Genomic DNA, 56,288 nt, shown 5'->3' with positions numbered 1-56,288 from the left:
AGGGTAATGAGGATCACCGGCATCTCCCCCGAGCCCCTCTGCCCAGACTGGGATGGGGCCTGCCCCAGGGCCTTTCGTTCATACTCTGCAGCAGTGTGACATCCGTAGGACACAGAAGGACCCAGGCGCAGGTGGGCACTCTCTCTGACAGCCACAGGCACAAATGCCCCTTCCACAGGGAAGAGCCACCCACCCAACCAGGGTGGGACCTTGCAGAGAGTCCGGCCAGGCCCCTCACTCCCCTCTCTGCCTCCCACCACCTAGTGGAAACAGACAGAAAACAGCCATGTTTAGGGAAACAGATCTGAGGGTCCCGAAGCCAAAACATCTGCCCGTCAGTCTGTTCTTCCACCAGCCAATCCAGCCTTCTGTTTGGCCTTTACTCAATCTTTGTTTTCATTTATTCCTTTGTCCATTCATTCATTCAACCAATAAGGATTTTAAACAAATCGTCACATTCAGTCCAAAGACCTGGCTGCCCTCCCTCCTGGCACCCTGGCCTGGGGGTGTAGGAGCTGGGGAAGGAGAAAAGGGGGTCTGGGCTCTGTGGGAAAAGGAGGAGGAAGTGGAAGGGGGTCCCCATCCCCTGCTTCTTCCTAAGGCTCTCAAAACCAGAGAGAAGGTGCTGCTTCTGCAGCTGGAGGGAAAAAAGCCAAATCCCGGGATAACAGATAATAATAGCTAGCACTTCCCCAGTGCTCTGTGCCAGGCACTGTTCTAAGTGCTTTACATGAATTAACTCAGTTCATCCTCAAAACAACTCTATGAGGCAAGTACTATTATTAACCCCACTTGGGGGCACAGGGAGGTTAAGTAACTTGCCCAAGGTCGAACAGTTTGTCACAGCCACCCCAAGTGCTTAGAGAGCCTTGGGCAAGAACACAAAAGGAGGCCCCCAGCCCTCCACCCCTGCCCTTCTCAGCCTACCCTGGGCTCCACTCTGCAGCGTGAGGCGCCTTGTGCATGCCTGTGGGCACCCTGACACTCCAGTTCCCCCTCGGTCCACACTCCTGGCAAATAGCCACCTATCTGCCACCCTTTGGACTTGAGGAGGAAAGAGCTCCACGGGCCCTGGGCGCTGGCTTAGGGCTGCTTGGGCAGGGGATTCTGGGGTCCTGCGTTGGAGTTTGATCTAGAAGGGAGCTGGAGCTCCAGGTGGACACAACCCTGTGGACCTGTGGACCTTCAAATTCCTCACCCCATGCAGAAGAGGGCCAAAGTGGGGTCCCAGGGCGGGGACCTTGGTTGCCCAGGTCGGAGCCTGACAGGTCTAGACAGACACTCTCCTTAAACCGATGTGGGGAGGGGCGGAGCTGGATGAATTTTATTCCCCGCCCCGCCATCTCTGACCTTACCAAATTCAGACTGTTTCCACCAATGGGAATACTCTGTGCCCAGCTCTGTGCTGGGTGCCAGGGACTCTGAAGGATGACTTGATTTTTATTTTTATTGTAAATTGACCAATTATAGTTGTATATATTTATGGGGTCCAAAGCGATGTTATGACTTTTGCATACAATGTGGAATGATTAAGCTAATCAACATATCTATCCCCTCAAATATTTAACCTTTTTTTGTGATGAGAACATTAGAAATTTACTCTTTGTGATATTGACGTGATTCTTAATCTTGTCACTCCTCCCACTCCATTCCTGCTGACATCCCCGCCCCTCCTGCTCTGGGGATCAGGGAAGAAGTGGAGGCTCCGGGGATTGGGTGGGGACCTTCCACATCAACACGGCCAGTTCCCTGCCTCTGTTTCCCCAGCCCCAGGATGCCTGCTCCGTCTCCAGAGGCTTTTCCACACAATTACCCAGGCCAGGATTTTCGATCTCTGGTGCCAGCCCGGCCCTTGTTATGCAAATATAGGCAAATGAGATGCAAACAGAGCAGTCCCAGATTAACAGAGAAATCCCCAGCAGCTGGAAGAGTCACCATAAAGTCAGCTCACTCCAGTTTCCCCAAATCCCCTCTCTCCCAGTCTCTGTCCACCTGGGTCTGTCTGGTCCCTCCCCGTCCTTGCCACCACTCTTCTACCCCCTCAGAAGCTGTCTGCTCAGACACAGGAAGGGTGCGGGTAAGGGGGACACAAAGGCCCCCGCTCTTCCAGCTTGAGATCTCTGCCCTCTGTCCCCACTTTTAAGAGATCCAGGCAGGGCTGGAAGTTAGGGGAAGGGGGTTGGTGAGTGGGCTGAGAGAGCGGGAGACCTCTCCTTTACCCTGTAGAAGAGGGAATTCACACATACATGCACACACGCACACACATACACAAAATTGAGGGTGAGAGCAGCTCCTACAATGCACACACAGATACACTTACACACATGACACATAAGCCTCGTACACACCACCCTGCAAATCTGGCCAAGGTCCCCTTGCCCTGACACCATAAATCAAAGCACAGACATCCAGAGGCTGCAAGGCAGTGGCAAAGCAGGCTGTGCCCCCAACCCTGGGGGCTGAGAGGGTGGAGGGTCTGTGTGACCTTGGGTCTGTGTGAAGACAGAGGGAGTGGAAGATCCTACCCAGGGCATGACCCTGGAGAAGGGGGCTGGGGTGTGTGGAAGAAGCCGTAGCATGGGCGGCATGGGTGGTGCCCACCAGAACCCCTCGGGTGTTCAGGCTGGTGTCTGTGACCCCGGCATGTCCGGGGGAGCCTGGCCCCTGGCCGGCCCAACCAGCCCAGGCCCAACTTCTAAAAATAAGCAGAGAATCTAAGCCTCTGGTTGGTTCTGCAGGAGCCTGTTGCCTTGGCAACCCCTTCTCAGAGGCCTCCCTCCCAGCTGGGCTGCCCCGTTTGGTTGTTGGTCCCTGGGCCCATCCCCTGTGCTGGCCCCTCTGCCAGTCAGCCCTCTGTCCTGTCCTCCTGGGGAGGGAGGAGCCGCTGGGGGGCGGGGCACGGAGCAGGAGGGAGGACCTTGGGGACTCCGGTGGAGCACAATGGCCTATGTGTGAGGCCCAAGCTGGGGCTGGCAGTGTCTGAGGCTGAAAGACTGTGGGGTTGTGACTGTGTGACAGGCCCATGTCTGACAGCCTCTGGGTGTCTCTGGGTGGACATCAATGCCTGTGACTTGACTCTCAGAGCCCCCCTGGGTGACTGTGCTCTATCTCCGCAGTTCTACGTCCCTGTGTGTGACAGTGTGTGCCTGTGTCCTGGGGAAGGAGGACCTGGCCACGGTCTTCCTGGGCATGCCCCTGCATGCTCCTCACCTCCTGCTGGACTCCCCTCAACCCTGCCCGCCCCACCTTCCAGGGGCTGCAGGCTGGCAGTGCAGAGGTTATGGGGGTGCAGGGGTGCCCTGGTTGAGCCAGGGGTCAGCCTGGGTGTGGTGATGGGGCTAAAGTCAACTTCTTCCAGCGTCTGCAGCCAAATGTCAAGTAAGCCCCAAATCTGCCTATTTGGGGAAAATGGGAGAGGAAGCCGCTCCCGAACCTGAACCGGTGCAATCTACATCTCTGCGAGCGCTAGTCTGTCAGCAGCAGGGCTCCCCTCCCCCACTCTGCCACCCCTCGCCAATTAATCACCAAGTCCTGTCAGCTCTCTCCTAATCACTGCTCAGCGGGCCCTCCTCGCTTCCTCTCCACTTTGTTCTTAGGGCAAAGTGCCAGCTCCTTAGCCTGGCCTTCCGTGTCCTCCCTGATCTGGTCTCCGTTCACCCCGCTGTGCTCTACCTGTTGCCCATTCACCGAGCCACACAAGCTGCTACGAGTTTCTAGAAGAGGCTGGGATCTTTCTTGCCTCTGTGCCTTTGTTCATAACTGTTTCCTAGCCTAGAACAGTAATCCTCCCTCTGTGGGGTAAAGCTTACTCATTCTGGGACATAGCACAGCCATCACCTCCCACAGGAAGCCTTCCCTGACTGCCCCCTGCCCTCTGTGTTCTCATGACATCCTGGGCTGTCCCCTCCCCCCACACACACATTGTATGTATTTTTTTTCCCTGCGAATTTGTAGGAGATTTGGAAGAAGCAGGGAAGGATAAAGTTGAAGCAAAAAATCACCCATAGTCCTCTCAGATTCTCTTAGTTTATTTCCTTCCAGACTTTCTTTAAATGAATTGGTTAAATATTTTCTTTATAAAATTAAGACCATCCTGTATGTACACTTTTGTTTCCTCTTTTGTTTCACAGATCCATACAGTGAGCATTTTCCGAGGTTATTAAAAATTCTTTGAGAACATGACTTTTATCGTTTGCATAATATCTTTATATATGGATGTATCATAATTTATTTAACCAACCCTCTATTGCTAGACGTTTATGTTGGTTGTGATTTTTCATAGTTATAAATAACGGTAATAAGCATCCTTGTACATGGTTCTTTTTTAACAGCTTTGGTAATTTTTTGGATTGAGTTCCTAAAAGTAGATTAATGGGACCAAAGGATCTGTCTGTTTTTAAAGCTCTTGAAACCACTACCCAGTGGCCTTCCAGAAAAGTTATTCTAATTTACCCTTTCATCAACAGGGTCTCAGAGCGCCCCAGATTTTACTTCTCACCAACTGTGCTGTTTTTAAAAAACAAAACAAAAGCCTGTCTTAATTTCAATAGGTAAAAACTGCATTATATTGTTGTTTTAATTTGCATTTCTTTGATTGCTGGGGAGGATAAACCTCTTGGATCTCTTCTTTTGTGTCATGCGTTCATCACACTGAGCTATAATTACATTTTTACATCCTGCCTCTCCCTCACCAACCTCAGCTTTGAGGGCGGGACTGGACTGGGACGGAGGATGTGTTTCTAGAGTAGTAGATGGATTGAATTGAGGACTCTGGCTTCAGCCTGGGCTTTGGCATTGGGCAGACCTGGGGTCGAGCTCAGCTCTGAGACTTGAACTTGGGCGAATCGCCTCTCCTCTCTGGGCCTCAGTTTCCTCGTGTGTTAAGTGGGTTTGGATGAGGATGAAAACACGATGAAGAGCGTGAAGGGGCGTGTAGAGGGCTGTGAGCAGCAGCTGTTGCATGAGGGCTGGGAGGCAGTGTTCTGCCCACATTCAGGGGCTTGGCTTTGCTGAAGAAGGAATGTGCAGCGCTGCCCAGCTCCTCCCTCCTGGAGACAAGGTGGTGCCCAGATGCCTCTTGGTCCAGAAGTGCACGGGAGCGCAGAGAAAAGTGTCCAGGCAAGACTGGGAAGGGCCATGACAGCAGACAGGCCTGAGTTCAAGTTCAGCTGAGACCTGGGGGTTCCTGTCCTTGTGTTAAGCCCAAGAGTGGCTCTGTTCATGTGTGGTAAGGTTTGTGTGTTGTGGACTGTGATCCACACCATTACCTGGTATGATTTAAGGTGTTCACTGAACAGAGAGGGACAGCACCTCTGCCCTGGTAACACAGCGTCTCTTCTGGAGACTGGCCCTCTGCCACAGGGAGCATCTTGGTGATAAACCCCTGCCGGGGCACCCTCACCCACTCTGGCTCAGGACATGTTCCAAGGCAGACACGCACAATTTCTCTGCACATTACTAGCCTAATGATACTGTCATTTGGAGTCTGGAAATGAGGAAAAATCAGCTTTTTCTCGGTAATTAATGTGAGTGATGGGCCTTGAGATGGAGTAGCAGGCCCCCAAGTGAGAACCAAGCTCCCAGGAAAGTCAGCCGGGTCATCCCCCTGCCCCTGGAAAGGTCTGTGTGCCACCCCTGGCCTGTCATTGGCCCCTGCCCTTGGATAGGCCAAGCCCCCACTTCTTCCCCATTAGTCATTCCTTTGGGGATCACTTCAGGGACTGGTGGGCAGGAGGTTCCTCCTTGAGTCTGCCCACAATCCATGCTGCAGTTCAGTTTGTTCTGCCACTGCCCTTATGAGAGCTGCCCTTACTTCTGGGAGTCCTTAGTTGCAGGGACTTCTTTACATGGTTTATTGAAGGCAGAGGTGAGAACACCTGGGTGAGAGTGGGTCCAGGCTCTGGGAGGGTGTGGAGGAAAAACCCTGAAGGGGATGGGGCAGGGCTTGGCTCTAGTGGGTAGAGTGCTGGAAGCTACCCAGCCTTCCTTTCTAAGAGAAGTGTGCCTCAGTTTCCCCACTGCCCTCATCCCTTTGTCTTCTCTATTCATTCACCTGGGTGAAGGAGAATCAGCTCCACACCCTGCCCCTAAGCAGCTCCAAGCCCAGGGACAGGCAGACCCTGGTACAAAAACAGCTGTGATAAGCGTGACCAGAGCCACAGGAGACGGAGTTTACAAAGAGAGCCCAGAGAGAAGAATTGGTGCTTCCTGGAGAAATCCGGGAGGCAGTGGAGGGGGCCTGGGAGGACACATTTGGTAATAAACAGGGGGTGTTGGGGGAGCAACCAGGGCAAAGAGAGCGGCATGGTCAAAGGCTTGGAGGTGTGGAAGAGCCTGGCATGATCTGTAAATGGTGTCCAGTGCCCCGAACACGGGGTGGATGTGGAGGCGGGAAGCGAGGGAAAGCTGGGAGGTCTGCAGGGGCCAGATGGTGAAGGGCAGCGATGCCAAGGTAGGAGTTGGAAGTTTGTTCTGAGAGCACTGGGGAGCCATTGAGGGTTTAGGCAAAGGAGGAATATGGTTGGGTTTGTGCCTTAGGGTTGCCACTTAGGGAAGACATGGTCAGGGAATGGTGGGGCGAGGGGACTGGCAGCTACTGCTGTGGTATCTGCGGTCCTTAACAAGAATGGCAGGTTCCAGAGACGTTAAGAGGGGAGACCAGATGGGACCCACCCCATGATAGACTGTAGGTGGGATGGGTAGTGCTGGTGACCCAAGATGAGTCTCAGCACAGTCTCCTCCCCAACCCTGAATCCTCAGTGGCTCCCAGAGTCTCCAGGAGAATGTCTGAATTCTCTGGAATGACAGGTCCAATCTGGCCCTATATACCTCTGCGGCCTCAGCCCTGCCCCACCTTCCTGTACTGTGGCCCAACTGGTTTCTCCTTCAGCCTTGAGCTCACTGACTCATTGCAGCATCTAAGCCTTTGTTCATGGTAATTACTGTCCACCTTCCATGCAGTGTCCCTCCCTGCTGCCTCCCCGACTCCTCCCCATCTCCGCAGTGAAGCTGCCCTCAGCCCCCACTTTCCCCTCCCTCCCTGTCCCCTACACTCTTCACTTAGCACGGGCCTGGGCTGGCCACATCATCAGCATAAGCTGCCGCTTAAAGATCCTAAAAGGAGAACTGCCGGCTTTGGCCCTGGGCAGGGGCCCTGGTAGGGCCAGGCCAGGGAACAGCCTCGTCTGTAGCTTTCTTTACTCGGCCAATGGAGCTGTCGTGATTGCTCCAAATTAGGCACCAATTTGCCCGTGTAATTGTTTGCTAATTGGCATGAAATCCTAATGTAATTAGTTGGGCCCCTTATCGGGGAGCCTGGGGAGCCAGAGGCAGTGGGGGGCCGCGGGAGCAGGGGGGGTCTAGGAGGCTGGGGAGATGTGTTTGAGAGAGGAGGCCCTGAGCTGCCGTCAGGGCTGAGACTGGGAATGGTAGAAATTGCAGCATCTCCCCGTTGGCAGTCTTTGGAGAGGCTAGCACTTGCTGACCTCCTCACGGATGGGGAAACTGATGACGGACAGGGGGAAGAACCTCCTGGGAGCTGGTGGCAGAGCTTGGCCAGACATCCAGGTCACCTGTCTCCAGCAAGCATAGCTATGGTCTGGCTGTGGGTCAGGATGGTACGGCCCATGGCTCTCTGGCATCTGCTTCTAAGGACAGGAGGCAGAGAAAGTGCCCGGGGTGTGGGTACCAGCGCATGTTTTGAGTAGGACATGCGGTGGAAGGACGGCCTAGGCGGGATGTCAAATGGTTAGAGCTGAAGGAGCAATGGAAGCAAACAGGAAGTGCGGAGAGCTCCTCCCTGGGGAATGACTGGGTGCTGGGAGGGAAGATGGAGCAGCTAGAAAGCCTGGCTTTCCTCCCCCCTCCACCTACAGGCAGATACCCCCACCCCCACCCCAGGCTTTCTGCCTCCTCCCATCTCTGGAAGTGTCTGGAGAAGGTGCTAGAGCCAGCTCACACCAGCTTGGGAGAACTGATTGTTAAATTTTTAGCAATGTTGCTGGCCAGTTGACTTCATATTGGTAATTTAAATTGGCCATCATAGGAGGATTTATACCATGGAAACTGGCAAGTTCTACAGATCAGGGCTGTACCTCCCACCCCCGAGCCCGCTGTTGAGCAGCGCCAACATACCTCTGAACCCCTCTGAAACGTGGTGAAATAGCCCAGCGCTCTCGGGCAGCCGGGAGGAAGAGCAGCTGGTACCAGGGCCATTCTGGGAATGCCATTTTCGTCACAGGGTCCCTACCCCCCACTCCCCATCCCCAGCAGCCAGTCTCCCCAAAATTGACTCACGCGTCAGGTCGCTCCCTCTTCCCCGCCCTGATGGTCCTCTGCGTCAGTTCCCAGGGTTCCATTCTCTTTCATCCCTATCTTTACCCAAGTCTTTCCTGTTTTCTGGTCCCTGTCTCTGGCTGTCCTGAAGGCACCTCAATGCAGCATGTCCAAAATAGAAATCATCGACTTCCCACAAGTCTTTCCCCATCTGAGTAAATGGCACACTCCCCCTCAGGGCCTTTGCACTTGCAGTTTCCCCTATTTGAACAGCTCTTCCTCCAAATATCCCTCACCTCCCTCAGGTGTCTGCTCTGCTCAGATGTCACCTTCTCAGAGACATCTTCCTTGACCGCCTCACCTAAAATAGCCCCGTTCTGTCCCATCACTCCTGTCCCTTTGCCGACACTATTCTCCTTCTTTGCACTGATCCACACACACATTCCCCGTGCTATGCGTTTGTCTGCCGCCCCTCGCCCACCAGCAGGTACGCTCCATGTTAACACAGCAGTTATGTGGTCAGGTTCTAGAAGTTCCTCGGAGTCCACAATTGTATCTGTTTGACTCACTCAGGGCTGGACACTTCCGGTCAGCTCTCAATAAATAGTTCTTGAATGAATGAACGAACGAGCCTCTAGCCGGTCCCCTTTTTCAATCTTGACTCCTCAAATCCACCTTCTGTTTACCCCAGTTGTTTCTTAAACAAACTTGACTGATTCATTCCTGTCTAAAACCCTTCATGGGGCTCTTCTGCTTTCAGAGTAAAATCTACCTCTGGTTTCCGCTTGCAGGGCCCTCAGTGATATATTTCCAGCCTGACCACCGCTTCACACACCCTTCCCCCAAACACGATCTCTCTCTCTCTCTCACACACACACACACTTCCCCCAAAGACGATCTGTCTCTCACACACACACACACACACACGCACATACACACACCCTTCCCCCAAATACAATCTCTCTGTCACACACACACACACACACACACACACACACTCCCTTTCCCCAAACACGATCTCTCTGTCACACACACACACACACACACACACACACACCCTTCCCCCAAACACGATCTCTCTGTCACACACACACACACACACACACCCTTCCCCCAAACACGATCTCTCTGTCACACACACACACACACACACACACACACACACACACACACACACCCTTCCCCCAAATCCAATCTCTCTGTCACACGTACACAGCCATGCACGCAGCCTGGGGTACTATTTCTGCCTCTTCTGTACGGCGCTCCCTCACTTCTTAAGTGGTCCTGCCTTCTCTGACTCATCTCTTTCTTTCCTTCCTTCCGTCAATAAATGTTTCTGGAACAGACCCTCGGTGCCAGGCCCCTAGCTGAGGCTTACTGGGTGGAGTCAGCCCACACCCCTTCTCAAAATGCTCCTAATCTGGCAGGGGAGGAGGCCCTGAAACCATCATTCCATCTGTAGTTTCTCTTGTCCTTTGGGCATCCTGACATCACCTCCCTGTGCCCAGCCAGGTCCCTGGCAGGCCCCCAGGAAGAAGCAGCCTCTGGCCCTTTTCTGCCTCTGGCTGTGGGATGATACATGACAGGAATGATTGGATTTGGGGTCTGCCCCTTCCAGCCAACCCTTGACTGAGAGCTTCTGGGAAGTGGGGTGTGGGGTGAACCAGCTCTGGGTCCCCAAGGCCAGTAGAGGGGACACTGGCTGACTCTAGGACTTCTGAGTCTTGGCCAAGACCCGGGGAGGGGTGTTCCAGTGAGTGTGAGGTGTGCGCACAGACTTGCCTGAGTCCGGGTCAGGGTGTGTGCATGCACTCCTGGGTGTGAACCCATGGGCCTATGCCCTGAGCCTGGTGTCAGGGGCCTGTCCCCGACTCCTGTGCATGAGTGTCAGATGTGCTTGGGAATGCGGTGAGTCTGATTAGGGCATGTGGGGGCACGTGCCTGTTCAGGGATGGCGCTGCCTCAGACCCGGCAGTCCTTCCTGCACTCTAGCTAGAGTCTCCAGCACAGCCAGAAGACTGGGAAGATCTCACAGCCGTGCAGGCCCATTGCCCAAGACGTATGAGCTGCCCCCAACACCCTCAGCAGAGAGAAAGCGTGAAACCAGCGCCACTCTCTCCCTCCCACTAACAGCCGATCCTCTCCGGCCATTGCCTCCCGAGAGCCCATTGAGCGCCTGTGGGTCAGCGACTAGGGCTGCTGGAGGAAGGGGCGGGTGTGCCCAGGGCTGGCCGTGGGCCTGGGGTCCCTGGGAGGAAAGGGAGGGCCAGCTGGGTGCCAGCTCCCAGTGCAGGGCAGGGGGTGGCACGGGGACAGTGAGGGGTGCAGCCCGCTTTGTCCACCCACACCCGTGTCCCCATGGACCTTGCCCCTGATGCACACTCACACACACACATTCTCACAGCTACACACTCACACAGACACACCAACACTCACAGGTGCCAACACTGGCAGAGACACACTAGGACACAGATACCCAAGCACATAAACAAACTGACACTTGCAGACACACTCAGCAGCTGGAACATGGACACACAAAGACACAGACACACTCATACAGATTCATCCCCACAGACACACGCCCACAGACTCAAATACACGCGGATGCAAATGTCGGCCTACAGGTGCGCACCGACACGCTGACACACCCTCATGCCCGTGGACGTCCACTCAGTGACATAGATACCGAGCACACAAATACTCCAGCACACAATCACACACACACAGGGCCTGGAACATGGACACACAAAGACACAGACACGCTCATATAGACTCGGTGCTAAAAATACTCGCAGATGCAAACACTTGCCCACAAGCACGTAGACACACCGACAATCTCTCGGGGCGTTCACGCAGGGAGCGAGCCACGAATGCTCAAGCTGACTGACACGCTCACGGCCCACGCCGGAGTCACAAAACACCCAGACACACGCCACACACGCAGGCGCGCATCCACAGACACACCAGCGCCACACACACAACCACACAACGCAGACGCGCTTGGGCCCCAACTGTCTTTGAAATTCAAATCCGCGCTCCCTTCTGCCGCTCTGCAGCCCAGCGGCGGCAGCCTGGTGGCCTGACACCCCTGCTGCCGCCTGCTCAGGACGCCTGCCTGCCCTGAGCGGAAATTAAAATTCATTTCGGGGGGACCCTGCGCACAGTGCGGGTCACAGGGTGGCATCGGCGGCAGGGCTCTTTGTGAGAGGGAGGGGTGGGGGACACCGTGGAAGAAGGAACCCTGGCTCCTTCCTGCTGTGTGACCTTGACCCAGTGGTCGAAGCCTCTGGCTTTCCTCAGAAGGGGGACCTGGGGCAGGAAGGCAGGCAGGGAGCTGGCGACGCTGGGAGGGCATGGAAAGCATGGCCGAGGGTTCGGCCTGGGAGCGGGAGGGGGCTTCCAGGACAGGAGTAGTTCCAAAAGTCCCCAGAGACAAGAATGGCAATGCCACACATACAGGTCTGCAGACACACAGCACACGCTGATCCAAACCCCTCACCTAGGCACACATATATAACGCCCAGGCCCACAACCACTCAGAGACACATACCAAATGGTATCATGCACAGATCTGCCAGAAGCCGCGGGCCTGCCAGGCCCCGAGCACACGCAGAGACGCACATCACAGGCTGACACAGACACATACCAAACACTGACACATAGACACAGTCACACTCGGGCCTGCAAATGCCATACACCCTGACTCACTAAAGGCACAGACACACAGGCCTGAAAACACTTTCCCCCTGCACACGATGACACACAAATACTGCCCTGTCATCACCACACATTCCCCCAGACACTGAGTGGATGCACAAACCCCAGCATCACACGTGCGTATGCATTCTACACCACATACACACACAAACAGAGAAAGAATTGCATGAAAACGCCACACACACACGCACACACAGCAGAGATTCCCGAGCCAGGTCCGGGCTCCTGACGTACAAAGCCTAGGCAGGCACACAAAACCTGCATGCAGGCAAACCATATACACACAGACTCTCCCCCTACACATTGACGCACACAACCACCTACACGTGTACCCGAGCTCAGCCCCACTCACTCCCACTCTGACACACAGAACAGGCCGCTGCAGGGGCCTCCCCTCCAACCACACGCTCAGAAGCCTTCTCCCCCCGCACCCCTGTCCACAGGCCTCCCCGCCAAGCCTGGGACCCTCAAGAGGTCAGAATTGTGCCAGGGTTGGTGGTGAGATAGAAGACACCCCCCTTCCCGCCAGCCGTGATTGCTTTACTGTCACAAGCAGTGGTGTATGTATAAGAAAGAAGGATGGATGTCCCCGTGGGGTGTGTCTGCGTGCAGTCTTGTCAGTGAGGAGTGTGGCTGTGCCTGCCAGGGAGGGGTGTAGGTGTCTGTGGTCCTGCACCTTGCTCTTCCCAATACCCTCAGCAACTCTGTTTGTTTCCCCCAAAATCTGGGTATCCAGCTTTGGCCTCTTCTTGCAGGGGCCAAGCCCTGGGAGTCAGACCTCCGCCCTGCCCCCGCCACCATCTTTTACCCTGAGGGAGCTGGTCTTCTTCGAAAGATCAACCCTAATCCCGAAATAAATTGTTTTCCACAGTCGGCGCTGGGTCTGTCCTTTGAGGGGTGGCAAGGAGGACGAGGCAGGACTAGGGCAGGGCCTCCAGCAAACACTAAACGAGGTGGAGGCACAGGTCCTGTCTCTGCCTCTCTCTAAACCAGCTTCCTCACCTGTGAAATGCAGGTAACCATACCGATTTTAGGGGCTGCTCTGAGGGCTAATTTTAACAATAAGTCAAAAGCAGCTGGTGCAGTGTCAGGCCCACAGAGGGGCTCGGCAGGATGAGCTGGTCCCTCCAGGCCTCTAGGTCACCCCAACCCTGCCTGCTATGCCCATGTGTCCTGCTTGGCATGAGCCCGGTTTAGCAGGATCCAGGTGGCACAGAGCCCAGGAGGAAGGACCTGGGGCATCCCAGATGGTGGGAATACAGTGGTCCCCCACTGCCCCTGTGCCCCGTGCCTGCCGAGGGATTCCCCTCCCCCTCCCCCCTAGCAGGAAGCTGGGAGCAGCTCTTCCCAGTCACCGCCACCCCCTGCATGTCCACCAGCCTTCGGGTGTGGATACAGGGTATAATGCTGTCATCCCTGGCCACCTGGAGTGGCTGCCAGGGCTCCTTGACCTTAAGGCCTACAGCAGGGGAGCATGGAATTAGACCTAAGGAAGAATTTACCAAGAAGCGAGCCCAGGCTGCCTCCTGCGAGGGACTGTGTCTGACCTCAGCCTGGAGCAGGAGCTGATAGGACTGGTGAACAAGCCGGACGGATCCCCACTGGACCAGAAAAACAGAGGGGTGTGTCCTGGGGCTGTGTCTATGTGGTTATTTATACACTTGCAAATCCCTATCGAGTGTATATGTCCGTGGGCCAGGGCTTGTGTCCGTGTGTGGGTACGAGTTTATCTGTACATGCAGGTGTGTGCATGTGTGTGTTTACACAGACGTGGGAGGTAGGAAAGGAAGAGGAGCTCCCAGATAAGGAGAGGAGGTGCTGCAGGGACGTAGATCCAGATTCATTTTCTCTGCAGGGATCCTACACGCACACTGTCCCTGTCACACTGGCAAAACCTCAGCTCCTGCTGCCTCCTTCTCTGCAATGATCTCAGCAGATAAGAGCTCCCTCTGGGAAGGCCTCTCCCTCTCATGGAGGCTTGGGGGTCGCTGGGAAGGTGCCATGGTCAAGGCCCCAGTTCTGAGTGACCTCCATGTCCCTAGAACCCAGAACAGCCCTCAGCCTTGAGTAATTGTGAAAGGGGCCCACATTCGTCCAGATGACACCTTCCGTGGGCATGCACTGTGTGACCCACATCAACTCTGCTAAGGTGGGATCATTATTTCCATTTTACAGAAGAGAAAATCAAGGCTTGGATGCCACAAGTGACCTACCCAAGGTCACACAACTAGCAAAGGACAGAGGCAGAAATCCAGATCTGTGTGGCCCTAGAGCTGGAACTCTCCAGTTTATCACGAGGGAAACTGTGAAAACTATTTTACTGGACAAGCATCAATCAAGGGTCACAGACTGAAAGCATGATGAGGGCAAGGTGCCTGCTTGCCCTTTCACCTTTCATTCACCCAACAAACAGTTATTGAGTACCTACCTGGGACCTGGGGCGAGGTGCCAGGGGGTCCAGCTGTGAATGGGTGGACAAGGTCCCTGCCTTTGTGGAACTCACAATCTGGGGTCAGGGGGAACAGGTGACATGTATGTAAATAAACAACATATTTTTAGAGTAATAAGTACTACCAAGGAAATCAAACAGCGGTATGGGATGAAGTGACTTGGGGTGGTAGGGCTATTTTAGAGGTGTGGTCAGGGGAGTCCTCCTTTAGGAGGTGTTATCGGAGCTGAGATCCTGTTGGTAAGAAGGAGTCAGCCATGAGAGTTGCTGGGGGAAGGGTGTAGAGTTTTCTAAGAAAACCCAGCCCACGCAGGCCCAGAAGGGCCGTATTGCTCAGTGCAGTGGGAAGCCATCTGAAGACTTAAGACGAGCCTTCATGGCTCAGTGGGCTCCAGGAGAATGGATTGGGGTAGGAGAGATAGGAGTGGGAGCCCAGAAATTAAAGGACAGTCTAAGCACTGGATGATGGTGGCTTGGACTCCCATGTTGATGTAAAGAGTAGATAGATTTGGGATAATTTTGGAGGTAGAAGCAACAGGACTTGCTCATGGCCTAGATCCCAGTGCCTAGAATATAGTAAACACTCAATAAATGTTTGTTGAATAAATGAATAAAGGTCTCTTCTTGGTGCCAGGCTTTGTAAACACTTGTGTGCACCCTCCAGTATGAGGCATGTATGTAAAGATCACCCAGGATCCAAAGGGCATCCCCATCCTCTGCCCTAGAGGCCAAGGGCCAGAGAATACAGGCACTGCCCACATGAACTGCACACAAACCGGGCATTGATCTTCTGGGAAGATCTGGCCAGGGAGCAACTAATCTTCCCTTCTCTCCTCAATCTATAGCAACAAGAAAATTATAAACACCCAGCCCAGATTGTCCCCGGCCCCTAACCTTTTGGCATCTGCAGCAGGAAAGATGGAAGCTAGACATGAAGGACTTCCCATAGGCAGAGAGGGCCAGTCCATTTTTTCTAGGATAGCCCTCCGGGATCCATGATGTTCAGAGCTGTGAGATATTGGTCATATGTGCTCTGGGGCAGACCCTGGTGACAAGATTGTCACATGGATTTGGGTGTCTTTGGGGACATGTTATGAGCTCTTGATAGGTGTCCGGGGTAGAGGGGGGACTGGAAGGAGACCTTGGTACCCAGAGCTTTGGCTGGCACTGGAGGCGCCTGGCTGAGTGGCAGTGGTGGGCAGGGCTGAGTGAGGGGCACTCGTAGGTCCCACTGGCTGGAAGGAAACCTGCCTAGGCTCTGGGCCAAATAAATCATTGAGAAGGGAAGAAGAACATTTTCTCATCTGTTTAAAGGGCAACGAAGCATAGCAGCGGCCGGCCCAGCGGGAGGCAAGGCTGAGGCCAGGCGGGTGAGGCCAGGGCAGCTCCCTTCATCAACACACCATCCTCTCCCGAGCTGCCCAGTGGCTTAGGCTTTGACGGCTGTGTTGCCTCCCAGCCGGGCCACTGATGGTTGTTATTGTTCACAAAAATATTAATTAGTTGGTAATAAAATAATTATTTGAAAAGGCCCCCTTCGGGGACATAGCCCTTGCTAATCCATCTTTTACCTCGCTGGAGCCCAGGCTGAGAGCACTTACGCCATTTCCCAGATAAGGAAACAGAGGCCTGAGAGAGCTGAAGGGACTTTCTCAAGGTCACCTAGCATGGCAGTGTGACAGCAGGGTAGAGAGCCTGGCCTCTAGTTGCCCTTGTGGGGTGGGTCCCCTCCATTCCATTGGAGGTTCCAGATGGGACCCCAATGGGACTAAAGGGCTGGGGTCATTGTCCCTCGTCCAGTTTGGGGGTATGGGGGGATGATGTTCCTCCACTCTGCCAAGCCCTCTGTGCTCAAGCCTCTTCCATGCCCAGTCTCTGCCCCAGGCTCCCTGGAGACCCCTTCTGGGGCTAAGACTTGTTCTTCCACCCCCGCCTGGGCATCAGAGAAGTAATTTCTCTTCAACCAGCTGGATTTGAATATGGAAACGATTTGTAATTACTCCAAGTCCTCCTGGGCGACATTATCACCAGAGTGAGTCTGGAAGGGCAGGGGCTCCTGGGAGAGGAGGTGGGGAAGCCCTGATGCAGGGAGGCACCCCCAGAGAGAGCCTTCCAGAGGTTTGCCCCAGTCTAGCCTGCTTCTGCACCACCCCTGGCAGGTCCTGCTCTCTCCGCACACCTCCCGGAGCCCCTCTTGCCTTGCTGACCTCCCCAGCCTGCCTCAGTGAGCCCTTGGGTATGGGGTACCATCTCTGCCAGTCCCTCACTCTGTCTGACCACCTGTCTTTCCTAGGGCATACATTTTTGCATTTGAATGGATGGGATTAAGAAGCTAGAGGGCTACCAGGGAACAGAAGCAGACAAAAATGCTGCTATCTGGAGCCAGGCCCCCCCCAACTCCCCTTACCCAGCTGGATGGGGGTGGAGGGGAAAGCCTCAGGGATCCAGCTGCATCACATCTGCAAGAGACCTGCCTGGGTTTTGCTGGGCGCTGGGTCTCTAGTATGCTAAGGATCATGAATATTCATATGGAGGGAGGCAGGCTCCCTGTAGGAGGGGAGGGTGCTGGAGCTCTGGAGGACAGGGTCCTGGAGACTTCTAAGGGCCTGTGCTTGCATCCTTGTGGGCAACCCATGTCCCCACAACTTTCCCCACTTTGTCCACCTCCTGGAGGTCCCAACCCCAGCGACCCCATTGTCCCCCACAGTGCCCAAGTAAAGAGGGGTCCCAGAATTTCTCACTGCCCTGGGGTGGCTCTCAATGCACTTTGCAGCTGGCAAGGCCTGCCTGGCTTGGCTTTCATAGTGGCAGCTGAGCCTTTAAACCGAGAGATACTGGGGTGCGTTTGAGGGTGCCCAGCAAGAACCCAGGAGCCCTGCCTGCCAGTGCTAGGCCCAAGGTATAGACCAAGGTATAGGTCTCCTCAGGCTCCCATAGGGAAAGGGAAGGTGCCGGCCCAGCCCTCCTCGCCGCCTCCTACAGCCTCATAAATTCCCTTAAGGTGACAGGTGAGATTCCTTCATCGCCCCTTATTACCTCCTTCCATTAAAGTCGATAATCTCTCACAATCACTCACAACAAATGTCACTGAGGCTCCTGGAAGGGGAAGGACAGAGGGAGGGGACGGGGGTGGTTCTCTGCCTCTTCCTGGTACTGTCCCTGGGAAGAGGTGGGCTCTTCTTATCTTGCCCCATCTCTAGGGTGACTCAAGGGGCATCAGTGAAGTTGGGATTGGGTGGAGTGGGGACTTCCTTGCCTTGTAGTCTGGCCCCCTCCTGGCTAGAGAACCTTTGAAAAGTATGGTCCTGAAACAATCCCACCCTCATTGCAGAGCTGCCCCCTGCTGGCTTCTCCTCTCACCAGAGCCATCGGATTAACCTACTTGTCTTGGCTGAAGTGGTGTGTCCCCAGTCTGCCTACCTTCCTGGTGGCAATACGCCCAGGCCACAAACCGCCCGACCGAGGCCCTGAGCCATGGGCATCTCCCTGTGTACTGCCTGAACCATGTGGGCTCAGGCCCCACCCAACTGTTCTGGGCACAGTGCCAGGATGGGGAAGGGGTGAGTCTGTACATTTCTGCTGCTTCTACACAAACAGATGCAACATGGGGGCGCCCCTGGCACAGGGAAAGGCACTTGTGGGCATAGACAGGGACTCAGGCAAACATGTAACACTGCACACGTGTAGCATCCCCGTGCCTAGGGACATGCAACATTACAGTTTACAGTACGCACCAAACATGCCACACTGCAGTATACATATGTGGCTCCTTACCCACAGTACTCAGCACACATGTGGCACCTGTCAGCTTGCACACAGTAGCATCCGTACACACAGGAACAAGCAACATGCATTCAAGACTCGAGCACATGTTAATACACTGTGCATGTGTGTAGCACTTGCATGCACCGAGCCAGGTAACATTGCAGCGCACACGTAGGGCACCTGTATGCATATACAAAGTTCAGCGCACATGAATGGCACCTGCATGCACAGGGACATGGAATATGCAGTGCACATGGGGTGGGGGGGGCGCAAATGCTTCAGCCCCCAGGGCCCGGGAGTCCCTGGCTGCGCGAGATGCCTCGGGCCTGGGGTATCGCCGGCGGGGCGTCGCGGATCGCCTTATCCTGCAATCGGGCGGGGCGGGGTCTTACCCGGGGCTTCTCCCGCGCCGGCGCCTGGGGCCCAGGGTGGGGAGGGGAGGGCGCGCTTGGCTCGGCTGGCGCTGTTCCCCCTTTAACAGGAGGCGGCGCGCGTCGCCCCCGCCCCCCGCCCCTTCTCCCGCGGCTCCTCGCGCCCGGCCCGGCGCGCGCCCCCTCCCGGGCCCGGCCCGCGCAGGCGCCGCGTCCCGCCTCGGCCGTCACTCGGCCCGGCGCGCTCTGCGGGCAGCGGCCGGAGCGGCCGGAGGAACCTGGGTCGGCGGCAGCGGCGGCTGCAGTGGCGGCGGCGCTCGGAGCCTGAAGAGGATGCGGCACCGGCTCTTCGAGCTCGGGGCTGCGGTCGCCGCCCGCAAATAGGAGGCGGCGCGGGCGGTGCTCGGGGCGGGGGAGCGGGGGGCGGCGAGGAGGCGGCGGCGGCAGGAGCCCGCGCCCGGCCCGGCGCCCGCCCGCCCCGCGCTGCTCCGCGGAGCCTTTTCTGCACCCGCCGCCCCGCGGAGCTGGAGCCTCGGCCCTTTGCGCGGCTGCAGCGAGCTGCCCTGCGCCCGGCCGGGTCCCCGCCTTAGGAATGGCAAACTTGCGCCCCGTGGCCGCCCCCGCCAGCGCCGGCCCCCGCTCCTGCTGCTGACGGCGCCCAGGTGAGTGCTGGCCCCAGACCCCGATCCGGCCCCGCACCGAACCTTGCCGGCGCGGTCCCGAGTTTCCGCACCGGCCCGGACTCGGGCGCTCTCCTAGCCCATCTCTGCTGAATTCTCCCCCAGCCCGAGCTGAGTTCGTTCAGCGCTCACCCACCCCCGTCTTTTCCGTAACTCCCAAGCCTGGGGCCGAGGCCCCCTTCGTCTCTGGTGAGTCCGTTTTCCTCCCTCCTCCCCCAGCCGGGACCGATCCCCTTACCCATCTGTGCTAAAGTCCCCACCTCCAGGATGCTGACCCAGACCGTCCCCCATCGCTGTCTGGAGTCTTTCCCTATCTTGGCCGGATCCGGGCAGTGCGCCCCCGCCTCAATTAGAGCCCCTCTCTCCAACCTGCAGCTTGACGGTGTCTCCCCCTCCATCTCCCCTCCCGGTCTGAATGCCGGACCCTGCTCCTCTCCTCCACTTCATCTCTGCCCCGAGTCCTTCCTGTCCCCATCCATGTCTGCCCGTAGTTACTGCCCTCCCCCGCGCCTGTACCCCGACCATGCTTCCCCTCTATTTCTGCCCCGAGTGCCCCCTCCCCCATATTTGCTCGGAGTCCCGCCTTCCTTCGCCAGTCTTGCTGCAAGTCCCCTCCCCCCCAGCCTGGAATTGGGGCCGTGTCCCCCATGTCTGCTCCGAGCCCCCTCCCCTCCAGCTGAGATCTCGACTGGACCTGCATCCCTGACTCCCGTATCCATCCTTGGCCGAAGTCTATCTGTCCATCCCCCCATCCCTCTCCTCCCACCTCCAGGCATAGAGCCGGGCACCAGACGCACCCTCCCGCAGCCCCAGGGCTGGCATGATAGGGGTGGGGAGGGTTGTAGGCTGTGAAGTTGGCTGCCACTCCCGCAGTGGCTCGGTCCGAGGGCACAGCCACGGGAAATCCTCCCCGCCAGGGCCCGTGCAGAGCGGGCGACGGGTCTGTTGCCCGTGGGGGGAGGGGCGCCCGGGGCCGAGAGATGCCGCCCGCCTGCCCGCCTCGCCAGCTGCCGGCTGGGCCCCTGGGCGTCCTCTGGCGCCCCCTGCCCGCAGCCGGGGACCCACCGCCTCTTCTCCCGCGGGCAACCCTGGGTTTCCGCAGCCCGAGCATCAGCGGTGGCTTCGGGACTGGCGCTGGAAAGTCCCTGGGGAGAGGAGATTGGTGGGCGAGGCCGGATGCCTCCTTGTGCTAGCTGTGCCCTAACACTCTTGATTGTCAGGTCATATGCTCTGGGGGTGGGGTGGGATGGAGGCCTCATCCCAGCAGCAAGTCAGGAGCCCTTTGAGCCCGGAGGCGAGGTGCAGACCAGCAGGACTGGCCCCCAGCTTCAGGATGTCTGGTTAGGATTGTTTGGGCTTGGTCAGGTGTTGCTAGGGACCCTCTATCTGTCTACCCCATGGCACTCCCCACTAGGTGGGGACAAAGGTGGGCTCTGTCTGGCTTGGGTATGCAGGGGGATGTGGGGGGAATCCACATGACCCGGGGACAAGCAGACACCTGGGGAATATCCCCTGCACTACTACAGGTGTGAGGGTCAGTGTGGACTCTGCACAGGATAGGCCCTGCTGGTGGTGGTGGTGGGGAGGTTAGGGAGGGTCTTCCCTGGGCCCAGATTGACAGAGGAGATCTTCCTCCTCTTCTCTGCTTTCTCTCCTCCTCACCACTTCTGTCCCTTTCTCTACCACTCTTCAGAAGGAGGCAGGTCTAGTACCGAGTATGTGTCCATGGTCCACATTTCTGTAACACAGAGTGTGGTCCCAGCAGGTCTCTGCCCCCTTCCCTCCCTCCCAACCCCCAGGTAATGAAGCTGAGTAAGTAGGAACTTGGCTTTTGGTCAGATGACCTGGGTTCAAAAGCCGTGTGACATGGGCAAGCTACTTAATCTTTCTGAGCCTCAGTTGACCCTCTGTAAAATGGGTCAGTGATCACTGCCTCATATAGTTGTTGGGAGAATGAAATTAGATTGTATAGAATGCTGGCACCTAGCAATGCTCAACAATGATAGGTGTGTTGGGCTGTTTCTCTTCAAGGCAGGACCCTTTGCACTCTACTCCTAATCCCAGAGGAGAAATGCAAAACAGATTCTAGTGCCTTCACTCCAACCCCAGGATAATAAAGACAGAAATACCTTCAGCCTGCCACCCCCACCCCAGGTTGGGTCCAGGGAACCTGTGACTGGTCAGTTTTCCTCCCTCCCTCACTGGTCTCGCAGCATCCCACTTTATCTCTCTGGAATCAGCTCTGGCCAGAGTGGCATCACTGAAAGCCAGGCCAAGGTCTCCAGGGTCTTGGTTCAAGTGTAGAGGCTGGGGAGGTGGGATAAGTGCAGAGAAGAAACCCAAGTCAGAGTCCCCAAAGGCAGGCTACCTTTTAGGGGGCCCAGTGGGAACTCAGTCACTCTGGGGCACAGGAGAGCCTCTACCTCCCTCCAGGAGGTCAGACACCACCAGGAACTTTCCAGCGCAATTAGCCTCCAGGTCAGAGTTAGGGGGTGACCTGGCCTGAGGGCCCAAGGAGTTTGAAGAAACCTGGCTTGGACTAGAGTGCCTTGGGAAAGGGGGAGGAAAGGGGCTCGAACCTGTGACGGCTGGAAGTCCTCTGGGCAGTGTGTGGCCCGCCTGGGTCCCACTGGGGAGTGACAGCCTCCTAGCCACCTGCCTGCCCCAGCAGCCCTGACATTGGGGAACAAAAGCTTTCGGTTCCTTTAGCAACGGGCGGCTCCAGCTGCTGCAAAGTTCCGGGGAGGTGGGCGGAGGGCGGCTGAGTCACCGCCCCCTCCCCCCACTGCCCGCCTGGCACCGCCCCTGGGGGCTAAGGGCTGACCCCCATCCCTCTCCGGGTTCTGCCCGCCTTTTCCTCCTAAGGTGTGCGGGAGGACCCCGGAGCCCCCCCAACCCCGGCAGAGAGAGCCCAGAGAGTGGCGGGGAGCGACCTTCTCTGGCATTCGGAGGGGGAGGGCTGCACGGGTTGGGGTCGTCACTCTTACCCCTGGGTCCAGTCCACCAGCTCGGGAGGCAGGATGGAGGGCGTGCGCCCTCCTGGATGCCAGAGCTCCGGCAGAGAGCTCCCTGAGGACCCTGTCCTCAGGTCGGTGCACGGGCAGGGTAGCCGAAGGCCCCGAGTGGGGGTCCCCACCTGCGTGGCAGCCTGGGCTGGGCCCGGCAGTGAGCGCCCAGGAGGCGGAGGGTGAGTGACGGGCGGGCGAATTGGAGCTGCCAGGTGGATAAACGCGACGGATGTGCGCGTTGCCTCGCCCCTCCCCCACTCGCCACCCCTCCCCCGCCCGCGGCAGGGGCTCCAGGCTCCCCGCGGCCTAGCATCCCTGTTCATAGCTGGCCCATGGGAGTCAATCCCGGGGATCCCACCCGGCCCTAGCCCTGAGGTCCCCCTCCCCCGCCACTCTCCACTCCCCGCATCTCTCCAGTCGCGTCTTGGCCCTCCAGCTGCTGCGAAAGCCTTGGATTCCTTTATTGGTGCAGAAGGGAAGCTGGGGAGGCCTGTGGGTCAGAGAAGAAGGGGACTCAAGAGTGGTGGGCAGAGAGTGGGATTCTTGGGTCTGTTGGGGGTCAGGGGCATGTGATGAAGGGGCCCTGAGCTGGAGGAGAGGGTCCCTGAGACAGACTACTCCAGCCGGCTCCTCATCCAACACAGCCCAGAGAGCTTCTGAGGCAGAGGTCTTTCCATCCTGTCCATCAGCCTGCCCTGGTCCAGGGAGTTCTTACTCAGAGCCCACCTCTGCACCTCCTCTCCCTAACTCTTGTTCTTGGCCGGACTTGTGGTCTTACTGGGCTTGGAGGTGGCAAAGCCATTCTTGTGATTCAGCCCAAAGAGCCTTCCCAGAGGCAGTGACCTCAGCAGGCAAGAGGGGAGCGAGGTTCTGAGCAGAGGGAGGGGAGACAGGGCTGGGGCCAGCCTCTGTGTGGGGAACTTGTGTGCGGAGGCCGAATGGGAAGGTGTATGCAAACCTGAGGTCAGGGATCATGGTCTCCATTCCACAGAGAGGGAAACTGAGGCTCAGGGAGGTTAATCATGGCTAATAAACACTTGGGCTGCTGTGAGGCAGGGATGCTTCTAGGTCCTTCCAGGGGGTGGCTCAGGGAAAGAGCTCTGGGTCAGTTACCCCAGGAGGACACCTGGCCACACACATGCAGGAGGATCTTGAATGAATCCACGACTCTGTCTCTGACCCAGCTTGGAATTGGGTCTTTGCCTTATTTGGGGGGGGGGGCAAGTGATATCAAAAGGGGCCCCTAGGAGGTCTTACACTGAAGCAGGAACAATGGGGGCCACACACACCCAGGGCGAAGTCCCACAATGGGCGTGGAGGTATCTGCTGGAGACTGAGGGGAGGAGGGGGCTTGGGTCAGGTTTAAAGAGGCTCAGTTCTGGACACGCCAGGCTGTGGCTCTGAATGGTGTGGTCCTGGTGCTTCGTGATGGGCTGGGGCTGTGGAGTAGGGAGCAGCAGAGGCCCAGGCAGCAGGTCCAGGGGTCTGAGCCCCTGGCTTCAGAAACACAAAGGAAGGAGCAGCTGGGCAGATCCCACCTAACACTAGCTGTCATGTGCTGAGCCTCAGAGGGTGGAACACCTGTGTGTGCTTACACTTGAGAGTGCATGTGCATCTCTGCACATGTGTGCAAGTGTCCGACTCTACACCCGTGTATGTGTAAGTGTGTGCACCCCTGAGTGCACCCGAGGTCATGCATCTATGGTTTTTACCTGTCTGTGCATGTCTGTGTGCATTTGTATCTGTTCATACGCAGAGCACCTGTGAACGTCTGTGCATGCATGCTTTTGTGTATCCTGGGGCACAAGGATGTTCAAGCCCAGGTGTGTTGGTGTGTGAGTGAGGGGAGGTTCCCCATCCTGCTTGAAGTGGGGGAGGGGAGGCCAGTTTTAATAAGCCCCCACCCCCCCTCTACTGAGCTGCAGCCATGGCCTGAATTTTGCAGCCTGCTTAAAAATAATTGGGGGCAGCGGGGGGATTGGATGTCACTCATCATCAGCCGCTGGCTTTGCTAGTGCCGCAGCAGGCTGGGCGGGTTGAACAGTTTGGGACAGGCATGATGTAGGGCAGAAAAGGCCAGGGGTCTGGTCCCTTTTGCTGCTCTGAGGAGGGGGGTGGGTGCGTGGGGGAAGAAACAAGCCTGTTCTGGCTTCTGCTGAATACCTACAGGGGCATCCTTAGAAGAGGTGGGGCAGCTCCTCCCCAGTGAATGGGTCTGCCTCAAGCTTGCCTCCCCCACCATTCCCCCCGCCGCCCCCTGCACCCCTTGTGCGGCTGGGGAAGGGAGGTGTGTGTTTGTGGTGATGGGGGCTTTGGCCTGGCTCAGAGGTGCAGCATGTGGAATATGGGAATCTGGGACAGCGAGGTGCTCCACGGATGCTGCACAGGGATTGGAATGCTGGGGTTCTAAATTTCAGCCCCCCTCTTCCCGCTACTTAGACTCCTTAATAGCAAAGGGGAAATCTGTCCCTAGGGAGCCGCTGTGTCTTGGGAAAATCTAGCCACACCTGTGAATTATCCTATGTTTGTGACTCAGTTCCCAGAGCTAACAGCTCGTCCATCTGGCCTGAAGCCTGAGCAATGAGCAAAGGGAAGGAGCAGAGGCTGCTCGTGGAGGGGAGACGGGCCCGGCTCCTGGTCCCAGCTTGCCCACTTTCATGTGATCTTGAGCAGGTTGCCTCCCTGCTCTGAGCCTCATCTTTCCTCCTCTCCCATCGACCAGCTGGGCTCCAGGGGCCCATGCAGTGCTGTGAGCCGTCCATGGCATGGAGGCGGGTGGCGTTGTGGATCCGTGGGGCTCATCCAGACTATGCCCCAGGCTCTGTTTTCTGGACAGTTGAGTAGAGGCTGGCAGGCTGTGGGCAGTGGCTCAGCCCTGGCCTGGTGGGTGGGAGGGCACTTGCAGCTCTCTCCTGGCCCTTACCCACTCTGACCTGACTGCTCTGTGTGTCTGTCAGGGTAGGGCTTAGGTCCTAGGGGCCCTCCCACACCTGGAGTACATTCACATCTGCGGGGAGCTCAGCTTAGTGCACCACTTCGAGGAAGATAGAAATCAACAGACTCTGGTCCCCACTCTGGTCCCTGATGACTGGAGATGAGTGAGCAAGCCCTGGGGAAATAGCACAGGACAGGAGTCAGGATTGGCCGGTGGCTTCACGGGGGGTAGCAGGCCCTGAGCCAGACCTTGGAGGATAACCCCATGGAGGCAGAGGGGAAGAGGGAGGTAAGAGGGGAATTGATGCACCCATTTTACAGATGAGGAAACTGAGGATCACAAGGGTGACCTAGCCAGTAGGTGGCTGGCTGGGCTGGGGCTCAAGCCCAGCATTCCCTTGCTTGCATCTGTGCCCCTTATTCCAGCTGGGACATCTGAAGCAGAGATACACATGATGTCCACACTGGCAGTGTCCTCCTGTGGGCACGGCTCAGGTTGTGCACAGTCCGTGACACACTGGCTATAACTCCACCCCTTTCCCTCCCACTCAGTAAAGCAAATGAGCGAGAATGACATTGTTCCAGGAATAACCTTGAATTCCTCTGATTTATAAAAAAGCAAATCGTAGTCAAACACCACCACTTTGACAATTACCACTGGATTATACGTGACACGCGTCACATTGGGACCGAGAACAACAGTTCTGGAGAATGAAGGCTGAGTGGTGGGGACGGGGCTGGGTCTGAACGTCAGGCCGAGACGCCTGTGGAACCGTAGATTAGCAGTAACAGCAACAACCGGTGTTTCTCGGGGGCATACAAGCTTCCAGGCCCTCTCCTGAGCCTCTTCTCTCACTTGTCTCATTTTACTCTTGTAGGAAACCTGTGAGATAGGTACTACCATTGCTCCATTTTGCAGGTAAGGGAACTGAGGCTCAGAGAGGTCAAGTCCCTTGTCTAAGAGCACTCATGTGGGCCCGGCTGACTTAAAAGAACAAGGTCTCAACCGCGAGGCCCACTCCCTACAGCCAGGCATAGGAGGCTGAGAGCCCATGCTGGTTGCACCGGGGGCCCGCTGACTACTGTCTCTCTCCACAGGGCAAGGGACATAGGATGACCCCAGCCTGTCCCCTCTTACTGTCTGTGATTCTGTCCCTGCGCCTGGCCGCCGCCTTCGACCCCGCCCCCAGTGCCTGCTCTGCCCTGGCCTCGGGTGTGCTCTACGGGGCCTTCTCGCTGCAGGACCTCTTTCCCACCATCGCCTCGGGCTGCTCCTGGACCCTGGAGAACCCTGACCCCACCAAGTACTCCCTCTACCTGCGCTTCAACCGCCAGGAGCAGGTGTGCGCACACTTTGCCCCCCGCCTGCTGCCCCTGGACCACTACCTGGTCAACTTTACCTGCCTGCGGCCTAGCCCCGAGGAGGCGGTGGCCCAGGTGGAGTCGGAGGTGGGGCGGCCGGAGGAGGAGGAGGCGGAGGCGGCAGCGGGGTTGGAGCTGTGTGGCGGCTCGGGCCCCTTTACCTTCCTGCACTTCGACAAGAACTTCGTGCAGCTGTGCCTGTCGGCTGAACCCTCAGAGGCCCCGCGCCTGCTGGCGCCTGCGGCCCTGGCCTTCCGCTTTGTCGAGGTCTTGCTCATCAACAACAACAACTCCAGCCAGTTCACCTGTGGTGTGCTCTGCCGCTGGAGTGAGGAGTGTGGCCGCGCTGCTGGCAGGGCCTGTGGCTTTGCCCAGCCGGGCTGCAGCTGCCCTGGTGAGGCGGGGACTGGCTCCACCACCACCACGCCTCCAGGCCCTCCTGCTGCCCACACCCTGTCCAATGCCCTGGTGCCCGGGGGCCCAGCCCCACCTGCCGAGGCCGATTTGCACTCGGGGAGCAGCAATGATCTGTTCACAACCGAGATGAGATATGGTGAGTCTGAGCAGGGCCTGGGTGAGGTGGGGTCTCTAGGGGCTGATGGTATCCACTGGTGTCTGTCCTGGCAGATTCCGGGCCGTTCATGGAGTTCACCAATGTCACTTGTGTTCAGCCTTGTTCAGATGTTGGGGTCACCAAAGTGGATTGGAGTCAGACCTCACTCTTGAAGAGTTTGCAGCCTGGGTGGACGAATGGTGGGCACAGATCAGATAAGGCAGAGTGATATATGAACCGAGGAGCGGACCCCCAAACTGGGCAGCCAGGGGAGGACCCTGCAGGAAATGATCCAGGAACAGAGATCTGAAGGACGAATGGAAGTGAGCTGAGCCGAAGGAGTGGCGAGGGCCTTCTAGGCAGGGGGAGTCGTGTACACAGAGGCCCAAAGCTGAGAATGACCCTGGCAGGCCCTGGCACTGCAAGTTGACAAGTTTGCCTGCAGGCTGGAGTCGGCAGGGAGCAGGGATGCGTTCCCGTCCACATAGGTCAGTGCTTTTTGGCAGTGGCCCCAGGGTCAGGGCAGAGGGAAGTGAGAAAGAGTGTGCCTGGGTGAAGAGGCCTGAGCTTCCAGGCTGCCTTGGAGGGCTGGGCTGGCTCAGCTCCCAGTGTCCCTCTCTCCCCCCTCTGGGCCCATGTCTTCTGGGACCGAGGCTGCCAGCTGCTAGGAGCTTCCTGCTGACTGGGCAAAAGCTCTGCGAGCCCTCGTGTCCTGCTCCCACTCCCACCCCAGTTCCCTTGGCCATGGCCGCCTTCCGCCGACCCTGCTTTCTACAGCTTCAAGGCCTGAGCGCCTCAGCTGGATGCTGTGTGCACGCTGACCAGTGCTGGGCCGGGGACTGGCCAGGAGGCCTGATGAGGTGGGAGGGAGACAGGTCTGGGATTTAGTCTCCTGCTCTGGTACTGACAGGGAGGCCCCTCCCCTCTCTGGGCCTCCCTATCAGTACCAGAGCAGTTTCCCCGTTTCGGATAACAGGTGCTGGCCTACCCTTGTGAGGATCACAGGGATGGAAGTTGGAAGGGACAACTGGATTTCACTGAGAGGCAGGGGGTCTTGTGTGAGGGCTGTCGGGGCGTTGGAGGAGTATCGCCTGTCCCCATCCTTTGGAGGCGAGAGCCCTAGAATTGGGCACTGCCTGTGACTGTTACCTTAAGTAGATCCCTTTATTTTTGGGAGGAGGCATCAGTTTCTTTGTCTGTAGAATGGAGAGATGTCCCTGAATTGATTAGAGGGGGTAGTTATCATGACAGTAGCCTCTCCCAGTGCTTTGGAGGGGGGCCTTCTTGGCCTCCCCATGAGACATCTGCCATCATGCCCATCCACGGCAAGTGCCCAGTGGCCTTGCTGTGGCCTCTCTCCCAGGCTAGCTTGGCCTCTAACAATGGTCGATGAAGCCATCCTAGTGACAGCCAGACTGCGGGCAGGTTATGGACCCTGGAGGCTGGCCTGGGATTTAGTGCCTGCAGGAAGAAATTGAATTTCGCTTCTTTGTCGAACATCGGCGTAGAACACCAGGCGTATATCAGGAGGTTTATGGCTCTTCCTGCCTGGCTGCCACTGCCTGTCACTTTGTGGGGGTCTTCCCCATTGTGATCAGCTAAGGACGGGTTCTTTTGTCTGGCTGTCTCTGTGGTCCATTGGCCCAGTGGTCTGCAGTGGATGGAGCAAGGCTCTGCCCTCATGGGCGGGCACCCACTGGGCAGGCTGCCATGGGGAGTGCAGAGCCAGGAGCAGCCAGCTGGACTTGGCTGAAGCCGGAAGCAAGAGTTGGTTGGTAGCTGGGGTGTCTTCGGGGGTCAGAGAGGGCCGGCGATGGGAAGGGCACCATCATTAGAGCCTCTGTAGGGGCCTTTGGGACTGGAGATGGGTGGAGATTGGATGCCAGATTATTCCTGGGCACAAGGCCAGGTGTCATCTCTGAGCACGGAGCCCTGAGCTGGGGCTCCCAGCTGTTTCCCAAGCCTGACCTCTGCTCTTGTCCCTTGTCCTACTTGGCATGTCTCCTGGGATTGCTCTGCAGGGAAGGCCCCTGTAGAGAGTTTGCATGGGGTGATGTGGCATCAGCTGTCATAAGTGGGCTCACATGGCACGCTGGTGCCCAGAGCTGGGCTGGCATAGCCCCTTCCCCTCCCCTGGCAGGCAGGAGGCTCTTCTGCTCTGCCACCTCCTCCCTCCCATCCAGGCTTTCTGGTGCGAGAGATGGCTTGAGAGACTCAGTTTGTTCCATGTGTCAGGGTGTGTCTGAGAGCCTGTGGCACCGTCTGTGCCTGGTGGCAGCACCACCTTTGCCAAGCCCTTGGCCCCCTCCATACCTCCTCTTGTTTCCTCCCCACTGGGCTGCAGGAGAATGGGCTGGCACCTGAAGCTGTCAGATCGAGATGCAGATTCGTGGGATGGTGGTGAACAGGAAGCGTGAGATCCTTTGTGCTGGCCCGTCTGCTGGGCACTAGGGCAGGGGAGCTGTGTTCACCCTCTCTGGGACACCCCTGAGTAGGATCCACAGCGAGGCCAAGCAGGGTGAGCTTGGGTTGGTACCGGAAGAGCAATGGGCCTGGAGGCTGGTGGGCAATGACCAGGCGGAGTGCCTGGGCCTCCTCAGAGCCGAGTGCATTTGACAAGAGGGTACAGGCGTCTGTTAATTTCACGCAAACTGCCTTTGATAGATCTCTTGTTATTTTTGGTGAGTTGAGCCATAAATTTGTGCCATCTTGCTGCCGCAATCTGTTAAGTGGGGGGAAAGGAAGAACGGGAAGGCAGGCAGGAAGGAGCTTGGTGGAGGACTGGCACGGAGGCTGGCTGAGGCTGGGGCTGGAAGGCGGGTCGCAGAGGTAGTGCCAGCTGCAGAGCCTGGCTTCTGTGGGCCGGCTCCCAGCCTGCAGCTCCCACCCACTGCCCCGCCAATCCTGAGCAGGCAACTGCTGCACTCCCTGCCTCCCCCCAGGGCACTGTCCGCCCTTGGCTGCTTGCTGCTGCCTCACCCTCCCTGGTCATCCAGGCTCTATTCTCAAGGTGTGGCCATCGGGGAGCCTGGGGGCTCCTGGGAGGCATGCGTGGGTTCCACTCCCCACTCTGCCGCTGCCGTTGTGTGACCTGGACAAGGTGCTGCCCCTCCTCGGGCCTCAGGACCCCCAGTTCTCTATGTGTCACTCCTTGATCCAGCCCCCAGTGACTCCCCAGTGCTGCCCGAACTCCCAGCCTGGTATTCAAGCCACCCTGGACCCAGCTGCCACCTGCTGGAATTCACTCCTGCCCTTTGACTCGAGGCTCCTCCCCTAGAATGCCCTTTGCCCTTGGTTATCCAGAACTCCCCCATCCTTCTAAGTACAGTGCATGCCCTGTCCCCTTGAGGAAGCTGCCTCTGACCCGCCCAACCCAATCCTAAGATTGGCCTTTCTCCTCTCAGTGCTCAGGCCCCGCTTTTCTCTCTGGCCAGCTTGCCCTGGTGTCAGGAAGTGGGGCCCACCCTGCCTGTTTGGGGCTTAGATGGCAAGGCATGGGAAGAGCCCTAGCACATGCAGTGGCATTTCCTGTGCTGTCGGAGTTCTGTGTGCTCTCTCTCAGGACGGGGAGTGGGCACGGACTTCCCCGGACCTGTCAGCGGGGACTGAGTCCCGGCCAATCCCTCACGCACATCTTCATGTCTTTGTCAGAGTGGAGTTTGCGCCAGGCCTTGGGCCGACTCTGAGGTCAGAGGTGAATGAGGCATACTTTCTGCCCTCCGAAGGGAGAGAGTGACCATTAGTGTTCAGCAGTGGTCAAGGCCACAGACTGAAGTTGTCACCCAGTCCTGGGTTCAATTCCTGACCCCACCACTCACTGGCTGTGTCCCTGTGGACAAGTTACTTTCCCCCATTTCATCACCTGTAAAACGGAGGTAGTGAGAGCCATTCCACAGAGCGACGGGGAGCACTAAGCGGGAGGTGGCGGGAAAGTGCTTAGCTCAGTGCCTGGCACATGGCGGATTCCTAGTAAATAGCTGGGGGATCATCATAATCTCATGTAATGGGTACAGTTTGTGCCTGGGGGAGGAGGAAGAGTAAGAGAGGATCAGACCACAGCGGGGAGGAAGGCGGTCTAAAGGTGATTCAGAGTTGGATTTTGGGGAATGAATAGGAATTCACTAGCCCGTGAAATTTCTCTTTAAATTGAGTCACTTTTTAAATTTAATATATTAAAAAGAAATTTCATATCATAAGTAGAAAGAGTATCACTTAGCTGCAATAGAAGATAGCCAAAGAAACAACTGCAGTGAAAACAAAGCGACGTTATTAAATTCTAGCTGGATGCTGTTCCGGCCTCTCCATTTGTTAGAAAGAGAAATCAGCACGTGTTGAGGATGTGTTATGGTCTAAGGCTGCACAGAGACTTTATCTTTCGTGCATGTGAAAGGATTAAGGTGACAACATAACTTTTCATCTAAACTGGGACATTTGAGGTTATAAAGGGGAGAAGGTGGGTTAATTACATCAGGACAAAGGCATAAACCGGACTGTCCCGGACAAATTGGCAAATAGTCACCCTCATTAAAAGAGCCCCGGAAAGAGCCTGACTTCCTCAGTCGAGGATCCAGCGTCATTTAATGGCACGTCTGTGAGCTGCCCCCAGCCATCTCCCGCCCCGTGCTTTGGGAAAGCCCGCACGAGGAAGGGCTTTCGAGGTAGAGGAAACAGCCTGTGCAAGGGCGTGGAGGTGTGAAATATGCCGAGTGTAGGAGCTATGAGGAGACTGCGGCTGCTGGATGGTAGCCCTAGGGGAGGGAGATGGGGCCAGGCCTTGGACTGCCATCCCAAGACACCGGGACCTCATCTTGTTGGCCAAGGGCTTTATAGCAGCAAGAAACTGGGCGTCGTGTGGGAGGCAGGCTGAGTCGGACATAGTCCCTGCTCTCGAGGAGCTTCTGGCCACATGGGGGAGGTGGCAGGGACCCAGCTAGCCCCGGTGGGAGGCTGGGGGGATAGGTCGGCAGCTTGGACAGGGAGATCACTGGAGGGGGACTGGCATTCTGGCTGCTGGGTACCTGGTCTCATGGGGATACCCAGTTGCATTAGACTGTAGGGGTAGAGCCTGGAATTTTCAAAAGCCACCTCCCTCTCCCCCTGGGGTTCTGATGCATTGTAGGGTACAAGAAGCACTGGTGTGAGTGGGGAGCCGTGGAGGGACATGACAGATCAGTTGGTGCCCACTCAGGGCTCTGGGGCCAGCCTCAGGGAGGAGGCAGAGAGCCCTGGGAAGGGAGGACTGCTTTGTAAATCGCAAGGCTCTCTCCCTATGGAAGTGATGATTATTGTGGTTATTTTTAACACATTCATGACATAGGCTGAGGGGGCAGGACTGTGTGGAGTTGGGGGGCAGAGTCTGTGGAGCACAGCATAGCAGGTGTCTACGGTCCTGTGCAAGTGGCAAAGGGCCTGTGCCCACCCTGCCTGCCAGTAGCCGGGGTCAGGCAAGGGGATCCCTGTGTGGTTGGGGTAGGAGAACCCCCAGAAACATCTGGCCCAGGTTTGCCGAATGCCTGTCTTTCCAGAATCCAGACCCTCTGTGCAAGTGGGGCTCAAGAGATTGAGACCTTCCCTCAGGGCCCACGGGAAGGGTGAGCTCAGATACTCAAAGCTGTAGCAGGAGGTGGCCTGGGGACTAGGCCACAGAAAAGGGGGTCACATCTCGAAACCCCTGTGTGATCAACCTACGAAGGCTTCCTGGAGGAGGTGGCATCTGACATGTGGAAGATTTTGGCAGATTGAGAAGGAAGGGTATTCCAAAGGCGGGGAACAGCATTGGCAGCTGCATGGAGAGAGGAGAGCATTTGCATGTTCAAGGGTTAACAAAAAGGGCTAAGCTCTCCTTTCCGTTGAAAGCTTATCATACTCCGAGTAGTCCGCGTCTCTGGTTTCATTTAATTCTCCCAAAGAACCTCTGTGGTAGGAAGCATCATTCTTACTTTCAGCTAAAGAATCTAAGGCTCAGAGAGATGAGGTGACTTGCCCAAGGGCACACAGCAAGATGGTGGCAGAGCTGGGAATCCAGCCCACGTCTGTCTGGCCCTGACTCCGTGCCCTTCCCACCAGTTCACATGCCCTTGCGGTGTGCTTGGCCGCCCAGTGGGATGAGAACAGGATTGGACAGGTCAGCAGGGGCCGGAGCATGCCAGGCTCAGAGGTTTACTCTGTGGCTACGGCAGAGGGACAGCCACTGAAGGCTCCTCTGCAGGGAGCGTGGCTGGAGCCGAGATCCCAGGGGATCACTTTGGAGGCTCCGGAGGAGGCAGGCTCACGTCGGGGGAGGGGAGCAGATGTGCCAAGGAACAATTAGACAGTGGTGTGAAAACAGAGTAACAGGCAAGGCTGGGGGGCTTTGGTGGGGTGGGTGAGAGACTCGGGGCTCCACAGGACTTAGGGAAGGTGTCTCCAAGGAGGTCCAAGTTGAGTCGCGTTGTGTTAGAGCCAGTGCAGTTCAGTGGAAAGGGCGTGGCCTGCAGCATCAGGCAGGCCTGGGTTCGAGTCCCGCCTCAGTCTCTCTCCACTGTGAGACCTTGGAGCCTCGTTTCTCATTAGTAAAATGGGGGAAACCGAGCCTAGTGAGGGTTAAACAAGGTGACGCAGTGTGCAGTGACTGGCACACGGGAGTTGTTTAGTGAATGCTGCCTTTTTCAAAACAGAGCAGTTAAAGGGTCATCAGGTGGTTGGGTGGGGAGGTGTGTCCCAGGCAGCATGTCCGTCTGTGCCCACGACTGGCAGTCCCTGGGAGAGCTGACAGAGTGCAGGACTGCAAGCATCTGAGCCCTGGTCCGATGCGCGCGCTGAGCCCACTGGGCGGGCCACTCAGGACGTCTTGGGGCACTACCACCCTTCTTGTGGCAGTGGGCCCCTTTCTCGTCCTCTCGGACCCTGCCTGGTTCAGCCTCCTCTCGGGTCTGCCCTGTCTGGGGCCCAGAGCTGGCTGGGGCCTGCGTGTGGTGTGTGCTGAATAAACGTTTATTTCAGCAGATGATATCTCTGGTCTTATCTGTCTTCTTCTCCCTTCAGGGAGGACTGGCTTTCCCTGGTGTGGGACATAAACTGCTGCCTCCCCTCTGAGGGTGGGTGTGGAGGGCAGTCAGTGTAGGGCCCAGCTGTGTGGCCTTGGGCTCATTCCTTGCCCTCTCTGTTCCAGATCAGGAGTCTGGGAGAGGGGTGCAAACACTGGACCTGGGACATGTTCTGATTTTCAAACAGAGTGGATTCTGGAAACCACTGATGACCCCACCCGCCCCCAGCCCCAGTTACATTGTGGGGCTGGCCAGCAAATGGCCGGCGAGCAGTTAGCGGAGGACGTGGGGACCACAGGAAGCAGTGTGAGGCCAAGACAAGCAGGTTGGGCGGGTCTCTCACATGTCCTTGTTTGATGTGTTCATTGGATGCTAGGCTGGTGGATGGGGGTGCCCCAGTCGTGGTGATGGGCGAGGCACCAAAACAGGCGCTGGACGAGAGGACCTCAGCTGGATGTCACGCTTGTGGGTGGTCTAGGTAGAAGGCCCAGGAACCCTGTCTCGAGCCCGTCTCAGCGGTACCTTCAGTGTAGTGGGCGTATCAACTCTGTGCCGCTGGCGCTGCTGGGCAGAGCTGATCCCTTGCAGGGATTACAAATGGCCATTTCCAGTGACCCTGTTGAAGGGGAAGCTAGGAACGTGTTCATTGGTGTTTATTTATTGACATTTCTCTGGGATGGGTTCTGTGCTGGCATTTACTAGGGTCAGGGTGATGACTCGCATATAGTGTTCCCTCAAAGGGCTCAGGATGGGGAGTTAGGGGCATTTCAGACAGTCAGAAGATGGAACCGTCTATGATGAAAGGGTACGTGAAGACGGAGCAGCCAACTCTGCCTGGGGAGTGGACAACAGAGAAGTCTTCATAGATGACAGGTCATTTGAGGTGGGTTTTGAAGGTTGAGTAGGAGTTTTCCAGGCAAAGAAGGGGGAGAACAAACAGATAGAGGTTTGAGAGGAGATGATGATCCTGTTTTGGACATGCTGAGTTTGATGGCCAGGGGAGCTGTTCAAGAGGGAGGGCATACAGGAGCGGCGCGCAGGAGAGACTGGGGCTGGCATCAGGGCTTGGGAGCATTGGTTCCCAGGGGGCCGATTAAGCCTTGGGGGTGCGTGTGCAGTAAAAACAGGTCAGAGTATGGATGCCTGATGTGGGAAGCAGCAGGCAAATAGACCAGTCAGGGAGACGGGGACAGAGTCACCAGAGAGGTGGAAGGAAACCAGGAGAGTTGGGGAGGAGAGAGTTTCACGGCAGGAAGACTGAACAGGACCGAATGCTGCTCAGGAGCCAAGCAAGCCGAGGCCTGCAAAGTGTCCGTAGGATTAGCAACGAGGAGGGCGTTGATGACTTTGTCAAGAACAGACTCAGCGGAAAGATGTGGGCAGAAGCCAGAGTGCAGCAGATTCACAGGCGAGGTGACATTTGAGCCAGGAAGTGAGCGGCAGGTGAGAAGCCAGAGTGCCAGCTGAGGACACTCACTGTGGTGGCGCGAGCGGAGGGTCCCCGAGCACGGAGGAGGCCTGGGCCGGTCCTGGGCTGCCAGGAGGAGAGAATGCTGAGAGATGCTGATGGGAGAGGGCGGCGGGTGGAGCCGTCCTGGGAAGGGGGCAGGAGAGGGATGCAGGGCCTGGCGCGGGCTCTGTGGGGAGAAGGGCTGCAGGGAGTTGGGAGTTGGCGTGGTGGGGCAACAAGCCGGGGCCCCCGTGTCGTAGCTCCCACTTTCTCTGTGAAGGAGGTGGTTGCTGAGAGAGTGGGCAGAGGTGGGCTTGCGGCGAGAGGACGAGGTCCAGCATGGCCACGGCGGGGAATGAGGAAGGCACGGGGCCAAGAAGGGCTGCTGAGAAGCCCTCGGTGCCCGGCGGATGTGGAGCCCCTGAATCTGTCATGGTGCCAGTTGGCACAGCCGCAGATTTCTTCAGCAGCCTGGGGGTGGGCGTGGAGAAGTGGCTTGTCACAAGGCTCCAGGGCTGGGGACGGCTGAGCGGGCGTGGCGGAAAGGCGGGGTGGGGGGCTCGAGGCGCTGGAAGACGTGGCACCGGCACCTCCTCTGTGGTCCTGATGGAGGCAGGGTCCGAGGTGGAGCCAGCAGGGATTGCAGATGCTGCTCGAAGGGAGGGGCTCAGGGGCTGGAGGGTGGCGTGTGGGGGGCAGGTGGGGCAGGGGTTGTGAGAGGGGAGATGATCAAAATAAACGAGACTGTTACTGACCTCCAGGCACCCGCCGTGCCGAGCACGGTACTGAGAGCTCCGGGGCTCCTGTCGGGGGGACCTCGTATCAGTCTTTGAGGCGGAGGGTTGTGACTATCATTCTCAGAGGATGAAGTGGGGTCAGAGAGGCGCAGGGACTCGCCCAAGGCTGCACAGCTGGTCAGTGTCCGTGCCCAGTTGGGCTCCAGGGTTGCCCAACTCCAGGGCTGTTCTGGGGGTCCAGGCTTCAGAGATGGAAAAGTTTCAGGGATGACATGGATCGGGCCCTGGGGCTCGGGGTGGAAGTGGAGGGAAAAGCCCCGGGTTGACGAGAGCAGGAGCTAGGCTGGGCGGCCACCCTTCGTGCCTGCTCAGGAAGAGCTTCCTCTCAGACGCAGAGCCCGGGCTGGGCAGCAGGCCCCTTCCAACTCAGAGTGTCCCTCCGGAGCTGGCCTGGCTTCCGGAAACAGGAAAGGCCCTGGGGGTTGGGGAGAGGAGTACCTTCTAGTCCGGGGACAGCATGGACTGAGCCTGTCCCCAAATGCTGTTCCAGGCCCACCTGCCCAGCAGCCTCTGTATGGGCACTCCGGTCTGCCCCTCTCCCACTGCCCCGCTGTGGGAGGGGCGGGCTTTGGAGAATGGAAGCCTCCAGGGCTGCTGGGGTTTCCAAGGCCCGGACAAGACACATCAATTGGGGTGGCCGAGAGCCTGGTGAGGCCAGGGTGGAGGCAGCCCGGCCCTCTGGAGCACCTGCTGCTCTCCCGGCTGCAGGGGCAGTGGGAGGAGCGTCTGCTGGGGGTAGGCACCTGCCCCGGGCCCCTTGGGTGTCAGAGGAGCAGCATTCTGACCCGTGCCTCCAGGTCACAGTCCAGTGCTGCTTAGGGAGCAGACTCTGGGCACAGGACTCAGCCCCTGGCCCAGCATGAATTGTGTCCCAGAGACAGGCTTGTGGGGGTCACAGCTGCCCAGCTTGGCTCTTTTGTCAGCCCCTAGGAGTCAGCCCTGTGAGTGAGGGAGCCTGGGCCTCAAGCTCACTGAGCTGTGTGCTCATGGACAAGACACTTCCCTGGTCTGGCCCTCAGTTTTCTCATCTCTAAGCAGAGATGGCAGTCCCTGCATCCCAGTGAGAGGGTTAAAGGAGACGGGTGTGGACAGTACTGGGCACAGAAGCCTCCCCAGGGCACGCTAACGTGAGCGGCCACCCTCCTCCGTCTGCCCCTGTCTGGCTGAGGCAAGAGGTGGAAAAGATGGCTGTGAAGCCGTGGGCGAGTCCTGTGTAACCTTCTGAGCCTCGGTTTCCTAATCTGTAAAATGGTGGTGGTGGGTGGGGGGCAGGACACGATGCTGTCTCAGCATCACCTGCAGTTGATTCCAGTCCCTCAGGCTGAGGGCAAGCGAGGCTGCCCTCTCTGTGCCACTGTGGCGGGACCAAGCTGGCCTTCGCTGAGCCCCTGCCACCACCTCCGTGTTCCAGGTGAGGAGCCGGAAGAGGAACCAAAGGTGAAAACCCAGTGGCCGAGGTCTGCAGATGAGCCTGGGTTATACATGGCGCAGACAGGTAACTCGGGCCAGCCTCCCTTCCTCTGCGGCAGGGCCCGACTGTGTGGCGTCTGGTGGCATGTGTGCTTGGCGTGTGCCCGTCTGTCTGTGTCCTGGAGCTCAGTCGCGTCTCTCTGCCACTTGAGGCCTGTGGGCAGGGCTGGGTTTCCTCCCGAAGAGCCTGTCACTGGGATCAGGGTAGGAGGGTCCCTCTGATGCCCGCCCCCACCATGCCGGTGCCCCTATGAGACTGAGTGCTTGGGAGGTGCCCCCTGCCGCCGACGCTGTCCCTCTCTCGTAGGCGACCCAGCGGCTGAGGAGTGGTCCCCGTGGAGCGTGTGTTCCCTGACGTGTGGGCAGGGTCTGCAGGTGCGGACCCGCTCCTGCGTGTCCTCCCCCTATGGGACCCTGTGCAGCGGGCCCCTGCGGGAGACCCGGCCCTGCAACAATTCAGCCACCTGCCCAGGTATGCCCGTCCTCCTCCCCGCCCCGTCTGCCTGCAGGGTTAGGTCCTGCCTGGGACTTGGGCAGATTAATCTTCCAAATTGGTTGGTTCCCTCCTCCTTTCATTCAACGAACCTGACTGTCCCCAACACCATGCCAGCTTGCCCCAAGGCACTGGGGACACAGATGAATCAGACCAGGGCCCATACCACTGGGCTAAGTTCTGGGCACGCCATTCCCCTGATGCCTGCATCCCGGTAATCAAGGCTCGTCTTCTTACCCTCCTCGTCCTCCACGTTCCCTGCGCTCTGACCACACCAGCAGCCCTTGCGCTTTCCCACCACCCTGCATTTGCTTGTTCTTGCCCCACGACCCCATCCCGCCAACCTTGGCTATTCAAATCCAGCCTGTCCTTTATGATCTAAGACAAATGCCATTTTTGTTTTTTTAAATGAAGTCTTCCTTGACCATCCCCTTCTTTCTCTGGGCTCCCCCTCCCCAGGGAGCCTCCCTCAGACCCTTAAGCCTTCCTCAGTTGAGCATGTAGTTGTTGAGGAAATGCATGTGCCTGCCTGGGACAGGTGACCTGCGGGGCAGGGCAGCTTCAGCCAGGCCCGCTCCTTGCTCCCCAAGGGGGTGAAATGGTGCCCAGGCCACACCAGCTCTTGCTGTGGAGTTAGAGTAGGGCCTGCTTGGGGAGGGCTCTCGGTACCTGGGCATGTGGCAGGAGCTTGCAAAGGGCTGGGGCAGAGCTGTGTTCCAGCGTGTGAGCTGATGTGTTGGTGTCCATGTAGAGGTTCATGTTTATTTGTTTGTCCATGCGCTTGGGGCTGGGAGGGGCATGTCTCTTGCCCCAGACCTGCCATGTTGGATTCAGGCTCTGGGTCTGGGGGTGGATGGGGAGGGGTGGAGTGGGGTGGATCTGGGGTCCTTTCCTGGGTTTTCTTCTGCCCCCAGGAGAGGAGGACCCCTGGTTCACTTCCTGGGTTGGTCCTAGTCTCCTTGTCTGGGTGTCCACAGGGGCCGTCCCGTGGGAGTCGGGGGGACCAGAAGGCTGTGTGTGTCTTCCACATTCCCTCAAAGGGCTGCATCCCAGGGTCCTGGGATATCGCCCTGGCAACAGAACCCAGGGCAGAGCCAATAAGGAGAGGCCGCAGAGCTGCGGAGCTCCTGATTGGCGGGTGGATGGGCAGGCACTGGCGGTGGTGGGGCCAAGGTGCTGCCCAGCCACCGGCCACGTGCTTCCTTGCAGTGCACGGCGTGTGGGAGGAGTGGGGGTCCTGGAGCCTGTGCTCCCGCAGCTGCGGGCGCGGGTCCCGGAGCCGGATGCGGACCTGCGTGCCCCCCCAGCACGGCGGCAAGGCCTGCGAGGGTCCCGAGCTGCAGACTAAGCTCTGCAGTATGGCCGCCTGCCCGGGTCAGTAGTGCCCATGGGCTTCCAGGCGGGCGCTGTCCAGCTGGGTGGGGGTTGGGAGACCCAGGGGAGGCAGTCAGGTCCAGTGCCCTGCCCTGGGGGCCCCATAAACTTTGACCAAGCATGGGGAGACTGGAGGAAGTATACCTGCCAGTTTGGGAGGTGACACCCAGCCCTGACTTGGGTTGGCACACTGTGACCTTGTCAAAGGGGGCCACTCTTCCTCTAAGCCCTGGGCTGCCCTTGCTGTTAATAGCACCTTGGTACCCATGGCCTGCTGCACTGTGACAGGAACACGAGCTGGGCTGAAGTGCCAGCTAAGATCAGAGGCCACCCCTGCAGCCCTTTCCTTAGCCAGAGAGAGCGGTTGCCTTGCTGCTGAGCGGAGAGCAGTCCTGTGTTCCTAGCTGGTGCAGGCAGGCAGGAGGAGGCCCAGGCACCGCCTGCTCACTCCAGGCTCCCGTCATAGCCCCCTGCTCCAGTGGGTCCGGCCTGGCTCTAGCAGGCTTCGCAGCCTCCCTGTGGTGCTTGGCCCTCACCCCCCAACCCTGTGGTCACACATCCTGCTCAACAGCCACCCCCGCTTGTGTCTCCCCATGCAGTGGAAGGCCAGTGGCTAGAATGGGGTCCCTGGGGCCCATGTTCCACATCCTGTGCCAACGGGACCCAGCAGCGCAGCCGGAAGTGCAGCATAGCGGGCCCAGCCTGGGCCACGTGCACGGGTGCCCTCACCGACACCCGGGAGTGCAGCAACCTCGAGTGCCCAGGTGAGTGCTTGGCGCCAGGGTGGCAGGTGGCAGATCTGGCCCTGGGGGTAGCTGGCGCCACTCACGTCCCCCGTCTCCCACAGCTGCTGATGGCAAGTGGGGGCCGTGGAACGCATGGAGCCTGTGCTCCAAGACATGTGATACGGGCTGGCAGCGCCGCTTCCGCATGTGCCAGGCCACAGGTACACAGGGCTACCCTTGCGAGGGCACCGGTGAGGAGGTGAAGTCCTGCAGTGAGAAGAGGTGTCCAGGTACTTCCCGTGTGACCCCGGGGGGCTGGGGGGCCGGCGTGTGGTCCTGGCTGAACCCTTCCCTTGCACCCACAGCCTTCCATGAGATGTGCAGGGACGAGTACGTGATGCTGATGACGTGGAAAAAGGCGGCTGCTGGCGAGATCATCTACAACAAGTGCCCCCCGAATGCCTCAGGTAAGGGGGCGGCTCCCACCCCGCCATTCCTGCTGCCCCCTTCTGGGCCCCCAGCCCCTTGGAGCTTGCATCCTGAGGCGGGGAGGAATGTGGGTGCGAGCTCTGTCCCCTTCCCAGCTCTCTGTCGTGTCGCCCTGCAGGGTCTGCCAGCCGCCGCTGTCTCCTCAGCGCCCAGGGTGTGGCGTACTGGGGACTGCCCAGCTTTGCCCGCTGCATCTCCCACGAGTACCGCTACCTTTATCTGTCAGTGAGTGTGCCCTGCTGGGCGGGGGCACCGCAGGATCTGTCCCAGACTCTACTGGGGGTGGAGGGAGCTTGATTCTCACTCCCACGTGCTTTGGCATATGCTGTGCCCACTTCTGCCTGGCTGTGCCTCTCTCGTCTGGCAAACTCCTACTCATACCTCAACGCCTGACTCTCAAATGTCTTCTTTTATCCCGGTGCCTACCTCTCTGTTCCTGCAGCCTCCTGAGCTTCTCAGTCACTAGGTGCTCATCTAAGCATCTGTGTGCTCTGCTAGGCTGGGGCCTCCTTGAAGGCAGGGACAAAGTCGGATTTATTTTTGTATCCCTAGTGCCCAGCCTAGTACCTGTCGTGGAGTGAGGGTGGTGTCAGCAAATGTGTGTCCTTGTTGGTCTGACTGTAATTGGGTATTTGTTGTGCCTTTGCATTTAGAGCTTGTGTTTGAAAGAGAGAGAGAGAGAGTGTGTGTGTGTGTGTGTGTGTGTGTGTGTGTGTGTGTGTATGTGTGTGTGCATGCCACACGCTCATTACACTCCACAATGTGCGTGACCCCTTTGGGATGGGGAGGTACCCTGTTCCCACACTGTGCTTATCATCTTTTGTGTGTATATCCGAACACCGTTTTTCTCTAGATGTTTCTATTTCAGTCTCTTTTAAAGTATCTTTTGGGATTCTCTCTCTCTTTATGGGTCTCCTTCTTGGACTCTGTCTCCCCACTGAGCCCCTTTGAACATCTCTGACCCTTTCTCCCTCTCTCTCCCCATGGATTCAAGCAGTGGGTGGACTGGAGTGGAATGGGCCAGGGTCTGGTCCCAGCTCTCGACACTTCAGTAACAGCAGCCCCCGTGTCACCTGCAGCTTCGGGAGCACCTGGCCAAGGGGCAGCGCATGCTGGCCGGTGAGGGCATGTCACAGGTGGTGCGCAGCCTGCAGGAGCTGCTGGCCCGGCGCACCTACTACAGCGGAGATCTGCTCTTCTCCGTGGACATTCTAAGGAATGTCACTGACACCTTTAAGAGGGCCACCTATGTGCCCTCGGCTGATGATGTGCAGGTACCATCCTGTGCTGCCAGGAGGAAGGAGGGCTGAGGGTGGAGCCCCAAACCGCAGGGAGAGGCTGGGCAGAGTCCTCTGGGGGCTCGGAACCCCTGACACCTGTTGCTCTCTCCCCAGCGCTTCTTCCAGGTGGTGAGCTTCATGGTGGACGCAGAGAACAAGGAGAAGTGGGACGACGCTCAGCAGGTGTGGGGCACAGCTTCTGGCTTCTCCCCCCGCCCCGCCCTGCCTTGGGCCCTTACACACTCTGTCCTCAGGTGTCCCCTGGCTCTGTGCACCTGCTCCGTGTCGTGGAGGACTTCATTCACCTGGTGGGCGATGCTCTGAAGGCCTTCCAGAGCTCTCTGATTGTCACGGACAATCTGGGTACAAGGAGGCAGGCAGGGAGGGGGTGGTGGATGTGGCAGAGCCCAGACCACCGTCGGTGAGGAATGGTTCCTGAAGGGCTCTTACTATTTCTCTCTCTCTCTCTTCTGGGCTCTGTCTTTCCCCCATTTAACCCCATATCTGTATCTTTCTCTCCACGTTCTTCCTCTCCCTCATCTCCGTTGTCCCTGTGTGTGTGCCTGTCCCTCTCCCTCTGGGCTTGTACCAACCTCGGTGTCCGCGTCTACCTTCTCTGGTGTGTGTCCTCCACGTCTCTCTCTTCCCCTGGGTCTGTCCCCCTCTGTCTCCATCCTTCTGTCTGTCTCTGGTGCGGTCTGCCCACCCTCCTCCCGCTGCAGTGATCAGCATTCAGCGCGAGCCTGTCTCGGCCGTGTCCAGCGACATCACGTTCCCCATGCGGGGCCGCCGGGGCATGAAGGACTGGGTGCGGCACTCGGAGGACCGCCTCTTCCTACCCAAGGAGGTGCTCAGCCTCTCCTCCCCTGGGAAGGCAGCTGCATCCACTGTCGCGGGCAGCACTGGCAGGGGGAGGGGCCCAGGAACGGTGGCCCCTGGCCCAGGCCACTCCCACCAGCGCCTGCTCCCAGCAGACCCAGATGAGTCCTCCTACTTTGTGATCGGGGCTGTGCTCTACCGCACCCTTGGCCTCATCCTGCCACCCCCCAGGTGAGTCTCAGGGATGGGTACGTGGGGCTGCTGAGGGTCCTCGTGCTGGCTGTGGAGGGATTCTCTGCAGCCTCCTGCACCCTCAGGGACCCCTGGCTGGGCTCTGGACACAGGGGCTTCCCAAAGACATCGGTGCCACTCCCAGAGGCTGTGCCGGCATCCAGGGGGTGGTGGACTGAGCTCCAGACCTCACCCACAGCCCTGAGCCCCACTGAGCTACTCCCTCCTCTGGGCTTTTGCCTCCTAGTAGCCCTCGCCCCCCCCCATCCAAAGCAACTTCAGGGTTTCTGACTGGGCCTGGGCACCTGCTGGCAGGAGCTGACCTCAGTACCTGTCCCCCAGGCCCCCGCTGGCCGTTGCGTCCCGAGTGATGACAGTGACAGTGCGGCCCCCCACCCAGCCTCCAGCTGAGCCCCTCATCACAGTGGAGCTCTCCTACATCATCAATGTGAGTGGAGGCCCAGGCAGGGACCCCGGGTGAACCCCAACATGGGCAGTCAAAGTCCTGATGATGGGAAGGTGCTCTGTCCCTCGTGGCGGCTGAACCTCTGACCTGCGGGAGCTGCCGTGGCCCCCATGACGTGGACAGAGGTCACGGGTGGTGAGCTTCCACCCTAGGCTGCACTCATGTCTTCTGCTCCCAGGGCACCACGGATCCCCACTGCGCCAGCTGGGACTACTCCAGAGCGTGAGTTGGGTGGCAGCTCTGGGTGAGGAAGGGTACAGCCCTGTGACCCCTCATCAGAAAGGGTTCTCCTGCCTGGAAGGCAAGAGAGTTCCTTGGTGCCATCCGTGGCCTATGAGGTCCAGAGCACATCCTGGGGCTCCCTGCTGTCACCTCGTGGATGTGGCCTTGCCCTGGATCCTGTCCTGGGGCAGTGGCCAGCACCAGGGGTGGGGCTGCAGAACTGGGCTGGTGCTCACTTCATCTCTCCCCACCCAAGAGATGCCAGCTCAGGGGACTGGGACACTGAGAGCTGCCAGACCCTGGAGACCCAGGCAGCTCACACCCGCTGCCAGTGCCAGCACCTGTCCACCTTTGCTGTGCTGGCCCAGCCACCCAAGGACCTGGTGAGTGGGAGGGAGGTGTCTGGGCTGGGCAAGGGAGGAGGCCCCTGGGCTGCCAGTGGCCATTGGTGACAGTGTTGGCAGGCACCTGGGTGATCCCAAATGTGCATCTGCAGGTGTACCTGGGGGGCTGCACATGGGTGTCTGTGCCCTGGATGGTGCTCACAGTGATGACATGTGCCTGGGGTGTGTGGCAGTGGCCGATTGCGTGTGTACGTGTTGGTCGTATGTGGAAGAGTGTGGGTGACTGAGTGTAAGTGTGTGTCCACGAGGGTGACTGGGTCTGCTCTGCACACTCGTGCGTGCGACAGCAAGAAGGTGTCGCCCTACGGGGCGCCCTGAAGCTGCCCTCTCCCGGTAACCCATTGAATGTCTGCCCCCTCCCCCAGACCCTGGAGCTGGCGGGCTCCCCCTCGGTGCCCCTGGTGATCGGCTGCGCGGTGTCCTGCATGGCGCTGCTCACCCTGCTCGCCATCTATGCCGCCTTCTGGAGGTAGGTTTGACGTGGGACGGGGTGGGGGGAGGTGGCCGGCCACACCAGGTTGGGCAGGGCAGCCAGCGCCTCTGTCTCCGCCTGCTGTGCCCTGTCAGGTTCATAAAGTCTGAACGCTCCATCATCCTGCTGAACTTCTGCCTGTCCATCCTGGCATCCAACATCCTGATCCTCGTGGGCCAGTCCCGGGTGCTGAGCAAGGCAGGTGCAGGCTCCCGGGGGTGCCAGGGGTGAGAGTGGAGAGAAGGGGAGAGGGCGGAGAGCGTCTGCTGGTGGCAGGACGTGTGTTTGTGTGTGGTATGTCCTTCAGTGCTGGCTGTGTACACCCGAGCTGCACGTGGGGGTGAGGGTGTGTGTGAAATAGCGTGTGTGAGCATACGTGAAGGCGTTGGAGGGGGGTGTGTACTCGAGCGAGGAATGTCTGTATACATCAGTGAACATGTGTGTGAGCTGAGCGCCTGGGTGCGCGTGTTTGGGCAGGTGGCATTGGGCCTGCTCCTGTCTGCAGGCATGTGGGAGCCTGAGCAAGGCCTCCTTTGCCACCTGCCTGTGGGTGACCTGTGCTGACTGTGCCCCCTCGGCCTTCTCTGCACAGTGCCAGCACCGTGCGTGCCAGGCACTAGGCCCGCCCCGCTGTGACGTGGCAGGTGCTCCTGTCTGTCCCGCTCCCTGCCAGCCCGTCTGTGCGTGGGCGGCCTGCCCACCGCCTCCCTGGATGCCGAGTGCTGTGTGTGTGTCACCAGGCCTGTGTCGTGCTGTGTGTGGGTGCAGGAAGGCGGGGGTGCCTGGCAGGGCTCTGTGGGGGGCGGGGCTCAGGTGGGCGGCCGTGGCAGCGCCCAGCAGCGGGGCGTGGGAAGCCTGGCGCCTCCCACCCTGGCGGCTGCTCAGGGCCCCTCCCTCCCGTTCCCTCTCCCTGCAGGGCGTATGCACCATGACGGCTGCCTTCCTGCACTTCTTCTTTCTCTCCTCCTTTTGCTGGGTGCTTACCGAGGCCTGGCAGTCCTACCTGGCTGTCATTGGGCGGATGCGCACCCGCCTCGTTCGCAAGCGCTTCCTCTGCCTGGGCTGGGGTGAGCAGGGCCAGTGCTGGACTCTGCCGCTGGGCCTTGGCGGGCAGGGGCAAAGAGAGGTTCAGCTTTGGCCCTGGCCCAGCTCTCTGGGTGCCGGGTCAGCTGGGCTGGGAGTCTGGGAGATCGAGGGGGCCCTGAAGACCAGCAGCCGTCTCACTCTGGTGCCCCCACTCCCCCAGGTCTGCCTGCCCTGGTGGTGGCCGTGTCTGTCGGCTTTACCCGAACCAAAGGATACGGTACATCCAGCTAGTACGTGGGCCTCCCGTGGTGGGCAGTGGGGGTCAGTGGATCTGTGAGGGAACTGGACTGGGTATCAGGCCTTCTCAGGCTGAAATCCTGGCCCACGCCTGTTGAGGGTCTTTGGGCAAATTCCTCCCCATTGCTGAGCCTTAGTTTCCCTATTAAGGAATATGCTGGAATATCCTGTTAGCTCAGGGCTCAGCCTTGTTTCATCCCCAGGGTAGCCCTAGAGGCTGGGCCTGATGTTCTTGACCTTTGTTGGAGGGGAGACTGAGGCTCAGCAAGAGCCAAGAGCCAGGGGCTCCCTCCCACCCTGTCTGGGCTTGGACTCCATCGGTGATGTGGGCACGGCAGTCTGGGCGTACTGAGGGGTGGGGTTGGAGGGTGGTGAGGGAGCCTGCTGGGTGTCTGACCCCCCTTTCCTCCGCTCACCCCAGCTGCTGGCTCTCCCTGGAGGGCGGCCTGCTCTACGCCTTTGTGGGCCCTGCAGCTGTCATAGTCCTGGTATGTGCCCTTTCAGCGTCCTGGGAGGGCCGTGGCCCCAGAGGGTCATCCTGTCCATCCCTCCGCCGCCTCCCTGCACTCTAGCTCCCACCTGGGGGTTTCCCTGCCAGGAGCGCACCTGGTGACCCTGTCTTCCCCCCTCCGCACCACTGGGCCCGCAGGTGAACATGCTCATCGGAATCATCGTCTTCAACAAGCTCATGGCACGTGATGGCATCTCCGACAAATCCAAGAAGCAGAGGGCCGGGTAAGGGGAGGGCCTCTGCCACTCGGCCTTCTGGAAATGGTGCAGGGAGGAGGGGCCTTGGGTGTTCTCGGAGACTCAGGGCTCGAAGATGTGACCGGAGCTCCCCAACCTTGGTGCATCAAGGTTGCAGGCACGGTGGGCACCCGGGGTGCCCCTCACCCACCCTAACCCAGCTCTTTCTCTCTCGTCTGCCCTCCCCCTCCCACCCCACTCGGGGCTCACTCTGCCCCATCTCCCGGCTTCCCATGTGTTTCCCCCCTTCTCCCATGTCTGTGCCGCCCCCGAGGTCGGAGCGGTGCCCCTGGGCCAGCCTGCTCCTCCCCTGCTCAGCGTGTGGAGCGGTCCCCAGCCCCCTGCTCAGCTCAGCCTCGGCCAGGAACGCCATGTTAGTCGTGCCCCCTGGGGGGCGGTGGGGGTGGGTGGGGCAAAGGAATTGGGGGGGCAGTGCCCATGGTGGGGGGAGGAGGGATGTCAGCCCAGTGCCCTGGAAAGTTTGCCCTGGCCCGCAACTGCCATGCACTCTCAGGGCCCGGTGATAAGGTGGCAGAGGGCAGTGGGGAGTGAATGTCTGTGCCTTGCGGAGGTGCTGGGTTCCTTCGCCCACCCTTTGCTCCCGCCCTGCCCCCACTTCCGGCTAATATTCTGTACTGGCACGGCCCCATACCCCCAACCTACTGAGGCTCATAGAATCGTAGGCCCTTAGAATTTTTGAGCTATAGAACCTTAGAATTAGAATGATAGGATCTTAGAATAAGACAATCAGAAGCTAAGAATGTTAGAATGAGTGAATCATAAGAGTCTTATCATCTGTCATAGAATCCGAGACTTAGCATTTTAGAGACATTGAATCTCACAATCAATTGGAGGCAGAGAATCATGGAGGTAGAGAATTATTTCCCTGAAACCCTTGCCCCCGCAGTTGAGAATCTTAAAATCCCAGCTATGCAAGAGTAGAACAAATCCACGAGGGCCTTAGGCCCAACCGCACACCCAGGGCCGGAAATCCATCTGAGCCTCCCTGACCAGTAAGGTCCAGCTTTATCTTGCATACCTCCAAGGTCAGGGAGCTCACCACCTCTGGAGGTGGCTGGCACCACCCCTGCAAAGCTCCCTCTTGCTTGGGCTGCCATCTGCCTGTCTGACCCAGCAGTTGAAAGCTTGGGCTCTCGAGTCAGCCAAGCTGGGTTTGTGTCCCAGCTCTGCCTCTCCCTGCCCAGCTGGGCACACTCCAGTTTCCTCATCTGTAAATTGGGATAATAATCCCATGCCTGCTCCCACGCCTGTTTAGTAGAGTTGTTTTGATCACGATTTGAAATAATGTATGTAAAGTGTTCAGTGTAGGGCCTGGTAGAGAATTGGTGGGTAATCAATGGTAGCTCTTATTACTGTGATTATACTGTGATTAGACCCTCTCTTGGTCTTGGCTCTGCCTCCGGGGGCTTCAGAGACCACTGTGTCCACCCCCCTGCCAGGCTGAACAGCCCCGAGCCACTCTTCCTAGGACAGGTCTTGGCCCCCTGCCCATCTCTCTGCCTGGCCTCTCCCGCTGTCCCTGCAGAATGCTGCCACCCTCTGCCTTGTCTGTAGCTGTGCCTGACTCTCCCACCGGGGGTGTTTGTGAGGCAGAATGGGCTGGATGTGGCACCTGGCCCAGGAGGGCAGAGCTGCCCTGCGGTCCCTTGTGCAGGGGAGCAGGTGGGGGAAGGGTGGGACCAGCCTGGATGCTGGGGCCCATCTGCCTTTTTTCTCTGCCCTCCCCTGGCAAGCAGGCCAGGGATGTGTAGGTTTGGCCATGACCCCAGCTTTTGGCCCCAGCTATGATCCTTTTGCCAGGGCTCTGAGCAGCCACTGGGAGCCTGACACGTCCTCCGTGGGGACCTGGGGGGAAAGAGCCTCTGCTTCACTGGTCCTGGCACCCTCCCCCCATCTTCTCCCCAAGAATCTGTGCTCTGTGATCCCTTGCGTGCTCTGCTTGTTTAATCTTTCTGTCTGGGTGTGTCTGTCTGTCTCGTGCTCTCTCAGTGTGGCTGTTGTCTCTGTGTCCCTCTTCCTCCCCTCCGCAGCCTACCCAGTTAGGCGCTGGGGCTCAGCCCGGCCTGTGCATTCTTTAAACGCTCCCCAGGTGATTCTGTGCAAACTGGGGCTGACACTCACGGCATCTGCCTCTGTCTACTCCTCTCCGCTCCCAGTGTCCCTTTCCACCTTCTCTGTCTCTGTCCGGATGTGGCCGTTGTCTCTGGCTAGTCTCACTGTGTTCGTGTCCCCCTCCCCTGCTCCTGGTCCCTGCTCTGGCGCCACCCTTCTCTGCTCTCTGTCTCTGTTCTCTGTCTCTCTGGCTCTGGCTCCTCAGCCCCTCTCTGCCTGGGGACATTGCTGAGGTCCTGGGGTTCGGGGCCCTCCTGGTCTTGGGTAGCTGAAGGGCCCCAAGCTGAGTAGAGGCACAGGGTGCCCTGTCCCCTGGAGTGTCACCCTGAGGGACCCTCTGCCGCTGTCCCCCTCAGGGCCTCACTCTGGAGCTCCTGCGTGGTGCTGCCCCTGCTGGCGCTCACCTGGATGTCTGCTGTCCTGGCCATGACAGACCGCCGCTCCGTCCTCTTCCAGGCCCTCTTTGCTGTCTTCAACTCTGCGCAGGGCTTTGTCATCACCGCTGTGCACTGCTTCCTGCGCCGAGAGGTGGGCCGGGCCGCTCCCTCCCTGCCTGCCCACCACACCCTGCCAGGCCTCTGGCTCCTCTCACCGTGGAGAGAACTGAGGCCCTGACCAGGGTGCTTCAGGTCCCAGCTGGGCACAACTGTACCCCAGCTTTGGCCTTGGCCTCCTGGGGCTCCTTCCTTCCCCTCTGACCCAGCCTGGGCATCATCACCGTCCCCTGGGCTGGATGCGCTTCTTTCCTTCCACACCTACCGGGGTGTCTAGGGTGGGAGGCACAGCCAGCTGTGGTCAGGGGCCCTGTGGTGGCTCCGGGTCCAGCAGGTGCCCTCTGCCCCCAGGTCCAGGATGTGGTGAAGTGCCAGATGGGCGTATGTCGGGCCGATGAGAGCGAAGACTCCCCCGACTCGTGCAAGAATGGGCAGCTGCAGATCCTGGTGAGTGAGGAGGCCTGGGCAGGGCACAGGTGGATTCTGGGTGCCCCCTGGTCCTCCCGTCCTAGGAGGCCACTCACCTTCCCCATCCATGGCAGGGAGGGGCCAGAGACTGGCTTTGATTCACGCTCAGCCACCAACACCTGGGTGGCATTGGGCACACTCTTCCCCCATTCAGTTTCCCCACCTGGCAGGTGGGAGTGGAGCAGACCGTGTCCGGGCTTTGCTGGGCAGTGTGCTGGGGGCAGCACCTCTGGCAGCAGAGTGAGCAGAGCTGGGTAGGGAGGGGCTTGGGCCCCCTCCCACCCTGATACATCGATCCCCCCTCTGCCCTCCTGCTCTCTCCCTCTCCGCCTATAGTCAGACTTTGAAAAGGACGTGGATCTGGCTTGTCAAACAGGTGAGCTGCTGGGGCAGAGCTGAGCTTGGCCCAGGGTGGGCAAGAGGGGAGGCCCTTCAGCGGGGTGTCTGGCTGCTGGCGTACAGCTGTGGAGTCGCACAGCCCTGAGTTGGACCCAAGGCTGCGCATGCTGCTCACTGTACGACACTGGGCAGACAGCTTACCTCGCTGAGCCTCAGTTGACACACCTGTAGAGGAGAGAATACTGTCCTCCCAGGGCAGGTGGAAGGCTTAGGGGCTCACATGAATCAGGGGACATCAGGTACTTAGGACCCTGGGCACATAGTGGCTGTTACGTACGTTGTTACCAGAATCTCTTTCTAGTTCTGTCCCCTAGGGAGGTGCTACCCAGGGAAGGGGAGGAGCAGGGCCTGTTGACAGCCTTGGGGCTGTGGGGTCAGAGGTCAGGACCTGCACCAGGACCCAGGGAGCTGAGCCTTGCCTCTGTTTCTTGCCCTGCCTCACTGTGGTCTTTATTAACCCCTCTCGTGTGTGGGAAAGTACCAGCCGCCAGCCATCTCTCCAGGACCCAGTTTCCTTTCCTGTCCGAGCTCAGGGGCTTGGTACCTACCCAGCCTGGGCAAGGGCCTGTGGGGGCTCCTCCTCCTCAGGACTCACCCCCTCCCTCCCACTCCTGCCCCCAGTTCTGTTCAAGGAGGTCAACACTTGCAACCCGTCCACCATCACGGGCACACTCTCCCGCCTGTCCCTGGACGAGGACGAGGAGCCCAAGTCCTGCCTCGTGGGTCCTGAGGGCGGCCTCAGCTTCTCGCCGCTGCCTGGGAACATCCTGGTGCCCATGGCAGCCTCGCCAGGGCTGGGGGAGCCGCCGCCCCCTCAGGAGGCCAACCCCGTGTACATGTGTGGGGAGGGCGGCCTCCGGCAGCTGGACCTCACATGGCTGCGGCCCACCGAGCCGGGCTCCGAGGGGGACTACATGGTGCTGCCCCGGCGGACTTTGAGCCTGCAGCCTGGCGGTGGGGGCGGAGGGGGTGAGGATGCCCCAAGGGCCCGGCCTGAGGGGACCCCTCGGCGGGCTGCCAAGACACTGGCCCACCCTGAAGGCTACCCCAGCTTCCTGTCCGTGGAGCACTCGGGCCTGGGGCTGGGCCCTGCCTATGGATCGCTACAGAACCCCTATGGGATGACCTTCCAACCGCCACCGCCGACACCCAGCGCCCGCCAAGTGCCTGAGCCGGGGGAGCGCAGCCGGACCATGCCCCGCACGGTGCCCGGCTCTACCATGAAGCTGGGCTCCCTGGAGGTGAGGGGCTGTGGGGTGTGGGGCAGGGGGTGGTCTGCCTGCTGTGTGCCTGAGACTGTCTGAATCACAGGCTGCAGCTGGGAGGGCACAGCCACCAACCTCCCCAGACAGAGCAGCACCTTCGTTAGTGCGCACACTGTGCGTTTCGCCCTCTGTGCTCACGGCCGCTCCGAGGAATCCCCGTGTCTCTGAATTCCTCCCGTGAGCCTGGACTCACGCGCTGAGCGTGCAGCTCTCCACTCACACTCGCTCGAGTGCCTGCTTCGCGGTGGCTGGTCAAGATGAGTCCTTTTAGGAGACGTGGCTTGGGCAAGGCACCGCGTTGTCAGGGAAGCCGCATGAGGGGCTGAGCCGGGGTCTGCACGGCCCGCAGATCTGGGGTCCAGTGTGGACTCCGTTTCCTCAGTGTAAAGTGCAGATAATGTAGTTGTCTTTTTGTAGGTTTTTTTTTTCTTTGAGACAGAGTCTTATTCTGTTGCCCTGGGTAGAGTGCAGTGGTGTCACCGTAGCCTCAGCCTCCTGAGTAGCTAGGACTACAGGCGCATGCCACCACGCCCGGCTAATTTTTTCTAGTTTTAGTAGAGATGGGGTCTCACTTTTGCTCAGGCTGGTCTCAAACTCCTGGCCTCAAGTGATCCTCCTGCCTTAGCCTCCCGGAGTGCTAGGATTATGGACGAGAGGCACCGCGGCTGGCCGATTTTTTGTTGTTTTGAGGACGGATTGAGTGACATAAAGCATTTATCTCTGTGTGGAGATAGGAGGAAGCGCCAGGTAGTTGGAAATAGCTGCTGTTATCATCCCTGAAATGAGCCCAGGTGCTGCCCCTAGGCCTGTGGTGACCGACCTTCTCTTCCTGAGAAAACAGGCCCTTCTGGGTCCTGCCCGCGTGCCTTCAGTGGGTGCTTCACCTTCCCTCTGGCCTCCTAAAGCTTCCTCCCTGCACAGGATCACTGGGAACAAGCAGGTGGTTATGGCCCACCGTAGAACTCTAGAACATTCTAGAACTCTAGTTGGAGGGATGAAGGCTATGTGGATAAGGAAAGGGGCAGGCGTCATGGCTGAGACATGATTGGCTGCTCATGTTCGGTCCGAGAAACCTGCTCCCTGTCCTCCACACAAAGAAAATTAAGTTAGCAGCTGGAGGCCTTGTAAGTTTAGTTTTTCTCCCAAAATGGGTCTTGAACATTTGGTGCCCGCGGATGGCAGAACAGGAAGGCGTAACAAAGACAAAATGCTCGGGCATTGGAGAAGGGTGCGCACAGTGTCCTGGCAGGTTTTGTTCTGTGGACACCTGCCTCTTGGGCCACTGCGGAGGGGCCGGCATTGGGCTCCTCATGGGGGATGTCGCAGTAAGCGTGGTGGCGTTTTGAGGGGTCAGGGATGACATCCAGAATTCTAGGGGGGCAACCGTGTTGGGGTGGTGGTGCAAGCTTGGGTGCGGAATTCAGGGTGATTGGTTGGGCGCGAGCTGTGTGTGCGGTGCCTGTGGGGCTTCGGGCAGGGAGAGGGGTCCTGCTGCCTCCAGGAAGAGGGGTGTGGGTGGGGAGGGGGAGGACACACGTGTGCGTGGGGAGGCGCAGGAGACGGTGCCAGGGGGCAGCGTGAGGGCCTGGTGTTAGAGAAGCCAGGAGGGCAGCGGGGATCGAGCGAACAGCAAAAGCCAGGGAAGGGTGTCGTGGGCCGGTGGGGTGAGTGTGCCCACCATGCCTGGGACTTGGGAGACCCAGATTGTGGTCTTAGCATCTCCTGTGAGGGCCACGGGGCAAGTCGCTTCCTCTCCCTGGGTCTCAGTTTCCCCATCGTAACCTGGGAAAGTTGGCCTCGGTCTCATAATCTTCCGGGTGCCAATATCCTAAGACCCTCAGGCTTCTCCTCGAGTGCCACTAGGTGCTGCCTAAGCTTGCTGGGGCCTTGAAGGTGGCCTGGGGCACACGAGAGCCAGGAGAGGCAGGAAGGGCAGAGAGCCCTGGGAGGCAGGGCCTGGTCTGGCAGGAAAAGGGGCAAGGCGGGGTCGTAGGACGGTTTCCGAAAGCCTTAATCCCTGCGTTTGCAGGACCAGTGGAGGGTTCCAGGGAGGGGAGGCTGTGCCTGTTAGAGAGAAGGGGGCTGGCAGGACGGGGCGTGGAATGCGGGGCCTGGTTCTGTGACTCCATGTGGGAACCCATGTCCCTGCCACGATGGAGGTCTGCCCCGTGACATTTGACCCGTGTGTGTGCGTCAGCGTGCATGCAGTGAGGCCTGCAAAGCTGCCCCAGGAGGATTCCCAACCCCCGGGCCTGGGTTGGGGTACAAGGTGTCCTGTCTCTAAAACCCCCGCATGTGGTAAAAAGCTTTCTTCTCCTTCACTGCCTCCCTGTTGCTCCGTCAGCGAAAGAAGTTACGGTATTCAGACCTGGACTTTGAGGTAAGTGCTGTGTGTGGTGGGGAGTGGGGCATCTGTCTGTGGCGTCTGTCCCTGGAGGGGCCCCTCCTAAAAGTAGCGCATGCCCTGTTGCAGAGCCTGACCCCAGGACCCCACGCCTGTGGGTCAGTGGGATCTTGCCACTGCTCCCCCTCGCCCAAGCCCTCAGCTCTGAGGTGCAGAGAGAGCCCGGTCTCGTCCCAGAGGGGCCGGCAGCAGGCAGGGATGTGGGGGGCCCGGGGTGCTGAGTGCCTGGGGCAGGGGGGTTCGCTCTGACGCCCTGTGGCTCCTAGAAGGTGATGCACACCCGGAAACGGCACTCAGAACTCTACCACGAGCTCAACCAGAAGTTCCACACTTTCGACCGCTACCGCAGCCAGTCCACGGCCAAGGTGAGGGCTCCTCCCATGGCTGCCGCTGTCCCGAAGCTCAGGGCCTGACCTGGTGCAGTGGCCCCTGGGGTTGGACCCTGACCCATGGCCCCCATTGCAGAGGGAGAAGCGGTGGAGTGTGTCCTCGGGTGGGGCGGCCGAACGAAGCGTGTGCAGCGTAAGTCCCCCTGGGCCGGGTGGGGTGAGGTGGGCTCCGAGGGACTCACTCCCTCCCTGCCCTCCTCCCCTGCCCGGGCAACCTCAGCCTGCCTCTCTCCAAGGGCCTACCCCACAGCATGGCAGCAGTTCTGGGGCTGCTCAGTGGGTGGGGAAGCCGCCGCAGAGAGTCCACCAGGGTCCAGAGGGAGGGCGGGCAGGCAGGAGACATGCCCCAGGGGCCGCTTAGCACGGGAGCCTGCTCCGGAGCCTGGCAGATCTGTGTCTGAATGCTGCTTTGACACCTGATTGCTCTGTAGCTTTGGGCATTACTGGCCTTCTGTGGGCCTCAGTCTGTTGTTCCGTACAATGGGTGAGAGGGTGTTGGCCCATCTCCATGGGCTCTTCCTGCTCCCTCCGCAGGAGAAGCCCAGCCCTGGGGAGCGTCCTGGCATGACCCAACATCGGCGACATCAGAGCTGGAGCACTTTCAAATCTATGACACTGGGCTCACTGCCCCCTAAGCCCCGAGAGCGGCTGGCTCTGCACCGGGCCACAGCCTGGGAGCCCACAGAACCACCAGATGGCGACTTCCAGACCGAGGTGTGAGTGCCACGCTGGACTGCCCACTGCATATAAATATATATATCTCTCTATTTTCACACTCCACTTTGGAACCACCCAGGAGCCAGCGCCCCCTCCCCTCTCCTGAGGGCTGGGCAGGGAGGCGCCGTGGACTCTGCCAGGCTGGGGGAGCCAGACACGGCGTGGCCTGGGGGTCCAGGCCCCTTCGTTGTTCCTCAGAGGCCCCTCAGCCACGGGAGCCCCATCTTCACCCCAGCCTGTCTGTCCCTGTCCCTGGCTGGGGAGGGGGGAGGGGAACTTTCTTGGGAATAAACTTCACTCTGTGGACTTTGCTGCTGAGCTGTTTACTTCCCCCAGGTGAAGGCCCAGGCCTGGGACTCCGGCTTTGTTCCGCCATCTTGGTTCACCTGGCTTGGCCTTGTCAGATTGTGTGGTGGGGTCAGGCCGGCCCTGACTGGGACGGGGCTGCCCGGGTTCTGACTCCTCTGTCCCTGACTCCCTGGGTGACCTTGCACACGTCCCTTCCCCAGCCTGGGTGGGGGTAAGCACATTGGGAATGTGGGATGGGACCTCTTGTGGCTGGCCTTCCCCTGTGGCAGTGGTGGTCACGGCTGCCGTTCACTGGGGCGTGGGGGCCACATCCCCCTCTGTGAAATGGGAATGGTAATAGCGCCCACCTCACGGGGTTGACACGAGGATGAGACAGATCCGCATATGCGCAGCACTGAGCAGGCACCTGGCACTGGATAAGCCGTTTAAGGATTAGCCGTTATCACCTAGCACCTGGTCTCAGGCCACGCCCTGTGCTGGGAGCTTCAGACACACGCCCCTGGCCCCTCACAGCCACCTTGTTGGAAGGTTTTAGGTTGCCTGTTTTGTGGCTAGGAAAATGAGGCTGGACGTGGAGATCGCCTTGCTTGAGGCCACAGTCAGAGGCAGAGCTGGGACTTTAAACCCAGGCTTGGTGGAGGTGGAGCTTCAACGCAGCTCTATTTGGACTTGACCTTCACGGCCGCAGGGAGCTGGGTCGTGGTGCAGACTTGGGTGTCGGGCTGGGCCAGGGCTCCAGGTGCGTGTGGGGTGGAGGAGCCGGGCTGGCGTGGTGCCGGGGGGCAGGGGCTGGAGACTCGTGCCGGGTTG

The 56,288-nt window shown here is 58.8% G+C and overlaps 1 protein-coding gene across 3 annotated transcripts; it reads left to right on the top strand.

Annotated features, from left to right (window-relative positions):
• Positions 1–26,302: 26,302 nt before the first annotated feature.
• Positions 26,303–55,397, top strand: ADGRB2 (adhesion G protein-coupled receptor B2). 3 transcript variants are annotated; one of them, XM_012642219.1, is made up of 30 exons: positions 26,312–27,113; positions 37,797–37,880; positions 38,163–38,327; positions 39,558–39,722; positions 40,322–40,486; positions 40,570–40,737; positions 40,813–40,914; positions 41,055–41,161; positions 42,016–42,210; positions 42,331–42,399; positions 42,471–42,579; positions 42,939–43,266; positions 43,609–43,714; positions 43,911–43,954; positions 44,211–44,337; positions 44,724–44,827; positions 44,926–45,028; positions 45,747–45,897; positions 46,077–46,146; positions 46,575–46,641; positions 46,803–46,888; positions 47,175–47,273; positions 49,390–49,561; positions 49,879–49,974; positions 50,332–50,371; positions 51,016–51,635; positions 54,004–54,039; positions 54,333–54,428; positions 54,529–54,585; positions 54,987–55,172. In XM_012642219.1, exons 1-30 carry the CDS (start codon positions 26,312–26,314, stop codon positions 55,170–55,172), a joined length of 4,719 nt encoding a protein of 1,572 aa, XP_012497673.1. The 3 variants fall into 3 exon arrangements, with proteins under 3 accessions (XP_012497674.1, XP_012497673.1, XP_012497675.1); XM_012642220.1 differs by lacking the exon at positions 47,175–47,273 and having other exon boundaries at positions 26,303–27,113; positions 54,987–55,397; XM_012642221.1 differs by lacking the exons at positions 26,312–27,113; positions 38,163–38,327; positions 47,175–47,273; positions 54,529–54,585 and having other exon boundaries at positions 37,802–37,880; positions 54,330–54,428; positions 54,987–55,272.
• Positions 55,398–56,288: the final 891 nt, after the last annotated feature.

Source organism: Propithecus coquereli, unplaced genomic scaffold (assembly GCF_000956105.1).
Source record: "Propithecus coquereli isolate 6110/MARCELLA unplaced genomic scaffold, Pcoq_1.0 Scaffold178, whole genome shotgun sequence".
In the NCBI taxonomy this organism is placed as follows: Eukaryota; Metazoa; Chordata; class Mammalia; order Primates; family Indriidae; genus Propithecus; species Propithecus coquereli.
The sequence above is the reverse complement of the archived record's forward strand: the minus strand, read 5'-3'. Positions and strand labels throughout refer to the sequence as shown.

Coding starts and splice junctions, on each gene's coding strand:
- ADGRB2 (XM_012642219.1), top strand. CDS start 26,312: ATGACCCCAGCCTGTCCCCTCTTACTGTCTGTGATTCTGTCCCTGCGC. Junction 42,211..42,330: donor CCTCGGCTGATGATGTGCAG/GTACCATCCTGT, acceptor CTCTCTCCCCAG/CGCTTCTTCCAGGTGGTGAG. Junction 49,562..49,878: donor ACTGCTTCCTGCGCCGAGAG/GTGGGCCGGGCC, acceptor CTCTGCCCCCAG/GTCCAGGATGTGGTGAAGTG.